General features: G+C 42.5%; 3 protein-coding genes across 5 annotated transcripts; 1 reads left to right on the top strand and 2 right to left on the bottom strand.

Moving 5' to 3' along the window:
• Positions 1-6,099: 6,099 nt before the first annotated feature.
• MTURN (maturin, neural progenitor differentiation regulator homolog) lies at positions 6,100-22,862 on the bottom strand. 2 transcript variants are annotated; one of them, XM_039710681.1, is made up of 4 exons: positions 22,647-22,862; positions 16,753-16,875; positions 10,422-10,576; positions 6,100-6,271 (listed from the first exon to the last, which is right to left on the bottom strand). In XM_039710681.1, exons 1-3 carry the CDS (start codon positions 22,806-22,808, stop codon positions 10,466-10,468), a joined length of 396 nt encoding a protein of 131 aa, XP_039566615.1. In that variant the 5' UTR covers positions 22,809-22,862; the 3' UTR covers positions 6,100-6,271; positions 10,422-10,465. The 2 variants fall into 2 exon arrangements, with proteins under 2 accessions (XP_039566615.1, XP_039566606.1); XM_039710672.1 differs by having other exon boundaries at positions 6,100-10,576.
• A 12,199-nt stretch (positions 22,863-35,061) lies between these two features.
• On the bottom strand, positions 35,062-55,299 carry EAF1 (ELL associated factor 1). Its single transcript, XM_039707021.1, has 6 exons — positions 55,088-55,299; positions 51,539-51,633; positions 47,960-48,096; positions 45,296-45,462; positions 38,589-38,819; positions 35,062-36,693 (listed from the first exon to the last, which is right to left on the bottom strand). The coding sequence occupies exons 1-6, from the start codon at positions 55,188-55,190 to the stop codon at positions 36,647-36,649; spliced, it is 780 nt and encodes a 259-aa protein (XP_039562955.1). The 5' UTR covers positions 55,191-55,299; the 3' UTR covers positions 35,062-36,646.
• METTL6 (methyltransferase like 6) lies at positions 55,168-64,249 on the top strand. Of its 2 annotated transcripts, none has more exons than XM_039707000.1 (6): positions 55,168-55,305; positions 56,938-57,321; positions 58,167-58,301; positions 59,494-59,664; positions 61,025-61,166; positions 63,788-64,249. In XM_039707000.1, the coding sequence occupies exons 2-6, from the start codon at positions 57,040-57,042 to the stop codon at positions 63,934-63,936; spliced, it is 879 nt and encodes a 292-aa protein (XP_039562934.1). In that variant the 5' UTR covers positions 55,168-55,305; positions 56,938-57,039; the 3' UTR covers positions 63,937-64,249. The 2 variants fall into 2 exon arrangements, with proteins under 2 accessions (XP_039562934.1, XP_039562941.1); XM_039707007.1 differs by lacking the exon at positions 55,168-55,305 and adding an exon at positions 55,312-55,537.
• The last annotated feature ends 6,734 nt before the right edge of the window (positions 64,250-70,983 follow it).

The following is a 70,983-nucleotide window of genomic DNA, read 5'->3' as shown; positions in this document are numbered from 1 at the left end:
TGTGTGTCCTGCAGGCACTGGTTTCAGGTGTCCCCTGACAGGGCTGCTGGCTGCAAAGCAAAGACATGGAATGCATGGACAATGTCCATGCTGACCGGACATGGAATGACTCTGTGACCTGCTTATCAGCCTCAAGTCATTTCAATGTGGCAGAGATTGGCTCCCTTACACTACTGTTCCAACCCCAGAAGCTGAAAAAGCCCAGGAAAAACTCAGCTCCACCTCCAGTCTGGGCTGGGGTGGCAGGTAAAAAGAGTGCCTGCATGAAGTAGGCTGGGATTGCGAGGATCTGTGCAAGCAGAGGCAACATCTGGTCAGCAGCTGCAGCGTGGCTGAGGCCAGCGTGGCACGGTGCACACAGGTGAACGCTGAGAGCAAAGCAGAGTGACCAGCAGCCACACCACTGCAGCACTGGGGTGCACATACACACACAGGCATGGCTGGGGCAGAGCTTGCTCTGCTGGGACATTGCTTCTGATGCTGTACAGTCCAGCTGTGATCCCAGAAGGAATGGGTGCCATCGGAGCCAAGAGGTGTAGGCACCAGCCGCCACTGGCCCATGCAGCTTTGACAATGCTGGCACCCATCTTCCAACTGCTTCTTCCACTTGCTTCAGGTTCTCAGCCTGTCTGTCTGCAAAGGAAAAGCCTGTCTCCAAAGCAGGACTTCCTGCCCCATGAGCTGATTATTTTCTTCCCCAGCCTGATCCCTTCTCCAGCAACAGCCGAAATTGCCAGAGAGAACAAGCAGGGCAGCAGCAGCAAACTTACTTTATCCTTCCTGCAAAGCTACCATCAGCTAGAGCTGTTTCAAAATGCAGGCTCTGCTGACCTCTAGGGGACTGCTACAAACCCAAAACCATAAAGGCTTCAAAGCTCATGGCACAGCCCTTCTTCACAGGCTCCTCAGGAGCCCTGCACTGGGGATAACACAGCTGATACGACCCACTCCTGGTCTCCTTAGCACTACTAGGAGCTGTAAGTAAAACCCTGGCTCCAACACTGCATCTTCCATCTCACTCTTATGGCAGCAATGCCTCAAGAAATGTGTACAAGAAAGGTGAGGTTGTTGGGGAGGTATTACCTGCTGTCAGACTGCCTCATGTAATTGCTGCTTTTCAGCATAGAGAAGCACGCTGGGAGTTTGGGGCTTTCAATATCAGTTTGTCTAATAAAAGGTATAAAAGCCTTGCCTTGGTGTCACAAGTACAGCACTAGGTGAAAACCATGGATGCATACACCTAGGCATTGGAAATAAAAGTTAAATGTGCTTTTTTTAGGGCATTTCATCACTCAGTAAACAAGTGGCAGAAGCGAGAGTCTTGTCACAGAGTAGAAGGAATGTGAAGAAAACGTAAAATCTGATGTGCTCCTTAAAACAGCACATGGTGCTGCTAAAGGCAGCAACAGCATTTCCCAGCTGGCTGATTGAGGACAGCTGTGGTGGGGAACACAGCATTAGGCAGGAGCCACCAGAGGCAGCACATACTGTGTACCTCTAATGGACCTGTTCTTGATACAAAGCCAAAGCCTATCACAGCCCTAGAGTATCCTAATTTCTTGATCTGGGGAAGGTGTGACATGACATAACTTTGGAGAGCTGGAGTGTGGAAAGACTTGAGCTGGGAAAAAACCTGTGCACATGGCAGTGCCCCCAGCTGAAGCTGCCACCTTATAGGGCAGCTCCCCACCACAGCAGGACAGATGGCTGTCCCCGGGCTGAGGTCCATGTTAACAGACAGCTGACGTCTAAATCATTTAAATTCACTTGACTTTCTGACACAGGTAGAAGCCCATCCAGCAGAGCTGAGAGGGCAGCAGGCTCCAAGCAGTTGAAGAGATGCTTGGGAACAGCACTGCTTCTGCAAGGGCAGCTGTATCTGTAACCAGAGCCTAAGTGTCCCAGAGGCTTCCATCATATACAAAGGTCTCTCAAGAGGCTGTAGGGCCTGTGCTGTCGGGATCATGCTCCAACACGAGGGAGGCAGTCCTGGCAGGCACTCCACCAGCCACAGGAATGACTTTATAGGCAGCGCTTGGGGTTCTGGGCACATCAGAGGACACGTAATTTGTGTGCTCCTACTCAGTGCTCATCCCCTGGGAAGTGTCAAAAATACAAGGCAAGTGCTAAGTTAAAGCAATTCCTCTTCCACGGGCTGAAAGATGTCAACCCACAGAAGCTCATGACAAAAGGTAACAACTGACTTGACTCTTTCAACTAAATCAAGGTGAGAAGATGTCAAAGTGGCAATTAAGAGTGAAGTGTTTAAGAGACAAATGATTTGAACAGAATCACCATTTTCATTTCAGCATCATTACATGTCTCTTAATTAGAACAGATGTCTTCCTGTTCTGTGCAAAACAGAAAAGGACCTGCGAGGTCTGAAATACTGGCTCAAACACAAATACTACCACCAATTCCTGGCTTCTGACAGCAAATCCACTGCCTCAGACTGTTCCAAACCAAACCACCTGATGATTCTGGGTCCATCAGAGCTGGCTTTGCAGTGCCCAAAGCTCAGATGACATCATTTTCTCCTCCTTACACATATAAACACTGTGTTATCCTACCAGCAGTGCCCATGGAAGTCAAGCCCGTTTCACATACATTGTAGCTGTGTTTTAGCCCCCTCAGATTCACAACTGAGTTGATTTTGCTCACAGAGAGAAGACACCATCAGTCATCAAAGTTTGGTAAGCTCTTTAATGGGAAGCTCGTGTAATGACACTGCTGGATTTGACACCTTGGTGGTGGACGAGGAAGGAGGATCAGAAGGCAGGCAGTGCTCCACTGAAGGCTTACACCTTTGAAAGTGCTGAACAAAAGGGTAACTTCTTTTGCTGACTCCTTTCACAGCTTAATAGTCCCAAAGACAGAGAGGTCTTCCAGCCAGAAGAATGGTGGAAACCACACCCAAGACAGCCTTGGAATGGCATGGCACAAAATTATTTCTGCTTGGTGTGTTGAGGGCTGACTTGCCCCTGCATTAGTAAAGGAAAACTTGACAAAAGAATTACATTGACTGAAATCCAGAGCTGACACTTCTACCACCCCTAAAGATGAAAGCTTCCTTTACATGCAGTGTTACCACAGATCTTTGCCTACATGAGCAACAGCATGTTGGTACAGAAAGGGAATTTTAAAATTCAACGTATTTTACATGAAACCAGTAAGCTTCATTATAGTCAGCAATAACTAGTTCAAAGAAGTTTGGTTTTTTTTCTTGTAGACAAATGAAGACCCTTTGTTAATCTGGTTTGGGTTTTTTTTTAATGTCCAAGCTCGCACTGACAGTGCAGTGCTAAGCAGCTCTGTAAAAAATGGGGTTTGCAATAATGCAGATGTGCCTTTAGGGGCTGCTTTGTTAATCTGGTTTGGGTTTTTTTTTAATGTCCAAGCTCGCACTGACAGTGCAGTGCTAAGCAGCTCTGTAAAAAATGGGGTTTGCAATAATGCAGATGTGCCTTTAGGGGCTGTCTTTCTTTAAGAAAAAAAAAAATCAGCAATGAGAAAAAAGTCAAACACAGATAATGTAAAAGACAATTTGGCTCACTGAACAAATAAATGTGGTTAAGTGAAGAGGTTTCCTCTGCCCAAACACAGATAATGTAAAAGACAATTTGGCTCACTGAACAAATAAATGTGGTTAAGTGGTTTCCTCTGCTGACCTGCCACAGACTTCAGACACCACAGCGCAATTAAGTCTCAGAAGTCCAATAAAACCCCAAAGTGACAGGGTCTGCCCTCTAAGGACCAAATTTGAGGACTCTATTTAAATATCTGCATTGGAAGTGATGTCCCCTGAGCCTTCAGCTCCATGGTTACCCTGCAAGGACAACCTCAAGTCCAGCCTGTTACAGGGTCTAGGAGTTGCTGCTCTGAGTCACTCCTGCCTGGCTCTCACACAAAGCTTTCCCAGCTGCAGCTGCAGAGACAGGCTGCTGGGGAGGAGGGGAGGTCCTGCCAGAATTAAACACATAAAACAAAGCATTTGCCTCTGCTCAGCAATTTACAGAAAGGGGCATCCAGCTAATGCCCCTGAAGGGATCTTTCCCAATTTCCCATGTCCTCTGGCCAGACTGAAAACAGCCAGCAGAGAAAGAGACCTCCCAGTGACCAAGGCAACCAGACAAGTCTCATTTTCTGGATGTCCAACCTGGAGAGTCGCAATGGTTATGATTTTCAGAGACTGGATTATCTGGCTAGACATAACTGCTTGTGAAAAGATACTGGATTTGGCGCATGAATGACTGCTGTCTTCTGCACAACCCCTGTCTGGCATGGACCACTCAAGGGTCCTCAAGGGATAATACATCTCCCATGCCACCTCATTCTCCTGTAGAGAAAGGACAGTGTGACTCACACTGTGCTGAACTGCAGCTCCACTGATGCACCTGGCTTCGAGCTGTGGGGTGTAAGAGGTGCTTCTCTCCTCCTTCCTATGCTTCCCTTCTTCTGGGAGTGAAAACTTCTGAGAAGAACAGAATGGTAAGGACGGACAGAGGGGAAGTATGGACACAGGGTAAAGATGCAACCTCACCTCCTGCCACTGCTAAAGCTAACACTGAGTAAAACAAGCATAGACATCAGCCCTGGATTCCAGACAAAGATCAGAAAAGATGCTGAAAGAGGCTGGGAATATGTCTTGAATGGCAGCTTTCCAAAACAATGTCCACAATGTTATTGCAATCATTTTTACTGTCACAGTCTCATGTCCCACCTTGCAGAGGAGTAAAGGGCAGGGACCTACTCAGCAATGTTGCAGCAGAAACTCCTCTTCTCTGCCCCCAGCCACCATACCACACAGCACATCTTCCGTGGGACACAGTCACAAGATGCAGCAGCTGACATGCATGAGATTTTCAAAGGCATGGCACTATGCATGGAGGGAAACTTCCTGGAAAAGAGCTGGGAGCAGGGCAGGAGGTGGAGCTGAAGTCTGGTAAGGGCTCAGGTCATCATGCTCAGGGGTGAGCTATTCCCCCCGTTTCTGTGAGATAACACTCTGAACAATTTTCTTCTCTCATAAGCAAGTCCTTTTAAAAAGATCTTACTATGCACCTAAAAAAGGAGCTTCCTGCACCTTGACTGCTGCTCCTACCAACTCACACAATATCATAATGCTGGAGAAACAGAACAGGCTTTTCAGTTTGCCTTCTCTATCCCTTCCTCCCCCAGCCATCTCAATGCATTAATCAGACAGGAGGACACTAACAGGAAAACACACCTAAACTCAAGGCCTCAGTAGTGTCTCCAGAGGAGCTTTTTGATAAACTGCATGGGTTCAATATGCAGCTACTTGGCAGGATGGCTTTGGCTGTCTCAGAAATATCAGCATCTCTCTCTCTGAAGGGGCTTTGCTCACTCTTGCCCCTGCACTTGTCACAGTTCTGAAATCTGTCTTTCCATCTGGCATCCCATGTATTTCTCATCACCCAAGCAGCACTCTGCTTACTGCACTCATGCAACTCATATTCAGAAGCACCAGTTCTGCAAGAGGCTCTGCTCTGCTGTATTTATATTTAGTTAGAGCACGAAATGCCCACAAGAAAGACCGAGGGGAAAGGGAAACCCTTCTGTGTCCTTTCATTACTGGTTTGCTCTGAGGATAGGCAACGATAATGCATATCTCTGTTCACCCACAGACCTAAAGTGCATTTATATATACACTGCTGGACAAATAATACTAACAGTCTTTTTTAGAAAAGGCTTAAGGTGGGACTTTCAAGGGAGTTACCCTGCTCCTGCTAAATTTTTCAGAGGTCTGGAGGCCTGCACTGAATTTTCAGAGTCTGAGACCCATCTAAAGCTCAGGGCAAGGCAATGGCAGAGCTACAAACCCACATCTCACTGAGTACCCAGGTCTGCAAGCATTTATGCATGTGTTGGCAAATCTTGTGTCTCAGTCTGGCAGCCTAGTCACAGGGTCATGCTACCCCTGATTAATTACTGAATGGCTACTTACTGCAATATGTGGTAGGAGGGAGGGAAAAATAAAATACAAATGAAATATAAAAACATGCCATAGTACAACCAAACCAGCTCCACACCTCTTGCATCATTTGGCAAGTATGGAAAAGTAACACAGTAATACAGAAATGTATTTGGTCAAAGTAAGGAATCAATATTTTTTGATAAAATACATTCTATATTAATGCTCATTCACATTTATTACATGTAAATTAAATTTTTTATGTATAAAATTCCAGTTTATTCTCAGTGCTGCTTGGTCATGCTTCAGTTCAGGAGCAGGGCTCAACATGTTCGGCTCCTAGCGAAGAGAGAGGGAATGAGAACACTCAGCTGTCTGCAGGACCAAGCCTCACACATACCCTGGTCCTGCAGGTCCTGCCTGAATAAAATCTCTCTGCCTTTAGTGGGAGTTTTGCAGGGGAGAGTGCTGTAGAAGGGCTGGCTGTCCAGCACCTGCAGTCTGTGTGGAAGTCACTCAAATGGCACATGACATTCCAAAGAAAAAGTGAGTTAGTGAATACAGAAAATAACAGTAACATATCTACATAATTTACAGCATTGTTTGCTTGCAACTGTATTAATGCTCAACCGCTCATTAACTATTCAATCAATATGCAGGGAAAGGTAGCAGAATGCAGTACACATTACAACCTTCTGCATGCAATTATAAGCACTGGATCTTAGTCTTTCCTCATTTTATGAATTCCTGCTTATCCTGCTGCTACCAGTGCCCAATTCCCACTGAGCCTTGTGGAGTCAATCCCTCACAGGATTTAGGCCAGCCCACATCTCCACCACAGGCCCCTGACACTGTGCAAGGCGCATTCAGCAGCAGCTCCTCAGTTACTACCCATGTCCACCCTGCACCCTCCCCTCTGCTGTGCCAGCACTCTCGGTGCAGCCACACGCTGAGCCAGGTGTGGGACAGATCCAGCTGGAAGCCTGCCTGTCTGTAAAAGGCAGAGGGTTGTGTCCCAGTCAGGCCATGCTTGCAGCCCAGCTCACTGTGCAGGTGTGTGTGGGGTGCCTGCACCTGCACACTGGGGCCAGCCACCTGCCCATCCAACAAATGAGTGAAGCGCCCAGCAAACCTGAGCAACAGGACTTTGCCTCCAGCTTGCACAACTGTAAATTGCTTGCTTGCACTACAGCAGAGCAGAGGAAAGTCAGCCCCATAAGATCTACTTGTGTGAGTCACAACCCAAGGGTTGGATGCTATGAAGAGGGAAGTTCTTCCAAAGGAAGGCTCTGCTTAAGGTTGTAGCATCTGTCCTAGCTGGAGAGGAAAAAAAAATTTAGGGGCTTAAAGCAGGGATGGAAACCACTGGTCTTAGACTTTATTTCAGTAAGCAAAAAGCCTATTGCTGCTATACAGTGTTATACAGTGAACTGCCACAGTTCTCACATCACTAGTCCATAGAAAAGGTGCTGCAACTACCATGTCTATGCCTGCATGCTGAAAGAATGTACAAAGTTGCATTAAGCTCTGTTTTTCTTCCACTTTTTAAAAATATTCTTAAACTCTGACTTTTACAGTGTTGCAGACACTTCTGTGCAGACTCAGGTAACACACATCATCCCAGTTATGGAAGATCTTTGCCACCGACAGAAAAAATCATGTGCTATGCATCTGTCAAACCACCATCATAAATGTAAACCATCAAGAAAACTTGCTCTCTTCAGTAACCCTGGAAAAAGAGTCTTTAAAAAATCTATTGAAAAGGAAACATCATTAACAACAGGGTTTTCAAAATAATGCGAGTTATTTATAGGAATTGTCCAAGCATTTTCTCTTCGTTCACTCTTTTTTTATAAAGCTAATTCTGTATAAAAGGGCTTTTGAAGCGTGTGACCTTCGTTTTACAATCTTTAAAAAGTTGGAAAAAAAGGAGTAAATTTAGAAACATTGTTCTTGATTGTGGAAAACAGCTGTATTACAACAGAATTACCTTTGCTTCTTATATTTTCAGTACAAAAGGCAAGTAAATAAAGAGACCCTGCATCTTCACAGTCTGGCACTCATCCAAGTTACCTAGAACTACGTAGAACAGGTAAAAAGTATGAGGGGTCATCTTCTTCTTCATACTAAGACCCTTGCTAAACCCCTTGGGAAACAAGTCCCCTGATAAGTAAAACCTCACTAGATTTTATATCAGCTAAAGCAGTATTTTAGCTCCCCTCCAATAAGGTGTACATGCCCAGACTTGCTCAAAGGCCCAGGAAGAGGTCCAGCATAATTTTAAGAGCCAGGTGCTGGTTGATACCCTTATGGCTTCAGTGTTAAGTTGCATTCAAGTTGCACTCAAGGAAGATCCCGGAAACTATAGGCCTGTCAGTCCTCACTTCAGTGCCCAGTAAAATCATGGAAAATATTATTCTGGAAGGTATATAAAAACACCTGGAGTACAGTGCAGTCACTGGTCATAGCCAGCATGGCTTCATGAAGGCAAAGTCCTGCTTGTCGAACCTGACTTCCTTTTGTGACAAGGTAATCCACCTGGCTGATCAAGGGAAGCAAGTTGATGCCATATATTTGGAGTTCAGTAAAGCTTTTGATACTATATCAAAAGTATCCTTCTTACCAAAATGTCCAGCACACAGCTGGATAAACATATCATGGGATGGGTCAGTAACTGGTTCACAGGATGGGCACCAAGGGTTACAGTGAATAGGGTGGCATCAGACTGGTGATCTGTCACCACTGGGGTTCCACAGGGCTCCATCCTTGGCCCTGTGCTCTTCAATATCTCATTGACAACCAGGACACAGGACCTGAAGGAATACTAAGTTTGTTGATTACACTAAACTGGGAGGAGCTGTCAACTCTCTTGAGGGCAGAGAGGCCCTGCAGAAAATCCCTGACAAGTTAGAGAGATGGGCAATCACTAACTGTGTGAAGTTGAACAGGGGCAAGTGCTGGACTCTGCCCTAGTTGTGTGTAAAGACCAGGGAATGAGAGGCTGGAGAGCAGCACTGCACAAAGAGACCTGGGATCCTGGCTGATGGCAAGTTGAACATGAATCAGCAGTGCCCTGGCAGCCAGGAGGGCCAAGTGTGTCCTGGGGGGCATCAGGGACAGTATTGCCAGCCAGGCAAGGGAGGGGATTGTCCTGTCCTGCTCTGCTCTGCTCTGCTCTGCACTGGGGCAACCTCACCTCAAGTGCTCGGGGCAGTTTTGGGAGCCACAATGTAAAGAAGACATTTAACTATTAGAGAGTGTCCAGAGGAGGGCAACAAGGATGGTGAAGCGTCTAAAAGGGAAGCCTGGTGAGGAGTGGCTGAGGTCACTTGGTTTGTTCAGCCTGGAGGAGACTGAGGGGAAACCTCATTGTGGTCTTCAGCATCCTCAGGAGGGGAAGAGGAGGGGCAGCTACACATTTCTTCCCTCTTGTGACCAGTGACAGGATCCAAGAGAATGGCCTGAAGATGTCAGGGGAGGTTTAGGTTGGTTGTCAGGAAAGGTTCCTCACCCAGAAGGTGGCTGGGCACCTGAACAGGCTCCCCAGAGAAGTGGTCACAGCACAAACCTGGCAGAGTTCAAGAAGCATTTGGACATTCTCAGGCACACTCACGGTGCCCTGTACAGGGCCAAGAGTTGGACTCAAGGATCCTGATGGGTCTCTTCTAGCTCAGCATATTCTATGATTCCATGATTCTAATGAACAATGCCATGAGGTTTGAGTAATAATTTGGCAGTGTATCAAAACCAGCAAAGCTTAAAGTTAGTTGTCATGCAGAAGTGGGATAGTTGACAGCGATTTTTTACTTATTTTGTAAGAAAGCAGCACTTGCCTTTGGATCACATGGTATCAAAGTACCAGGGCTGGTCATAATGTGTGCTGCTGGTGTCAGTTATTCCCAGGTATTAATTCAGCACTTGGAAACTCAGGTGTCAGTGAAATGACATCAGTATATCTGACATCCCCTGGATTTCCTACTTCCCACTATTTTTGTTAAACCTTCATATGCACTTCTGCAGCACCAACAACTACTAAACTACTGTTTTTCAGGAGAAGTCTCTCCACGTTTGGTACTTTGTCAAAAACCTATAGCTGTTGAACTAAAAAGAAAAGCGCAGGTGGTGTTTGCTCTCTGCGCTGGTTTCCTTGGAAAGGTCACGGGTGAGGACTTGGCACTCTCCCCACACGCCTCCTACATTCTCAGTACTCTACATTCATGTCAGCAAACACTACTCTCGAACACAAATCGAAGAGACAAGTCAGCGACAAAACTACTTCTAGACTGATAACGGCAGAATGCTACCAAGACAATTCCATAGAAAACCCACTGAAGCAGGAGCAAAATTCAGGTCACTTCTTAGCAAAGCTCATCACGGATTATTATTTTTTTTTTTAAACCATGTTTTGTAAAACTTTTATCTTGGCAGCCAGATATCCCCTTGTGATGTGCTAATTCAAACAGGCTAACGTGGGACCACCTGACCCCACCTGGTACCAAAGGCTTCCAAATTTTTTTATAGCGTCTCAGAAAATCACTGCTGACTGACACCCATCTGTTGGTGATCGGCTTCTGGCTCCTCTTCTTCCACATCTGCGTTATATTCTTCAAATGCATCATCATCAACATCTGGAAGCCCAAGTAACTACAAAGAAGAGAAAATACTGTGTAACAGTAAATTACCCACTCGTGCAGCTTTGCTGCAAATCTTCACACAAATCCTATGTGCACTTCTTAAAAACCTCAAATCTTGGAATAACAGTACTGCATAATGATCTTGACTCTCTTTCTCTCCCTCCTGGGATATAGAAAGATTTGAAAATGCATCCTCACACCAAATTAAGCGCTCAGAGACTGGAAGATAAATAAAACCAAAACAAAGCACTTGCAAAAAGCTTCACATTCTTCCCTGAGGTCACATTATGAATTGTTGAGTGTTTAGACTTGGCAGTGGTTTAACTTCAGAAAGAACTATGATAATACTCTAGCAGTAGTTGTCTTAGTTTAAGTTTTTTCATCAGCCCTATAAAAGCAAAGGAGAAAACATCCTCATGAAGGACTGCCTAGTGTGGAATAGACAAAAAGTCCCTAAAAACCCAAAGAACCTGCCATGTTCTTGGGAACCAAATGCTGTACTTGAAGCCTTCACTCCATCACACCAGATAAAGCCTTGCCTGCTGTGTGAAGCCCTTGCAGTAAGAATTACTGTGTATTCCACTGAAATACTGCCCCTTTAAACTTCTGCAAATTAGATTTGGGCTTGCAAGGAACTGCCAGTCCATCTCGCTTGGATAATGTTTGGATGCCTCCACCTGATGGCTCCAACCTCTGCAATGTCACCTCTTCAGTACAGGAAAAGGAGCAAACAGCCATATTTGAACTTCTCCCCTCTCCCAAAAAAGGTTGCCATGCCAGCAGAAGTCAGTAAGACAGATAAACCAAGTAACAGTCAAAAATAACGCATCTGTTGTGGAAATCTCAGATTCCTCCACTAACAGCTATTAACAGCCACAAAGCAAAATCATAGGCCCAGCATTACTGAGAATACCATGTATTTAGCTTGCCAGGGCTGGAAGAGCAGCACAGATGCATGTAACACCCTCTTTGGAGAGTGATGCAGCTGTTAGCTCTTGAAAGAGGCAAAGCTCAGAAAAATCGTGAGGAGGGTGACACTCTTTAGGTGAGAGCATGGAAATGAGAAGGCTGCAATGAGGCAGATTTTCAGGGACTTTAATTCAGTCTGCGATCAACATTCAAAATTATTCAGTGGACATAAATACAAGGCATAGAATTAGCTTCTGGGTGCAATGAAGCTTGTATTCCTCACTGTCACTGGGAGAAAACCAGATTTTTAGTTACAGGCTTTCTTCAGCAGGGAAATGGAAGGAGAATTTGCTGACTAAATCCCCTCCTTCGCATTTTAAAAATACTTACAGGGAGACCCCAAATGGAAAACGTTTTTGTTTTCCGAGCAGAACAAAGTAATTTTTCCTCTGCACACATATTTTTCAAATCAAATGCTTAACTGAACATGAACTGCTCAGTTCATTTTCAGGATGCGGGGGTTTTATTTCGTGTTGAAGCTAAAATTAAAATACTCAGTTTTCAAAAGGAAAAATCAAGGACTGTTTCCAGACCTTCTTATATACCAGTATTATTTTTGATAGACTAATCTGGTATATTCAAATTAGATGTGAGTGTTGTACTCCTGTTTGTATCACCTGGCAGAAAGAGTTTTGATTGCATTTTTTTTCCCCACCTCTGGTCATAATTCCTTTTTGATTTGCAAGGAAATGAGTCACATGAACCTTCATTTTATGGGATACTGTACTGCAAAATTAGCATGGAATACACAACATGCACCACAAGAACTCCAAACACACGCACAATCCCAAAGGATGGGGAGTACATCCTGCTTTTCACACATCCTCTCTCTCTTCACCATCAGGAAATCCAGCTTCTCTTTCCCCTGAGCAGCGTAAATCAGAGGGAGCAGTGTAAATCAGAGTGATGCTGTAGACTTTAGTGGTTTCACAGAGGAAGAATGGGGGTGGGGTGGGATGGAATGGGATTCTTCTCCAAGGGAGATGCAGTTTTATTCTCTGACAGACACTTTATGACCCTTCAAGTCACCAAGGACCTCAACCATGCAGGTCTTGCTTTTAGGTGTCACATCCTGTTGCTTCCCACAGGATTATGATGGTCCCTCACTGCTGTTAACCCCTTACTGCTCTCTGGACAGCAGTGACAAATCAGCCCACACCTTCAATGGATCAGGGTCCAAAGCACAGGAAGCTCTACAAACATTGGGACAAAACAGAAGGAGGGCATATAAAAGGTAAGGACAAAGTAAGATGATGAAGATGGCCTGGGCTGATCCTAGATTGACTCCCACCTTGTCTTCTTTCCCACACACTAGTTTCTGCTTCTAATCCATAGCTGCTATTTTGAAGTATCAGCTATGCAGCAGACTTGAAAGAACTTAACTGCAGAGGAAAACAAGGAGAAAAGACATAAAACAGAAAACTGTTGTAGGAAGAGAGAGCTGATTCATCACCAGAAAACCCAAGGGGAACCAAAACTGCTGGGCAGGGATGCATGGCTAGGAGAAGGTCAGAGGCATGGTGAGGAGGGAAGAAGGGAGGATAACAACCAGCAGCATTGCCTGAACGACAACTATTTATTTCTGCTGGCCAAACTACCCATCTGGAGGTAAAGGAGAGGTCATGGGGACACGCATGAGTACAATGAATATGGAATAAATGGCTTTCACACTGCAGACTCCCCACTTCACATGTAGGCTTTCCAGGCTGAAGATGAGCTCAGTGTAGGACCCTTGGAATCTGCTGCTGAATTGTATGACTCATGCCTTGGTTTCCTGCAAACTTTGCCAGTTGGTGTCATGTCCGTCAGGCATTTCTTATATTTGTCTTTCTTAACCCTTCCAAAGTACCCTGATTTTACAAATAACCTCACAGTTACTAACTCACGGAAGCAGAGTGACACTGTCCCCTGCCAAAAGCTGGCACACAAGAACACTGAAAAATAAACCACATACAAGACTGAACTTTAGCAGTCCATGTGATGCTACACTAGAGATAACACAGTTCTGTTGAATCCCTGTGGGAAGGACTATGTCTCCGGACAGATATGCTTGAAAGCACCAGCATGGGCACCTCCTAGCACCAGAGCATGGCATCTCTGAGAGATGAAAACATAGGAGGAGAAGGGATGCTCTGCGGCAAAAAACAGTATCTGAGCCCAGTGCTATTGGTTGATATCATGTACCTTTGTGGTGTCTGGCACTTCTGGATGCCCCCTGAAGAAGTGGATAATAAGACAAATAAAGTTTTGTGGAAACTGACCCAAGAAAGCAGTAATGGGTAGAGACAACATGCCCCTCACCACCTTCAATAAAGAAACACCTTGAGAGGTGTGGATAGTTGTTGCTGGCAAACGAGCACTTTTTAAAAGCCTCATCTAATTAAATATCCCACTTGGCACTGTGTTTAGGCACATAAAACACTAGGGAGAGATGCCTGAGAGCAGTGAGGGACAGTGAGCAGACCTAGACCACCCTCACTGCCTTCTGTGCCCAGGGAAGACTGGGCAAGAGGGAATTTTCTGTCTCTCACTGAGAGGGATGCCAGCTGCTGGACATTCATATTCTCACTGTCTCCAAAACACAGGGCCCAGCAGCATGAGAAGGCAGTCCTTTCCCACTCCACAGCCCCAGGGCAAGCTCATGGAGACATGGCTGGGCTGTTATCACGAACATGCAGAGCAGGGCTGAGCTGAGTTACCGGAAAAAGTTGTTTTTGGAGCCCTCAGTTATGGGAAGGCAGATGCTCATGCTGTGCAAAACAGCATGGAAAGCTGCAGATGCACTGCCACTGTTTTCTTCTAAATATTTTCCTTCAAAGGACCTCAACAAAGAATTTCAGAACTGCCTAGTAATCACAGATGTCTACTGGGAATACCAAAATGGAGAAGACTTTCAGAAGGTGTTTTACAGTGCTTATCAAGAACCTGCTAAAAACCTGGTCCACAGTGTCCCAGACTGGGAGCCAGAGCCACCAAATACTTCAGAAAAGCCCAGTCTGACCTTCAGTTGCAGTTTTTTCCTGAACTGCCATTTTTCACACTGGAGTTTGACAGACTGGTCTCTGTCAGCTGATTTGCTGCAACAGAGGAGAAGAAATGCCCTGCAAATGCACTGTTGCCTTGAAGCTGACAGCAAGGTGGTCTCATTAGTAAAATGGGTCCAATTCAGAAAGGACAGGAGACAGTACGAAGTGATGCCAAGGAAATAATTTCCCAATCTCAAACAAAAGTGGTTTTGTTTTGGAAAAGGCCTGAGGGTGCAAAATACTGTTTCCATACATCTACTGTAACATCATTCAATTTTTAAAATCTTTCCCTGTATGTGCTATTTTTAATAGTTACTTTTAGGAAAAAAATACGTTCCTTGATTAGACCTGTCTACACACAGCCATACCTCAAAGGATAAACCCTTATGCTGAGGCAAATCTCTTAATAGTGGATGAAAGGAGAATCTGAGAAACCTAATATCTGTGGTACAAGAAAATGAAGAGCTACTTGATTACAGTCTGAAAGAGGTTTCTGACAACTGAGGACACAGTTTTTGTGCAAACAAAAGCAAAATGAAATTCAACAGCTAGGAAGCAAAACTAGAAAAATGCAGATTGTAAGCAAAAGAGTTATTCAGAGCCATAACTAGCTTGAGAAGAAAAAGTGCCCAGCAGTGTTGTATCCTTTAAGTCACCTGAAGACTACATCAGTTGGTGTCTTTGGAAAAGACACATTCTAGTTCAACCGTATTTTATACGGTCAGCTGTGGGAATCATGAGGTGAAATGTGATGTATTAATGAAGGGCTCAGGATACACGAGCATAATGGTTCCCCTGACTTTCAACCTTTTCATTCTAAAGAGTAGCTCAACTTGGCTTGACTGAAGTAAATTTCTCAGTAACTTAAGTTATGCTGGAATAAATGCAGTTTAAATGAAATAAGTAATCTGCACCAATTTAATTAAGTCTTTTTTAAGCCCTCCTTAGTTAAACCAATGGAAGTTCCTCATCAAAGGCACAGCTTCCCTGAGCAGGAAAAGACAGCTCTGAAGATCTTAGAGCCCAATATTGTTCCAGAAAACATACTTATATTTTTTGCATGTTTTCACAATTACAAGCAGCTGTAGTGACAGATCAGATTTCCAGCCCTTTCTAAGAAAAGTGTGCATCTGTTCTATTTATTTCTAGCCTCTCAAAGGATTCTTTAAAATGATGCTCTTTTATGTCGACCAGCTGTGGTGATCTGTGCAAGGGTGTAACACAGGGAGGGCCAGTGTTTTCCTATCAGTGCTCCAGGCCTTCCCTTTCGCACTAAATACTTGGGATACATCTCCAGTCTTCTCAGTGAGTCAGCCAGAAAAAGACAGGAGGGGAAAGTTGAGTATAAAAGCGTGCATTGGTGAACTTTCTCATGGACATGACAGGAGAATGGCTCTGGCTACAAACCTTCCCCTGCTCTGCACCAAGCCCTTAGCCAGCCCTAAACATTCAAAAGGAGCATTTGGCAAAAATTAAGGACAATGGCTAGCTTAAGATACCTCACCCTGATGAAATCCTGGTTTTGACACAAATCTTAGTATTAAACAAGGACGGAGAAAGCTGAGTAGCAGCAAAACAGAAAAATACAGGCCCCCTCCTCACAAAACCCAGCTTCTCTTCCAACTTCCTCTCAAGCAGTGACCAAACCAGTGTGTGCAAATACCAAATGGCAACCATCCTAATAGCAAAATATGCATCACTTGGGGGAAAAAAAACCCCAATCATAAAAAAAAATTAATCACCCTGAGGAGAGACTGTACTTCCAGTTTCCCAGAGGTTTACTCTTGCTGTTCATATCCTTGCAAAACTCTCCAATTCCAGTGCCAGGAACCAACTCTGCCACAAAGTTCCGCGGCGCTGACTCGTATCCCGTTCCTTGGAGTCAGTGCTGCATCAGCAGGATGCGAGCCCCTGCCCGCTGCCACCAGCTGACACATCAGTTGGCCTGCCATCCCGCACGGGAATCTCATCCTCTCGAGCACAGAGTTGGAAATAAAAAGGCAGCTGACTTTCAAGAAACAATTTCCAATTGCCTGATGCTAACTTATGTGCTAATACTCCTGTACCCAGGGAGCTAACTGGAGATGTAAATCTCTGGAGAAAGAAAAAGAACAGCTTGCTCTACCCAGTGCTGTCCTATTAAAAGTCACAGCTAACTGTTAATGTTTAGAAGGGGAAAAAAAGCACTTACAGGCCTGAAGGATTTGAAGACTTTTTCCAATATTTCATGGAGCGTCTTTTTCCCACAGGAGGAGATGTAGTCCTGTGCGAGCTGCAGAAAAGGTAAGCAGTCCTCACTTTCGCTCCACACGTGCTGAAAGCCAACAGCAACACAAGAAAGGAAAGGCATTAACAGGAATTCACGCCAATCTTTCCATGTGATTTTATAAGGTGACATGTTGTAAACATCTGCCAAAGTACACCGAGCCTCCTGCAGTTCAGACCCGCCCTGGGGACAGGCATTGCAGGCTCTTTCAGAAGCCATGTTTCTCAGAAGAAACCTGGATTTTATTAACATGATGCATCAGAAATCAGGGAAATTGATCCAGAAACAGAAATGCCTCATGGTTGCACCAGCCATGAAGTGTACACGCACATGGCGCGGACACATTTTACCTATAAAGGTGCTTTTGTTCAACATCAGCCCTGCTCAGACCTGGAAGTCATGCTGGGTTTTCTCTTTTTCTGCATCATCTGCTGCAGTGAAGCCCTCAGGAAGAGCTAAAGCATCTCTTTGTCTTCTGGCATTAGTGCAAATATGATGCGACCCTGGAGGTGGAATTTGATGTGTAATTCTCTCGACGATGCAGAAGAAAAGATGCAAAATCTGCCTGCAGGCTAGACTCAGAGCCAAGGAGAGATGTTTGGGCACTCACAGCATCCTGACACTTTGAGCTTCCCACCCTGTTTTGAGATTTACTCCTCCTGGAACACAATCTTCTCTTCCCAGGCAGGCACATTTAAACCCACTTGAGACCCTCCCGTCTTATTCCTGCTTGGGAGATATTGGTTCCCCAGCCTTACACTCAAAGCCTCTCTCAAAACTGATGTTTATTCTGCTGCTAGGAGGTTGTTTGAAACAGAGCTGGCAAGCGATGGAAGGAGCACCCAGACAACAATGCTTCCTGTTCCCAAGGGCACAAGCTAATGCATCATCTTAAACACCTTCTGTTTGAAAACTTGGTGCATGGGACTGTCTTAGCAGCCTGCCACACAGAGGAGTGCAATACTGCCAAATTGGTTTGAGACACTTGTACCTCTCTTTTTGCACAGCAGCTCTTTTCCCCAGAGTGTCTTTTTACTTGCTATAAACAGCAGGCTATGCTTAAACAAGGAAAGAAGAGGAACTCTCCAAAGCTTAACTAACATTCAGGGAAAGACTCAAAACGACAGATGTTTCAATCCCTAGCGTAAGACTTGCATATTGCCTTCCTCTTCAGCAGTGAGTACCTGCCAGGGATGCAGTTTTGCACTTAACAAAAGAAAACAGTACTTAACATCACCTAAACCGCACCTTTAAGATAAAACCTGTAACTGCTTTGCTATGAACCTCACTTGACCTACATTTTCTTTGCTGCTTGTTGCACTTTACAAGCATAAACATAGTGAAATGTTTTGTTATGAAAAGAGCCCTGCATTACTGAGTAGGTTCTGCTCTTTCAATATAACCAGAGTCATGTCTTAACCATTCTGGCAATAAAAATAAGTTCTTTACAGTCTTGCCAACTCTCAAACACACATACCACAAGTCTCATGATGCTTCATGCCATCTTAAGAGTCATGGGCCTTGTAATCCTATAAATATACAACTAAACCTCAGCTTCTGTTTATATAAAAAAAAGCAGAAAAAAGTCTGCACTTTGTGATTCCTATGGCCTAAAAAGGCAGAATGTACATGAAGTGAACTGAAATGAGCACTCTTCAAAACATCAAATGAACACTTGGAAATCACATTTTAAAATCAGCCTTTGGAGAAGGTTTTGGAGGTCTGGCCCATGATTTCTTCATACTTGGGGTTAGCAATAACTGTTTAGCTACTCCTAAACTTCAGAGCTGAATGTTGCAGCTTGGCAATTCCTGGCTTGCGCCAAACCTGTTGCAATTGTTTATATATATAAAACAATTATGACTGCTGAGATCCTCATTCTTGTTTAAATTGTGGCTTCTTTTGACTACCAGAGCTATACACAGGAGCTTCCACATAAATGAAAGTCAGGGCCTGCCCTTTAATAAATCATTGTGGTTCGTTCCCCAGGGCAAGTTAACCCCATGTTGTCCTATCGTGTTTTTACAATCTCTTTTCAAGCTGCAGCACATTTTAGACACCGGTGTAAATAGCAGTAGGCAGAGGAAGATGATCTAACACAAGAGGAAAACCTAAGAGAATAACCTGATCACTGGGTTTTTGAGGATATTTTTTGCATAGCATCAGAGGACAATTAGCAAGTAACAATTCCAAAAACCTCCCCATCTGCAGAGGATTTAAAATGTTGACTGTAGCAACAAACGCATTACAAAAAGTTCCATGTGCCATTAGTGCACACATCTCATTTGGAAATGGATTGATTTAATCTTCTCCCTCAAAAACCTCAACCATAATAAAGACCAGGGCTGTAAAGCCTGTAGGTTCAGCTGCATCTACAGCTCTCTGTGGTGCTTCAGTGCTGCACCCAGGCAGTGCAGGAACTCTCTCAGCACTGACTCAACCACCTCCAGAGGAACCTGCAAAAGGAATTTCGGCCTTTCAAAATAAAAACAAACGTAATTTCAGGATTCAGCTCCTGCTTAGAAAGTTCAGTAAGGCTGCATAAATGGAGATGCTTTTCCTGGAAAACCCCACGCCTGAGGATCTCTCTGCAGTGGGAGAAGGTGGGTGCTGGCAAACTGGTGGACCACAGTGCTTGGCTCTGGCTGTGCAATTAACAAAATATTAACCTCATCATCAGAGTATGTGTTTTCCAAGCTTGCCCAGTTCTGCTCACAGTTGCTTTGTGTCACTACAAAAGCACACAGCCACTAATTTCCACCTCAGCCGACCTAAGATCATGGTTGAATTATTTAGTTTAGCATCTGCACATAGCACATAGCTGAGGAAATCAAGAAGGTTGCATCTGGAGGGGTTTGCTTTCCCTCACACCTTTAGATGACTCAGTGTAGCTGGATGACAGAATCACGTGCTGGCCCACCTTTTCCTAAGCAGCCCACTTGTTGTGCATGACAGCAGAAGTTCTCATTTATGGGGAAAATTTGACTTGCATAAAATACTCAGACCCGCTGACTCTGTTCTGAAATATTTTCAGGAAATCTTGCAGCAAGATGGCATCATATTTTTATTTATTTTATCAGTCACTTTGAATATCAGTAATAACATGGTGACAAAACAAATGACAGACTGTAAGGAATAGCATCTCAACCCTCACTCTCCTTGATTATGGCTATACAAATCCAATTAATTTCTCGAGAACCTCAGGATCATCAGGAGGTGAATAGTACATTGTTCAGCTATCTAAAATGCTGATTTGGAGTTTCAGTGTCCAGGTGGTACTGAAAATGCCAACAAGCATCTACATGGGTCTCCTCTGTCTCTAGCATGTTAAAAGCCTAGCCTAAAGATATCTTTTCAGGAAATGAAAAGTATCAGATTGTTATGATCTGGGATCTCTGATGTTAGACAAAATTCAGTGTTTTTCTCCCCCAGACTGCATCTTGGCAACCTTTCCAAGTTTTTCTCCTCTCCTCTTTCCTTTTAAGTTCATCATGCTCATCATTTCCTCCTTACAAGTGGGTTATCATGGAATTCTCTGGCACCTCCTACATAGCTTTTTAAGTCGCATCATTATGAAATGACGACGTAAAGAAAGAACAAGAATACCAGGCATCAAATGCTTACTAAATGTGAGGCTCCTTTATAAGAGGCACAGGGCGCAAGAAGGCTGTGAAGTGTGTCACTGTGAATTCTGTTTATATTTACTCACTTTCACACTCCACACTGTGTTAAAGGAGCCATGCAACAAGGCTTTAAAGTGCAAATGATAATCAGTCCCTTGGCTTGTATTAAGTCTCCTCAAAATAAACTTTAGCCTGTGATTGCACGCAGAAAGCAAAGTTACAATCTGGAACATTAAAAAAAAAAAGGAAAGTGACTGCAAAAAACCAAGATAATCAAGCTGGGAGCAGAAATTAAGTCCCACAGTGCACTAGGAGAAGGAAACAGGATGCTGGGGAATTATTAGTGCGTCTTAATCATATTAAAGAAACAGCACCTCTTTAAAGAAAAATAATTAAGAATGAACACCTATCTGCCTGTCTTAAAAGTATTAGCATTACAACAAGTGACTCAACCAATAAGGCTAGAAAAGACAGAAGATGTTTTCACATCACGTCTAGTTTTCCACTGCTTATGTTCCAGATTTGACAGGAATTGGCCCCTTGCTCCATTTTACTAGTGGTGACTCTGGGCAGGGAGTTCTTCCCACACCAACCCTGGAATGAATATATTTTCAAAAAAATAAAAACAAGGGGAAAATGTGATTTCAAATGCAAAAAAAAAAAAAAAAAAGGCCAGCATTGGAATAGGGTCTGAAGCTGCCTAAGATTCTTTTCGAAGTTGACTAGACTTTGTATGAAAGAGTTAACTCCATTTTTGAGCAGCGTATAAAGAAACAATACATGCCTAAAAAAAATAAATGGACTTTCTTTGCAATTTCCAATATCATTAATGTCCAACCTCAGTTTTAGCCTAGTACTGCACTGGATTCATATGTATTCCTGTTTAGGAGTGCAGCAGGCATGGCCCTTTCTGGGAATGGGCATCTCCAGACAGCAATGAGCACTGGGGTCTGACAGGCTCAGAGGTGCTGGGAAGACACACGTGCAGAGCTATTCCCACAGAGGATTGAGAGAATCCACATCCTGAGATACCCCACTGCTACATCTGAAGGTCTCATGAATCTCTGGACAGATGCATAACTAAAACTCCAGACATCTTCTTTCATAATTCAGCATGACCATCTACTTGACACAATAAATAAATAAATAAATAAATGTCCTGCTCGCTGGGATCTGTGGTCCTGGTGAAGTCACTCCACTGCTCTTTGTTTCCACGGACCCATCTGTCAAATGGGCTCACTCTGCACTTACCTGTGGGAAAGGGAATTAGCGAACATTTGTCAAGCAAGTGGAGGGGTGAAACTTGCTTCGTGAATGGAAGAACCTACCACATTCCTACAATAACGGTGCTAGGAGCTGTTTTGTTAAAATAAGCAAACCAAAATCCTTCCATTGAAGTTAACTGGCGCTTGGCAGCTTACAAACCCCGTGGCGAGGTGCCGCTTTTCCGTGACTCTTCCTGCACTTCTGCTCACCACCGGGAGGGTTTGGCCGAGGGGAAAAGCACCCCCCGACCCTTCCCAAAGACAGGGGTTGCGGTGCCGGAGCCTTTTCCGCACAAACTCGGCGCTGAACTCCGCGAGGGGCGGCGGGCCGGGGGCGCCCGGCCGGCACCTGCACGGATCCCGCGGCGGGCCCGGGCAGCGGCGGGGGGGGCGCGGCCCTCCTGTCATCCTGACTCCATTTTATTCCTGCCCATTCTCCATTTGCCGTGACAGCCCTGCCAGTCCCGCCGTCCCCGCGCCGTGCCCCGGCCCCGGCACCCCGGGAGGATGGCGGGGCCGGGGGGGAAAGCGGCAGCTGCAAGCCCCGCGGGGCGCGGGGCAGGCCGGGGGGCCGCACCGCTCCCCCCGCCCGCCCGGAGCCCGCGGCCACCCCGGGCCGGGCGATGGGGAAGGGGGGAGGGTGGGGTGTCCCTGCCCGCGGGGCCGCCCCCACCGGCAGCGGACTCCATTTTGCAGATGGTGGGAGGATCCCCCCGGCCCCGCCGCCCTCCATCACCGCATCCCTCCCTCCCGGGCACGGCCCCGTCCTCCGTCCCCCCCGGCGCTCCCCTCCGGCTGCTCCCGCCGGGCTCCGGGGAGCCGCACGGACGGAGCGTCCCGGAGCGGCGCGAGGGCTCCCCGCGCGTCCAGGCACAGGCGCGGGGGGTGCCCCGCTCGCCCGAGACCCCCGATCCCCTCACGGGGCACTCACGAAATTGTCGCCGCAGGCGGCCTCCGGGCAGAGCACGTAGAAGGAGACGCCAGGCTCGGCGTAGAAGTCCATGCGCCGCTCCGTCTCCTCGGCGGCGATGAGCTGGAAGGGCGTGCGGGCGCACCACCGCTCCGCCGCCTCCGCCAGCGCCTCGAAAGCCATCGCCGACCCCGCCGCCGCCGCCGCCGCCGCCGCCGCCGNNCCCGCCCGCCCCCCGCGCCGCGCCTCGCGACCCGCGCGCGGCTCCCGGCGCCGGCCCCGCTGGAATTCGCCGCGCACAATTGACGCCTTCTGGCGACTCGGGGGAGAGGGGAAATATAAAAAAAATAGTAAAGGAAAGCCCCACGCAGGAAGGCGCTGTCGGCGAGACCGTGCCTCGCCTCGCCGCTTCCCATCCCTTTTCCCTGGGACTGGGCCGGAATGTCGGCAGCGCCCTTTGTGCTGGGCACACGGGTAGCCCCTGCACTGGGTTCTCTGGGAGCCACCCACGAGTGGGCTGTTTTGCTGTCCAAATACAGGCAGAATCACCCCGTGACATTGGAAAGCTTTACAGAGGTTCCCCCTGGCCCAGTGTCCTGTTACCGTGGATCTGTGGGTTTAATGATGTTTGCATTACTCTTCCAAGTTTATCCCAAGGGAGTATCTATATGTTCAGCCAAAGCATAGGAGACAGCAGAGGTGATCTGCATTTATAAAGGGCCTTAGATTTGCATTGGTGTGCACTGTGCTGCAAAGGAGAATAAATCCTTACAGGCCTGTGTGGGTTTTCAGCGGAAAGCCCAGGAATTCATAGAGGTGAACAGGAATTCACAGAGGTGAACAAGAGCCACAGAGCCCATACGCGGCAGCGGGCAGAAAAGTTTGCACGGACAAAGAGAACACTGCCCTCTGAAGCAGCCCGGTGGCTGTTTCTGGTCTCCTGAGTGGTGTTCCAGTGCATTCCCATGGCAGGTACCAAAAGCCCAGCTGACTGGGTGGGTGTCACACATCGAACACTCCCATCCTATGTATCAGTTGGTGCACAAATCATTCGATGTAATGGCGAGGTCACCGGAGGTCTTTTCCAGCCTTAATGCCCCTGAGGCTGGCCGGGTTACAGCGTGGTGGCAATAACGATTCTAAGCTGCAGAGGGAATGTGACTGAGCGTGGCAGCACCAGCAAACCTGCGGCAAGGACACATTCCCGCTGCCTCCGGCTGACCTAGGGCACGCTCCGAGCGCCCACGCTGCTGTGCTCAGCTCCATGGGCACTGCCTGCCGCCGCTGGCTTGTCACAGGTGTGCGTGGCGCAGGTAGCAGAACTCGGTGCCATACCACAGGGAAAATCTGCCACTAAACCTGCGGCAAGGACACATTCCCGCTGCCTCCGGCTGACCTAGGGCGCGCTCCGAGCGCCCACGCTGCTGTGCTCAGCCCCACGGGCACTGCCTGCCGCCCTGGCTTGTCACAGGTGTGCGTGGCACAGGTAGCAGAACTCGGTGCCATGATACCACAGGGAAAATACACCACGGGCATTGCTGCAGAGCACTGAGGTATCAGGAAATGGCAACAACATGACTGCTTGTGCAACTGTAACTCAGCTCCTTTATGTATGGTGGGATGGCAGTGCTTGCTGTCCTTTCCAACAAAAGATTTTTAATTTATTTTGCACAGATATTTTGGATAATGCCCTCATTCCTGGAGTGCTCTTAGAGTGGCAAGTGCTGAACACTCCTCATTACACTTAGAGCTGTGCTCTGAATGTGCAAAACATGGCAAAAATTACCAGTGTTCCAAAACTCCTGTAGGTCTAGGTGCCTCAAATCTCAGAATATGGGTGTGCTCGTGTAGGTACTTATTCTGGTCCTGGCACATGTCTCTTCTCCAAGGCAAAATGAGGCAACATCAGTCTCTTACCTACGGCATCACTCTGGGGAGGTGAGCGCAGTAATAGCTGCAAAACACTCGCTGTGTGGGGTACCTGTGGAAGACCTGTGGCTCTGCAGGCAGCCTGGGGCTGGAGCAGTGAGTCCTGAATAGCTGGAAAGGAAGTCCTAAACCTCTTGCCACTCCTGAAGGAGCCAGGAGTCCTGCAGAAAACCAAATGTTACTGCAGGCTGTCGGAGTTCCAGGTGTTGGCGCAGCTGTGAGTCCTGTGCAGGACTTCTCAACTTTAATATTCTCTCATCGTTGGGTATTTGGTGTTTTCCTTCCCAAATACATTTAAGTAATTAGCACGAAAATAGGATGTGGGAATATCTTTTCTCCTGATATGTGACATTTACAGCTTGCCTGCAACCAGTGGGCAGGGAGCCACCACTTGGGCAGGTATCTCCCCTGCCACAGGGCTCAGCCATCAAGGTCAATCCCAATCCCACTGTCTCTTTGTGCTGCCCGGAGATCTGGCTTTGTTTTCCATTCTCCCCATGCTGGCATTGGGTGAGGACATGGTGGTGGGAGTGAAGCCTTGGCCTTTCCTGTTACTGTTGGGGCCATTGGGTTTGGGACCTCCCAAGGTGGGCAGACAGACGGACAGCCATGTCCTCCTGTCCGGCAGCGCCCTGGCCCATAGCAGCAAGGGGAGCTCAAGGCTGAGTTGCAAACAGGCACAGTTTCAAATAAATGCGGTTTCAGTGTAACTCTTACGATTTATGTGCGGTTTCAAAGCCCCACATAAACATCTTTTTAGTCCTTAAAACATCACTTTGAAGTATGTGGTATTCATTAGCTCCCTTCTGTGGAGTAGGGAAGCTGACAGGTTTCAAATGAGATTTTAAATATCTTATTGCAGCATGCACTGCAAAATCCTTTGTCACGTTTGAGGGTGCAGCCATTCATATCAGACAGATGTGATTATGTGTTTATTTACATGTGATGAGTCTCTTTGCTATAACACCAATACCCCAAAAGCAGATTATAAAAACAGTCTGGTGAAGAGTAGTGATTTTGGCAACGCAGAAGTGCTGCTTGCAGAGCAAGCCAGGCTCAGTGGCCCTGACCATTGTGCTGATGCCAGGGGCTGAGGGATGGACACAGGGATGTGAGGAAGGTGCAATGCTCTCAGCACCCTTAGGCCTCTCTGCAAGTCAAAATCAGAAGCACCTGCTGCTTCTTTTATGAGATGAGGAGATGGCCAACAGTGCTGTACAGTGCCTGAGCTTCTCTGGAATAGTGTAAACTGAAATCACACACATGGTTTTTCTTCCTGCTTGTTTCAAGTACCTGTGAGCATCCATGCCCCAAAGCATGGCCACAAAAGGGGAGCAAGTACCTTCTTGGGAAAGAAAGGGGGAGGGTCAAGGAGCTGTCTGCAAAGATGGTTTACAGAAGAGAAACCAGAGGGAAAGGAGTTTCCCGTATCCTGAGGGGATGCAGTTCTGTTTCCATCTCCTTCTGGAACACAGCATCTCTGATGCTTGCCATTGCCCTGATCCAGGCCATAGAGAGGGCAGGGAAATGTTGCTGGATCATTTCAGAGGGATGCCAGTAGCCAGTAACTATGACCAGCTGGAAAAGGCATTTCACTTTAAAGAGCATATGGAAAGCATTAGGAAGGGAGAGCACGTGCACTGCCATAGCCATGTTAGTTGGAACAAAAATATAAATAGCAGCATTTCACAGGTGACTTCTGGTTTTTGCAGGTTCTACAAAACAGAGAAATTAAAGAATCAGGTGAGAGGGGAGTTTCAACATGAGGGCTGAGCAGATAAACTAATTTTCTACCATTTGCATGGATTGGAGGAGGTGTGGACAGGAAGGTTTTCAAAGTAGCTGGCCCCTAGGAGTTACCTTTACAAAAGCCCTTGCCTCTGCAATGCCTGGTGATGAGTGTGGTCTAGAAGGCTAAGGAGGGCAGAGTACCTTGCTAGGTGTTTTCTATTTCTCTGCTCCCCCTGGACACAGTAACATCGGGGAAAAACATGTTGGGAAGGCGAAGCGAGAAGCTGCAGAAGGTGGAGGAACAGAAGGGTTTCTGAAATGTGTCAGACAAACACAACTTGCCTGCAGCTGTGGTGTCTCTCTGAAACACCGAGCCATTGTTCTCCTCTACAGTGGGTTAGAAATCTGACAAATTCAACTCATGGACTGATTTTTTTCTTCTTCTTTTTTTTCTGATGAAGTGCCCTCATTGGTCTGCTTTTGGTGAACTGCCAAGCAATTCGCACTCATTCGCCTGACCAGCTGTAAGAACCCGATTGCCCTCCTGCAGCCCTCATTAAGCACCCTCCCTGCTGATCCAAATACAGAAAGGTCAGGAGGGTGAGCTCCAGTAAATTATAAGAGATACATCCTTAGCTGCTGTGCTGTGTGTGCTGGTTCTCTTGCATCTCTACACTGTATCTGCAGCTTGGACTTCTAAGGAAAGACTGGTTCCCTTCTTCCAGAAAACCAAAGCATCAATAAATCCTAGGGGAAATAAAAGAGGTGAGGGGGATTGATCCCTTCATGGACAACCCCTCATAGACCTTTATACGATGTACCTCTAAAAAGAAAATATTTCTTATTTTTATCAGTACTGGTTCATTCACAACATGCTTTTCACACATCCAGAGTGTCCTTGACACTTGCACTTGTTTGAGAGAGGTGCTGGAAGAGCTGTTCCTGCAAAAGCCTGGTCAATGCAGGGCTTTCAGTGGTGTTTGCACCCTCACAGCATTTCCACTGAGCCTTGAACACCACTACATGTCCTGCTGCAGCACAGCAGCAGGGTGTTGTTCCAGGGGCTCAAGCTGAGTGACTGTTGGCCAACAGATCAGTTCTAGGCTGCAATCCAAGAGCCAACATGTTGGTATCTTGCAAATTGTTCCCACACCTTACTTCCCTGCTCCTGAAGATACTCAGCTTTCCAGACAGCAGTCTGTGTTTATCTTGTCTCTAATGAGGACCACAGCTGTGGCTGTCCTCTGCTTTGGGTTCCCTTTCTTTCTTTTTCTTTCTTTTTTTTTTTTTTAACCCAATGTTAAATGGAGTTGAGGAAAGAACAAGAAAACTTTGAGGAATAATCCAAGCCAAGAACATGTTGTAATGGGAAAGTGAGTTAGAAATGCACAGTTTCTCAATTAAATAAGTGTTAGTTAGAAATCTACATAGAATAAAGATCCTGCTGCTCGCACAAGTCCTCCTTTTGAAGTCAATGGTTCAACATCCTATTTCTTTGGCAGTAAAAAATTAAACACATAGTGATGAAGATCTGGGCTATGAAAAATCTACTTGCTTAATTAGCAGCTTTCCCTGGTGGCATTGCCAGCTCCAAAGTATGAACTTAAATTTTAAAAAGACATCAAACAACCCCTGCATCTGTCCTCCTCCTAGTCCCTGCTTTTTAAGAATAGGAAGTTCATGTGTTAAATGTGAGGGATAATAAAATGATGTGCTGTCATCTTCCTGGTCTTTAGGCAGGCACTTTTGAGTCTGTATTGCTGTTGATATCCAGACCAGTAGTATCACACCACGTTGCTGGGTGCTGTGCAGGAGCAGCACAGTGTCCCTCCAAGGGTTTGATAGTGCCATGCACTTTTTAGCAATGGCATGTTACATTTGTGAACAGTGCACTGAAATATGATGGAATATTTGATGACTCATCAAGCTGAGGGTGATACGAGGCTGGATTAACTGTGGATCCCTTCACCTGAAACTTTTCATCAATCTTTCCTTTATTCTGACCCTCAAAGTGTGGTACAAAGCCCTCATCCTGCCTCATGCTGGTAAAACCAGCACCAGCTGATGTTGAAAGAAGTCGATTTTCCTTGAAGCTTTCTGAAGCTCAGGCTGCATACACATTTACCATTCTGTGTCCTTTTGGAAATTGTATGTTTCAAATGCAGACACAATGGCAGGAATGAAGAGTTGTGAACTTAGTTTAGGGTCTGTCAGCTGAGGCTCAGCAAGCAGCCAGCCAAAATGGCAAGACATGAGACTTAGTGAGTCCAGACTGGATACATTGGTGGAAGAAACTGGGAGCAGAGCAGTGGATACTTCTGCCCTTGCATCTTTTTTGGACACAGAAGTTGGTAGATCACAGTTCCTGCCTTTTTCACCAGGAGGTATCTGCCAACACTCTTGTTTATTGCTGGATCTGTGTATCCATGAGCGGGCCGTGTAGCCAGGAAAGCCAGGTGGGGGAGACATTATGAACTGGCTTATTAAGAGCTGAAAGGTGACTTTGCAAAGACCCGAATGTCATAATGCATCATAATCTCTTCAGGAAAACAAACAGGATTTTTTTTGTCAATTTGTGAACCTTTATGATATTGAGAGGGCACAGAGCTGCAGACTGTCCCTGATTTTCAGATGAATTGCTCCACTAATATAAAAGATATTCTCATAATAGTCACAAATTAGTTGATTGCTTGAAGTGCCAGAATCCTTAATGCTCTGCTATTTTAACATATGGAAATTGATTCAACACTTACCATCTATTTAGAGATGTAAATTTATTGAAAAAGATGCCACTTCTTCTTAAGCTTTAGGCGAGCTCTGATACTTAGCTTTCTGGGCACAAGCAGGTTTTTAAGAGGACTTACGATTTTAACTGCAGCAATTTACTTTCCTTCTAAAGGAGGGGAGAAGCAGAGAAAAATTGACTGTATTGTGTACTAGGGAAAAAAAAAGATACTGGTACAGGCACTGGTGTGAACTGACACAGATAGCACAGTATCTGGCACATCATACCCTGAGGGTCTTTTCCCAGGCACAGCACTGGCCCAGACCTTGCCCTAACTTCTGCTGCAATTGCTCTGTAAGTCCACACTGATGTTGGAAGCATCCCTTATTTCTGACACTGTCACTTGCTTTAGGGGAAGAGTAGTGAAAAACCGAGCACAGGCAGTGACAGCAATGACATTGGCTGGGTCAACACCCCATGGAAAAGAAATCTGCCCTCCTTTCCAAGGTTAGCCTAAGCTCCTGAAAGCAAACAGCCTCAGTCTCTTGGGATGCCTTCCTGCAAGGGCAAGCCCTGTGCTGATGTCATGGGCATGAGGCTGCTGATAGGATTAGATGAGAAAGTCCGGAGCCTGGTCCTAGCTGTGCTGCTGACAGCCTTCCTTTTGATTTGGTATAGTCACTTAGCACCTTATAAGATGGAGATTTGTGTGTATTAATTAGGAATACTGTTCATGCCTTAGAGCTTGTGAAAATATGAGTTTCTCATGTGGAAGAAGATTTTGTTTTTAAAAATGGTTGTCTTAAGTATTTGATCCTGTGTTATTATTATTCAGTATGATTCATATATTAATGCAATACCAAGAATGTCTCCATAAGGCCTAATATTATGCTTCTGGGATTAAGCAGTATTTCTTAACGTGTTTCTTATCCCAGTTTTTTTGCAGAGAAGCTGGAATGGGGACAGTTCACGCAATGTGCCTACACATTAGTAGTTAGCCCAGGTCAGGAGAGCACTTACAAAGTGAATGCCCCAATCATCCCTACTTACCCTGCTGTGGTTTGCATCATGAAGAGGGCACAAGAGGTGGCTTCCTCTCAGATGAAAGGCAGACAGCATGCACATTGCAATCTCAGCACTCTCCTGCATTATGGATCTGCTCCCAGGCTGTACTACTCGCTAGCACAGACACAGCTGCAATATATTTATTGCACCTTAGAATCTCTTGATGGAATTCGGGAGGTGAGTTCACTGACTGGATTAATTAACCATCAAGCCTGGTATTTTGACTGGTTAATGTTTAATCAGGGGCTTTATTTTCTAGTTTACACCATCTTGTTTATGATGTCGAGTCCAGCCTCAGTAGTATGGAAGAAAAATCTGGATCTGTTTCTGAGGTAAAGCATATTAGTGTCTTGCATAAACCTGAAAAAATAATGTGGAGTAAGGGTTATAACTGGAAGTCACTTCTTGGGGTCTAGCTCAATCAGAATCTTTACTCCCAGCGGGAACTTGTGATATCCCTTGTCTTAAGACTCACTAGCTCTTCTTTGAAAAGAGCAGGAAACCACCACAGCCTACAGCTGCTGAGTGACTCCCATCCCTACCCTTCCCTTCTGCCATCGCTCTCCAGCACCCAGACCCAAATAACTCTCTCTCTTCCCTAATTACAATGACTGCATACCTAAATATAACACTTACATTGTGAAGGAGAGGGTGACAGCTACCAGTAACTCTCAGGGCATTCAAAGCCTCTCCACCATAAAGGTGACCTCTCACCTTGATTGTGCTGGGCTGCTCTGAGGTTATGGTGTGACACAGCTGACAGAACACTGTGGCTGCCATCACTGGGTGGTCTCTCACCTTTGTGTCCTCTCCACTTCAGTCCCATCAATGGCCCTGCTGTCATCTCCTCTGTGCAAACCTCTTGCAAACATCTCCTCCCACTCAGCTTCCCAATGCACACATGGCACAGCCTGTGGCTCCAGTGTAATTGGCCATTTTGGTACATGTCCCATACACTTACACAGTTTTTTGTCATCTTTGGTATGTGTGACAAGCATGCAGGGCTCATAGCACAGGCTCTGTGCTCCTAGCAGACTATCACAATCTTGATACTTATTGGAAGCACTGGAGCAAAATCCATGATTCCCAATGAAGTCTTTAGTAGCTGTTTTCCTGAGCAGGTGCTTGTTCAGTTTTGTTAGAGTTGTTAACATCTGACAGTAAGAAAATGTTAAGGAGGTGTCAGAGCTGTGGAGGAAAAAGCCAATTCCCAAGTCATGGAAGGGTGATGGCAGAATTTATGGGCTGACTGGGGTGGCAAAGGAGCAGACAATTATACCTTACTGGCAGCACACAGGGCATGTTATCCTTCAGAGCTGACCCTCTAAAATGCACCTCAAAGATTTTCACACAACATCCTACAACAAAGCTAGCTGGTCTGGGAAGAAACAAAGGTCAAAATTTTCATGTAAACCATTCAACATGATATGTAGGGCATTTTTACACTCTGCCCTTCACAAAGCCCTATTTTTACAAAAGTTTATGAGAATGAAAATCACAGTCAGAGGTACCAGAACCTACAGGTTCTGTGGGATTTCAAGTCAGATTCATATAATTCCTTCTGAGATGTCCCATCAGTTGTCTCATTTAGTTGTCAGTGCCATTTAAAAAACATACAGTTGTGCTAAATCCAGTAGCACACAGAAGAACAAAACATGTCAGCCTCACTCCAGTCCCTGCTTCCACCAGTATCTGCCTAAAAAGCTAGGGAAGTGTGGGTACCTTCACTACACAGGGCACACAAAAACTCACTAACAGAGCTAAACAAGACTTAGCAAAGCAAATCTTCCCCTCAAAACACTTGCTCAAATCCTTTTAGCAAGATATTTTCAACCTAATTTTTCTCCTATCCTCACTCCTCCCAGCCACAGGGCAATGGGTAGCAATGAATTTTAACAATTTATAACAATGCTGTGAGATCAAGTCAGGCCAGGTCAGGCCATGGCTCCATGACAGCATCCTCAACATATGCAGCATCAGCTTGATGTCTTTCACCCTCTGTCATCTTGCACTTTCTCTTGTCCAAAGGAATACTGCTTAGTCCTAATAAAAGCAAAGACAAGGAGGGGGAGGAAGATGGGTCCATTCGCAAGGTCTTTTTAATTTACAGTATTTACAGTAAGTTCAGAGCAAGGATGAATACAGCCAGTGCATTTGTAACGTTTCAACACCTACCCCATTTCCTGTAAATTCCTGTAGGACTTTTTGGCAGCAGAAAGCAGAACTATGCTAGAAGTAATGGAATTACAAAAGAAAGAAAGGAAGGGAGTGTAAGCAGTGGGAATAGGAAGCAGTAGCTAAACAGAGACTTTCCCCTTTATATACACACCCTTCTCACATAAACCAGAGGCAGCTATTGCCTAACTGACTGTTAGTTTTGTTGATCACTTATCTTCTGAGAACAGGGTTTGGGTGTAGGATCAACAACTTTTAGTTCACATGTCTGTCCCCAACGTGGCAGCTTCTGTTTGTGAGGCAAGCATCAGCAGTACTCTTTTCCTTTTGATGGCACACGTATTTGTGTGGGAATAACAAACTGTAAATAACCAGACAGACCCAAGATGTCATCATTCATCGTCATTCAGCAGCTGAATCCACAGTTATCATCAGAAGCCTTCATCCCACCAAGATGCCCATTCCTGGGCAGCTGTGTTTTCCACAGGATCTCTCTGACTCAGCAGCTAGCACACTGAATAATTACTGAAAATAAGTGTTCTCCAACACATGCATTTCCAGGCTATGTTTCTCTTCGTTTTCAAATTAAAAAAAAAAAAGAGAGACGTGCACAGATTGTTGAACTTTTTGGGTTTTTTTGACAACTCAAGTAAATGGACTTTGAAGGAGAAAAAAAAGACTGTAAAGCTTGGCACATCAAAGTCTTTCTATACATAAACAGGCCTATATCTAGTCTATAATACAGGAAACTGCGAATCAACTAAGAGCATCTTCAAAATAGATGTACTACCCACAGTCAAACACAGAGCTATTCAGAGACATGCTGAAGAAAAACCTTTTTCCATCAGGCTGCCTTCTCCACAAAATCAGTTCAGCCAAGACTTGTGAGAGGAGGGGATCTTTGGTGGAACAAGAAAGGGCAGTGCCACCCACTCTTACACATGTGGCTCTCATCAGGGGCCTGGGACACCTTCTGCTCAGAGGTGGCTGTTCCTGTGGTTTAGCTGGAGCAATTCAAGCTGTGCCTGCTGGCAGGGCTGGTCAGCCCATGGGGCTGGAACAAGGGCAGAGATGGGTGGATGTTTTTCTGCACATGACTGAAATCTGGAACATGAGCTTAGGCATTGCTGCAATTGTATTTTAAGACATCCCACCCGGGCAAGCAGATGACTGAATTTGTCCCTTTGGAAACCAAGCGTTTTTATGAAAAAGAGAAATTGTAACAATATTTGAAATTGTGACAATCTACTTAAATCATTATTGCTTATTACTCCTACAGCAATTCTAGTTAGGGAAGTCATAAGCAGGCCATGTTTGCTGGTGAAGTTTAAGGAAGCCAAACCACTGAAATGAATGAAGTCACTGAATAGAAGAAACCATCAGAAACTAAAGCTGCCTTGAACTGCTCACCCTGCCGTGGCAGGCAGGCAGCTTCCCATGAATGCAAAGAAATCCTTAGTTTCAATTCATTTTCATAACTGTACTCCACATACACTGTTAATCCACATTTTAACTAACTTGCATATAAAAGAGGTTCCTGCTTTATGTGGAAAAATTACTGTGTGGTGATAAGATGTGCTAGTCCTGAAATCCTGCAGGATTAGAACCTACCACAAATAATCAGGAAGACGTTATTTCATTAACAGGCTTAATCAAAACATTTTAGTCAACTTATTTCTCCAGCATGTTAAATATATTGCTAACTAATTAAGAAAATTCTAAATAATTGCTTGGATTCCATTTTTCCATCCAAATGAAACTTACTGCAAATTATGAACCAATGAACAGGCATCTAACAGGAACAGATAGACAACATTATTGTCTCAATACAAGAAACATAAAATTTCAAGGGCCTCAATCAAAATGTCAGGCTGGCAATGGCTTTAAAACACATAGGTGTATTCAGAAAAAAAAGTCAACATATTGCTGCTGCGTGGCAGCCACCTCTTCTGATCTTAGAAGTTGCCTAGGCATGGTTCACCTTCACAAAATACATTCCAAGTACCCGAGAACTGTGGGAAGGGTGGAGATGCCAGAGAGCTCCTCAGGCAGGAGATGCCAGGAGCTGCTTGGGACAATGGCAGGGAGGGAGGGGCTGGTGACACACTCATAGGGACTGGCTGGCTCACACCCCCAAGCAGGCTGTGGTTACTCACCTGCTGTGGAAACATAAACAGCTCATGAACAACAGGCCACCCTTGATATGATGCATCTGAGGGGGATGCAAAGCACAGACCCCAAAAAAGTTTAAAAGCGGTGCAGTTGTGTGAAAATATGTTAATTTGGTTACCAACAGAGAAGGGGAAAAAATCTGTCAGGGAGGGGTGAGCAGGAAAACATGGCCTAGAGTACAAACAAGGCAGAAATTGATTATCTGAATGAAGCTTTCCCAACTGCTGATCTAATCAGCAATTAAAGCAGCGATTCAAATCAATGTAGCCTGGTGCTATCTTACTCTCTAAAGTTTCATATCTTTTATTTACACATAATTAATAAACTTCCTATGACATGTTCTGGATTTTAGAGTACAGTAGAGAAGGTAGTGGATGGTAAGAAATGAAAATGTTGCATTCTGCTGCTTTTCCATTTGAGTACAAATAATATCAACAGAACTTAGGCATTCACTCCAGCAATGGGGAAATGACATCAGAAAAATGTCTCCCTGCTTATTCAGATCTTTAGATGGGGAGAGTCAGGAGAAGCATTAACAATTATTAGACTGCAAACCATACCAGGCAGATCTCCTATACCAAAGCATGAAATCCCAGACTGGTACAAGCTTGTAAAACAGACCAGAAGAGCAATTGTGGCTTTTCATCAAGTATATTTCATAGTTGTCCATTAAAATACATACCTACATCACAAAACACTTTAAAAAAACCCAAGTATTTTTAATGTATGTACAATAATGCAAAAATATGCCTAAATATGTATCTAATGCAAAAAAATAAACCATTTAATAAAATCTCCCTTCAAATGTCCCCTTGCTCTTCAACATGTTAAAAAAAGGACAGAGCTCAGTAAACAAACAGGAGTTAAAACACAAACTTACAGATGAGAGCAGTGCAAAGCAGAACCTGAGAATGGAGAGGCATCTGATTTAGCTTCCCATTCCCCAGGATTACACCACAACTAAGGTGCAACTTGTCCTATGTCAGCGGAATTTTGATTTTAAGAAGTCACAAGAGGCTGCCTATGGCACTCATTTTCCATGTGAGCAAAAAGTTAATGATAATCCAACTAAGCACCCTTTAAACACCCTTAAACAGGGGTGAATTTCACCCTTGGCAAATATTTCATGTTCTGTGTACTCCTGCCAAGCACAAAGAGGTCTTGTCCAATGAACAGTATGGACTAAAGTCTACCTTCACAACTGTGGTGGGAGAGAGACTTCAGCTCTTTCATGGCTGCTTGTTTTGTCACCTCTTCTTTTTGCATTCTCTAGGAAACTGCAAACAGGGCTCCAGTCTTAGAATTTCAATAAGTCAAATATTTTGCATTTGTGGCATTGCAATGTCACTAGTAGTTGGGCTTGTAACTATTTCTAAAGACTAGGTCTGAAAGTCTGAGTTAAATGAGACCCTTCAGTTTCTAAGGAGAATGATTATCTGATTATTACTTGGATGAGTTTAGGTGATTGATGTGTATCCTTTATTTTGCTAGAGTCACTGCCCTCGGAGCACAGCAGGCTGTATGTGACACAGCTCTTGTTTGCAGAAGCAATCTGAGGAGGTTTCAGTGTTGCTCCATACAGAGAGGGTGGCAGGAATTGAAGCACTATTTTAAAAACCTGCTTATAAGGCACTGATGCAGCAAGGTTTGTGACAAACATGGTTTAATCATTCCTATTGTCCAACTGTTTAAAAGTCAGTCTATTAAATCAACCATAAATAGCAACAAAAAGGCATTAAAAAGTCCCAAACCAAAGAAATCAATTTAGTATTGAAACTTAATTTATGGCAGTTCCACTTCAGTGCACACACTAACTCCTGCATTTTTTTTAACCTCATTGTAGGCACATGCTCACCCTATATACAAAAGTCCCCTGACAAAGTCATGATGTGCTGAACATACCCTACAAACAAGAAATTTTTAGATGACCTCACATAATTACATGTTAAACTTACAGATGGTGGACAGGAACATACATTGGCTCACCCACTGTACATATCTACTCCAAGCTTTAGCAGAATAAGAATATACACAATATATACATGTAATTCACACAGTAAAACAGTCCTCAACATCTGCTATTTTGTAGGGCTATGCATTTCTTCTATTAAAATTCCACACATGGAACCATCTCTGTGCCAGCTCCTCTTCATAAGCAATAGGATCACTTCAAGGTAAATTAGTTCTTCATGTATATGTAACAGAAACAGCAAAAGCTCAGCCTCTAGTCATCACTGTCACTCCCAGACTCACTCAACTGCAAGTCGTTTCCTATGGAAAACAAAAACCAACAAAACACAACAAGTGAGTAGGCGTTAATTCACATTTCATGGCAATCAAACCAAAGAAGAGTCACATTTACACTGGAAGATTTAAATAACACATGAAATGAATGCAAACATCATCTGTGATTTAATGAAACTGCCCAAGAGTCAAGAGCTGCATGGGGCTAATAGCTGGATTCAGGCCAAACCAAGCATCCTTGTCTCCAGAGCCACCAAAGGTGTTCCCTGGTGCGACAACAGCCCTCTCCATGCTAGCAGCTGCAGAAAACATTCCACAGTCTCCACCCACCAAAGCTCCCATGTATGGCTCTGGGACAAGGCATTGGGGAATTCCTTGGCTTTCTTTACCCTTTAAAAACAGATTTTTTTTTTTTTTTGGTGTAAGACCATTTGGGTAGCCAAGGCAAGGCCTCCACATGTCAATAAACCAAACGGACTGTTAAAGCCATCACAACTCAAGGCTGAACTAAGCTGACACGTGCTTTGAAGGTAAAGGCTGCCCTCCTAAGTGCAGAGATCAGATGAAAGGCCAGGATATGGATCAAACCTACTGGCTCTCACTCTGTCTTGCAGAGCACTTGTGATTCGGTGAGATGGAGGGGATAAAAAGGGGCAAGAATCATGCTTGTGTTCTGATAACTGAACCTATCTCTTCCAGCATTCTCCACAGCCCTCCCCTCAAATCAGCTGCAGGGCATCTATTCAACAGACATAGAGATAAGGGACACAAGAACTTGGGTTAGGGGTGATTTTCCCCACAGCAAAAGAATTTTAAATCCAAAGGTAAAAAGCACTGCATGAAGAGAGAAGCTACCCTAGTAGTTCCCAGATTCTCCTGCAGTCAGAGGCTTCAGATCATTAAACCCATGCAGTATTGTGGTCATGGAGAAGCAGGAAGGAGGCTGCTCACAACCAGAAACAGGGACATGGACCCAGTCCTAATGACTTTGTTGAACTTGGAATTTCACTTAGTCCTTCATTACTGGCAGGAAGACTGACAGGCCTCTAAGTTTTGCAGCAGGGCTTTTTGGTGGGATCTGTACAATATACTTATCTTCTCAGAGCTGGAAACCCTACACATACCTGTATTCAGACTCCACTGATTCCTTATGAATGGGTGCCAAGAGATGTGTGCAAATATGCCTCAGCAGGAATTAAGAACAATTTATGGCAATTGCAAATTCAGTATTTTAACTCTACTGAGTTAGAATATACCTGATGTAGCATAAGGAAAGAGCAACACAGATGCACACCATGTCCCCAGAGAGAGTCACATGGGACAGAACTATGCTTTAAAAATGTGCCTGACTCTGTTTAAAGGGTGAAGTGAGCTTGTACTGATTCAGTGCTTGCAACACCATAGCTGCAATATTTTAACATAATTTTAATTTAAATTTCCCTTCAAAATGTGGTATTTGTGAAAATACAGCTGAGACCAACACAATAAATATGCTGACAAAGTAATACCGAAGACCACAGAGATTGCACTTAGGAACCCAGGACAGCCTTGAGCCATTCACAGTTCTTCACAGACTTTTAACTGACATGTGTCAAGTTAAAGGTCTGTTTATATTTCCATTTAATCTGTATATTCACATGAAAATAATTCATCTAGTGCACCACATCCACACCAGTGGCTACTTGGAGGCCTGAATCAAGACCCAACAGGGACAATGGGGACCACTGCACTGATGCCCACAGGCTCTCCACACCTTCAGACAAGTCTCAGCCCCCTGTTGATAAAATCTGCCCATGTACTTCAGCCAGTGCAACTCTCTAGAACTACTATTTGGCAAAAGTAGTGAAGTTAGCCTATCATGCTAAGTAAATGAGTGGTCATAATCAGCTTTCAGCAGTGTTAAGACACAAGCATTTACTTACGGAGCGTGTTCATGAGCTGATTGCTTCCTTGTGGCCTGCTGGTGCCATTAGCAACAGCATTCCTGTTGTTGTACTGCTGGTGTGGTGGCTGGGAAGGGGAAACATGTGCTGGCTCTTCCCCCTCGCTGCTAGAGCTTTCATCTTCACTCCCAGATGAGCTTTCTGAATCCGATGAGCTGCTTCCACTGCTGCTGCTCATCTGCTCAATAATTTCAACCTCTGCTCTCAGCTCTGAAATAAAAAGAAATTCATCTGGTTGATACCATAAACAGGGCCCCATGGAATTTTGGAAAAGAATGTGCAAATGCAATGGTTTTGTCGAGTATAGTTTATCACACCAAAATACCTCACATGAAAAATCAAGACAGGAAGGGAAACAAAAAAAATCCTGAAAACTTTTTTATTTATTACTGTAGCGAAATTTAAAGAAGCAACAGCACAGATTACATGATAAAACCTCACTTCCACAATTATTCTTCATATACTTCACATTCCTGAAAGCACTTTCAGCTTCATTATTTCTGACAGGCTACAAAGTAAGCACATTAGCTGATCGAGGAAATCTAAATCTGAATTGTTAGATGCTGACATTTAGGCTTTTGGAAAACACAAAAAATGGTCTGTCGGGGAGTGGGTACATGGACATGGGCAAATGATCACAACAGAAACTGCCTTGACTTCAGAGAAAGTATGAAACTGCTTCAGCACAGTCACACAGTCCATTGTAAACAAACTTCAGAAGGAGATGGATGACACCAATTAACTTTGCAGTAGGACACATGAGAATAGCTGAGAATTTTCACATACTGGGGAGTGGCAAAAATACCACAACCTGCTAAAGTAGCCAGGAAATAATGAAACTACTCTGAAACTAGGAAGTTATACAACTCAAGACACTGCCCACTTTAGGGTTTCCAGTGCAAAGAAACACTGGAATGCTGTGATAGCACCACAACAGCCTCATCAGCAACAGCTAGTGTTGGCTGAATGACTGGTTACTAAAGAGCTATTAAGGTATGTCAGCCCAAATTATACAATATTGTTAAATTTTTCATAATTATAAGTGGCCTAAACACTAGTAGAGGACAACTCCTTTGTATCCACCCACAAAGCTGAGTATCTAATGACTCAGTTCATCTTGGCAGGTTTCCATGAGAGAACAACATCTACACATATATTAAGCGTGGAATATGAAACTCTCAAAATTTAGGCTTTTTTTGTGCCAGCAGTACCATACCCACAGGGTTAGAACTCTGTGCTTGTCCTGGAAACTCACAGATTAAAGGGACAAGAATGAAAGAAGGGAGAGATGAGGTATTATCACCCCTACCTAAAAAGTGGAGAACTGATGCTGGGAGTAATTCATGTTAGGTCAGATGTGTGTCAAGAGTCCCTTTTTTAATAAGACTCATTTTCCTTGGGCTAAAAAATAGCCCAATAAAAATAAAAGAGCAACAGCTAAAGTTTTCTAAACTTTATAAAACTTTAAAAGTCTAAAATAAAGAGTAACAGCTAACTTTTCAGCCTCTGCAATATCTGCTGGAGAGAATTCCTCTAGCGTAGCATGTATTAGTTTGAGAAATTGTGTTTTCTTTTGCCAGATTTAAAATCACTGTTTTTCACTTTCAAGGTTTAGAGCTCAATTTCAAGTGCTATGGTTATATTCCAGCTGGGTATTTAAGGATAGCAGTGCTGTTTCTCCAATTTATTTCCTACATCTAGATCCCTGCCTATACCATCTGTGCTCGCTGTAGTTTACCAGTATGCCAGCTACAACCTACTCTTTCAACTTGAAGACTTAGCATAAGAGACCTTTGGAAGAGAAAGAAAATATGATTCAACAGAATCATATATTGATTCAACTGGCCAACAGCAGATGCTACTTTGTACTGTAATATCTTTCTCCCTTATTGCCTCTCAACACAATCTTGCAGGCTTTAAAAATATATTTCAGGCCTGGAGTCTGATACATAAACAAATGAGCACCTGTGAATCACTGTTCTCAGCCTACTCATATTGAGGCTTTCAAATTATAAATGTTCCTTTTATTTAAGGTTAGGAAATTAAAAGGGGAAAGCTAAAGGAAAGGTAACCAGAAATAAGGGTACTTTCTCTTTAAAATTACCAAATATAAACTTTTTTCCCCCCAGCTTAATGATGTAAAATTTCTACATTCTTCTAGTGATGGAATTGTTAGTTGCAAATTACAGTGATTATAATACATTGTCAGAATATCCTGGATTGCAGCAAGCACAATTACCTATCACAGCCCATACTGCAAAAAGATACAACAGACGAGTCTAACACAGGACAAGTGCCCGAGAATTACACATGTATCACTACAGAGCTGGACTCTGGGGCTGAAATGGAAGAATGCTGGCACAGGGACTGAGAACATAGAGCCCACATGTAAAACAGAGTGAAGAAGGTGAGGTGATTCTAGGCATTGGTGGTGAGAGGGAAAAATTAAAACAAAAACACACTGCAGAGAACAAGGGAAAAAGAAATCAAACCTAAGCAAGAAGCACGTACTCGATACAACAGGTGAGGAGATCACTGAAGGAAGTGATGCTGTCTGACCAATGGGAAAGGAAGATTAGCCTGGCCAATTTTAAACAGAATTGAAGATTAGTGTGAGAATGAAGAATGGGAGGTTTCTGCTGGGGAAGCAGAAAACTAAGAGCCCATGAAAGAGGTTTGGTTTTGAGAAAGGAATGAGACAATGCCTTGGAAGTAGTGCTAAAGTCCCTATGCTGAAAAGAGGCAAGAAAAGGCAAAACAGAGCCAGTATCACAAGCTTCAAGGACTGGGAAGTTAAGGCTGTTATCAGTGACACTGGTCACGGGTAAAAACTTGGTCAGAGCCCATCTTCTCATCAACTTCTGTCTCATAGGCTGAGAGCTTCCACTCAGATCTCTGTTTTCTCTCATTCCTTGAGCCCAGAATTTTAAACATCTTGTTTGAGCAGATGAGAGAAAAGCAATGGTTTTCACTAATGTTCTGGTGGCTACAGCACCACTAGAAGTCTGGCAAGTGAAATTCAGCAGGGCCACTAAGGAATTCTGTTTAAAACACTCTTGTCTCACACTCTCAGTGACTAAGCCAATGATGACATCAAAGCTTTACAGGAAAAACACGGCTGCTTTACGATGGTTCGATTTTGCATTTTCCCATTTGACTGCTATGCTCAGTACAGCTATAGGTATTGAAGACATGGGTTAAACATTTCCTCATGGTGCTTCCAATTAAAATAGTTGTGTGTGTATATGTACATATATTCTAAGCTGAACCATGAAAGAATTTGACCTTTCCTAGATCTTTCTGTGCTGTAAGATCAAACACCTCATGTCGAGGCGCCTTCGCAGTTTGAAAGATGACAAGAGTCAGGATGTGCAGCAGTTACTTTTAAAAAAGCTTTCCATACAGTACAGTTTTGAGCACTTGCCTTAATTGAGTCTACATCATCTGAAAAGGCTGACACTGCTTTGGGAACCTAAACTTCTCTACACTTCATGTTACAGCTGTAAAATTTCTTTCAAGAAGACAAAATGACTGTTTTACGCTGGCGGACAAGGCAGGTTTTAGAGTAAAAAAAATAAAATTCAAGGTCAGAAATCATTATCCAAACAGAACAGCCTTTCTCAACAGGGCTGTCTTCTGTATATATTCAGCATCAAATACCATAAGAGTATTTAACTGTTCCTACTTCTCTCAATTCCAATAGGTTGTGCAGATTTTTTAACTAAAGCCTTCACCTTAGACTGCAAGAATACCAAGGATTTCCAGAATAAAGTCATTTAGCTTTAGGGAGGGTTAAGTTTGAATGCCTATAGCAGAACACTTACTGGTAATAATAGAATGCAAGGTGGAGAAATCAACTTGATACTGGCACCCTGAGCATGTGGAGATGGCAGCTAGAAGAGGCAGTATTTTATACTGATGTGCAGAACATTTGATTGAGGTGTTCTTTAGAGACAAACAGTGCTATGGCAAAATCTCCACATACCACAGCTACATTCCAGATAAATAAAATCTGCTCAGATTTTTAAGCACTGAGTCTTCAAACCTGAAATATGTTTCTGTGTTTTTTTTTCCTCAAATGTTGTAATCATGTCAGTATTATTGCATGCTGTAATTTTTCAATATTATTGACAGATATCAGTATGTTGCATGCTGTAATTATGTCAATGCTGTTGAAAACATTTCTGCTGTGGTCAAATAGGTCTGATAAACGTCAACTCTTTTGTGCAAATAAATGGCTGTATTGTGGTATATGTGTGCAAATGTTCACAGCTTAATGAGACATTATCAGATGTAGCTGAGTGTTCAAAAGAACAAGCTCCTACCCTCTCCTATGCTCCCTTCAGGGTCAAGGACAATACAGAAGCTTGAAGAGGAAAGGATTCCACTTGTGCAAAACCCTCGACACAGCCTCCCAAAAGCCTCTGTCCATGAAGGAAGGGAGTGGTTCAATTCCCAGATGCTCTGACTCTGTCCTCAGACACTGTTGTTTGGACAGCTGTGTACTGGGACAACTGACCTACCTGAAAGTTCATTTCCAGCTCATCTGTAAGGGAGGGGTGGAAATGCACAGCTGAGGGTACCAGGGAAAGCAGAAACCTGCACTGAGGTTACCTTAAAACTACTGTGAAACAACACGAGGTCTCTGTGTAAGAGCTTGCTCTTTTGGACACTCAGCTACATCTGATGATGTCTCATTAAGCTGTGAACATTTGCACCCTTAAGTAGGGCACACTGGAAGCAAGAGAGTGTCAAAGTGCCAGAGATCCTTTCAAGAAGTTCCTTTGGGAATTATAAGTTCTGTGCTGTCTTCATTAAACAAAACCCACAGAAATTCAGCTTTCTGTTTATCTTTCTTTCATACAGAGGAAGTACTTCAACCAAAACTAAAGCTAGTACTTGAATGGAAAGAACACAGGATCTTCAGTACAATCTGTGTTCATAAAAACACACATTAAGGGAAGATAACAGGATTGCAGACTACCTTACAGATTTTACAGGTCATTGTCTACATTTCATTGTGGAATGGTGCCATTTTAATTCTACCTTTTTAAAGTAGGTTATTATGATATAAATGGTTTAGCAACGCTGGCACTCTAGATCATCAGTGCTGGAAAAAGTTATAGACTGTAAGCAAAAAACATCTTTTGGCTCTTCTGGGGCTTTGTGCAACTCCCCCTCTAAAGCACCAAATTAAAGTCCTATTTTTAGTACAAGTCAGGTGCTCTAACCCTTGACTTTGGAAACAAAACACCACAGGTTATTTATTTGGAGGTACTTTCATGTAAAAGATTATCAGGTGGCAAAAAAATATTAGTATAGCTGTGAACATTGTGACTTACACTGTAGACCACTAGAAAATGATCTTTTAGAATAAGTGTTACCCCACACAAATGCAATTATTTTACTGTAATACAACCTTTACAAATTGCTGTATGTGTACAAAAGAGTGCCCCAAAGGTTAAGTAACTTATTGTACCCTATAGGAAAAGACATTTAAAATCCACAACTGATTTAATTAAAAAAAAATTGATATATCACCTATTATCTTTTTCTTTACCTATTATACAAAAAACAAAAATAATGTAGCCAACAGAATCTCTCAGACGTTGATTCTGGCTGCTGACCAGCATCCATGTATTGAAATCACTACTGCTGCAGAAAAGTGAGACCAGTCAGCACCTATGCAAACACACAGCTTAGCAGCAAAAATGTCACCTAGTGATTACCATGAACTGAAAAAATACCCTGCTGAGTAATTAACTTCATCTGGGCAATTAACATAGGCTAAGTCTACAGACAAAAATAGCTATATGGGACAGAGAAAAAAAAAAAGAAAGAAACCCAGAAAAAAAAGCAGACAGAAAGAGCAAGCTTAAAATTCAATAATTGTGTCTGGTGTCAGTGCCGAAGAACCAAACAAAAATTTAAAGTATTCCTTATCCTGACTGTATTATCCACAGCAAAACCAGGTATCACATCAGGAGCAAAAGAAGAGCATGGGCAAAGAAAGTGCACCCTACCCACAGCAGAGCACTAAGACAAAACTCTGCCTAAGCAGAAGAGTGAGTTGAGCTAATTGCTTTGAGGTACTTTTGAAATACAAGTTTAGCAGCCATAAGGCATATGTGTCAAAGCTGCAAAGGAGTGGTTGTGGAAGAGGGTAAGCTGCAGGTTTGTTCACTCTCACATTCCTCCCCTACTAGCACTGCTTGGCATGGTGCAAGCTTGCCTTGTGCTGGGAACACAGCTGCCTAGCCCTTCCATCCCACCAACCTTACTCAGTGCAGGGTACTTTCTCCAAGTGACTTGACTGCATAAGGAGACCTTGGACCATCACACTTTGTTACTGCTGCTGTGGTGCAATTGTCCAGCACTGACCTACAGGTTTCTGAATTCACATTAATTTTCTTTCTTCTTTCCCGAACAGAGAAATAGTTTGGAAGAGAGAAAATTACCCAGAAAGAGGAAGCTTTCTCATGCCAGAGAAGATGGCAGTATAAATATCTATTCTAGTAGAAGAGAATAAATAATCACTTTACTAAGATGAATAAAGAAACAAGATATAAAGAAGTCAACACAGTTGTCAAGTACCATCTTTTAATCCCTGAATGTTTTTAGAAATTGCACAGCCATAGTTTTGATTATAAAGAAGAAATACAAAGAAACTACAAACCCTTCTTTACCTCTCTTAATATCGTCCAGCTGGGGCTCTGGTGAAGGATTATCCTTCAAAGGAGAAGTTTTAGGTCCAGCTGCTGGCTTGGTTGGGGCTCTGAACTGTGAAGGAGGCTGAGATGCTCGGGCAGACTGTTGCTCTATCCGGGCTTGGATCTTACTGCTGCCCTCTGCTCTGAAGAAACAACCAGACACATTTAGTGGTACTGTGCAACTGTGTCCAGCTTTTTCAATCTCCTTGTGCTAATGCATCATCTGTGACTTCCTTTTGCACAGATCTCTAATTTGTTTTACAAAGATGAAGACTGAATTACAGCTTTCTGTACGCAACACTTACTTTCAATAACAAAGAAACATATACAACTACACTGCAACACCCTTACAAAATGTATTTTCAAATCCAGATGTGGTTCAGTGATGCCAAATTCTCTACTTGAACAACAATGAAGGCTTTAATTTAGAAATTAGTAGTTGTATTTTTAAAAAAAGAATGATCAATCATAGTAATTTAAAATAACTACAAATCCATTCACAACAAAATCCTGCTTAAAACAATCACAGCGAAAGAAACAATTTTCTCACTTGCAATTAAATAATCTCAAACTGAACTCTCTTAGAGGTCAACTTGGCTAGAGTAATCACTCTTACTGCTAAATACAGCATACAAGCATTTAATTCCTGGGTTTTATCCATTTGCTGTTAACCCTTCAAAACAGTTTAAGCTGTTTCCTTAGTGGAAAATAGTCTCCAGAATAACACTATGCCAACCTGTTTAGTTCAAAGCAGGTATTTCTGCCTTTTATTGAACCCACAATGTGACTGAGATTGCAGACCAGTCAATACCCTTGGCAGAAAAAGAAACCCAAAAAACCAACGACAAACCCAAAGTAGGTTCCTTTACAGTACACCATAATAAGGTTAAAGGGTGTGGTGTATTTATTGCATAACAGCAAAGCCTTTGGGGTTATGGCTTTATGCAGTGCAGCCCAGAAGCGCTTGTAGATATTAGAGCTCAGTTTCTGTTCTAGGAGGGTTCCAGCTCAGCAGTGTTACACTTTGTGTCTGGAAACTAATCCCATAACGCAAGGTAAGTTAAACTAGGCCATGTCAAACTTCCTGGGGATTCACCTAAACCACCTGTGCTACCGGAGCTGCTACATGGAGCATTTACTGGGATGTCTCTGTGCCTCAGTGAACTCTTAGATTGAGTCCTGTTCATTCACCAGTGACATGCAGCTGTTGGATACCACATCAATGCAGCTTACAGTCTATCTACAGAGAAGTGAGGAGTTGGCAAGATACTCACTGTATCAAGTGGAAGGCAAAAGTCAAAGACTTCCAGTATTAATTATGCTCTTGGAACTACAGATGGTTTTATGTGGAGTAAGTTCACTTACTCCTCTGTGAATGTCATCAAGGTATTGACACTAAAAGTCCTGTTCCCACAGAGTGTTAATAGGTTGATCAGAGTGGAAAATAAAAGGCACTTCTGATATAGAAAATCAATGACTTTGCAAAGCACTATTCGTCAAAACAGGGGTCCCCAAATGTTTTACTACCTGAGAAAATATGAAGTATTTTTACCCACACGAGACATAGACCTCAGTGTAACCAAACATCTCACAGAACTCAGGCCCTCCTGCACCTACTTGCTCCCTTCTGACTTAAGCTTCACCCAGACAAAGTCCAGCAGAAGTGAAATTGGGAATTCAAATCTCATCTCTGATGTGCTCATATCCACTGGACAAGATGAATGCTACATGGATGAGTTTTCACATCACTGATTCAGAGGAGTATTACAGTCCATTTACCTTGAACTCAAGGTGTTCCTGGCAAACACCCAGCCAACTACCAGCGAGCTGCAACCCACATTTCCAGTAGTTTTAGCAGCTAAGGCTTCTATACTGCAACAAAGTTTTTTAATGTAAAATTTCTAAACTTATTTAAGAGTTTCTTCTTCACAAGACATGTGAATTACTGCTTTCTCTTTAGGTCTCAAGCTGTGGTTCAGTGATGCTGAAAGAGCCAGACACTGCAGGCAGAGCAGTAGGACAGCTAAAAACTTTCCAGCCGCATACTTTGTAGCATTTGTGCAGCAGAGTATTGGGTCAGAAAGGATTTCTGGCTTCACCAATTCTTCTAGGTAAAGCACCATAACCATTATTTGTACAGCTCTGCCCACCTCCACCAGCTGGAGGCTTTGTACTTGTGTTCCACCTAATATATTGCTTATCCAATATGGGAATGAGTGTTTCTTGTTCCCTAAGATTATGTTATTGAAACATCGTGACTCCCACAGGAAGCTGTAGGGAACAAACCTAGAAAGTCCAATAATCCTTTTGACAGTCTAATATTTTTATGGGGTTTTTTGGCTAACTAGAAATTCTTAAAACACATCCCATCCTTCAGCCAGTGTCTAAAGCCTCAAATCACCACAGGTGTTTCACTGCAAACTATAATTATGTCATTTCAGCTGTGGAGAATTTACAAATTCTTTACTCTTGGATTCACACTCCTATTTGCATTTTTAGGCATGATAATTGGCTATGTAAAGCTAAGGTTTAATAATTAAACATCACTACAAAATAAGAGAGTTCTGTTTCAAAACCCAGTCTTAGTAAGAAACTTAAGCAATAATTAATCCTATCAATTAACCCTGTCCCCAGCTTTACCTTGTTTTCTTGACTTGAATGCTGCTACTAAGTTTTTCCAGCACATATTCCCCAGTGTCATGATTGATAATAAGCACACAGTCCTTCTGATACGGCCTTTTATTTCCTTTAAAGACAGTCATTGGTGGAGTTGAACCCTGGTAAAAAGAAAGAGCACATATTGTTATATTACCCTGGCCAAAAATTTATGAATACTAAGAGGAAAGAATGTATGTTTTGTTCTGAAAAAGAGGCTAAGCACTTAAATGTTTAGTACCTACAGAAAATATTCATTCATGAAGAGAGAAATACAGAGAAAATGTGCAGTAGATCAGACATTTCCTCATAGAAATATTATGCCTTTCATCATTTTAAGTGCCTCTGTAGTGACAAAACATCTTCTCCATAGCTGCCTTTTATTTACAGTTCTCATTCCCAAAATGGCAGCGTAACTAAATTTGCACAGCTGTCCCTGACAAGTATCAGAAATCTTCTTGATGTTTCTGCCCTGGAAATCATGGGTTTGGATAAGAAATAATGTTCTAATTATTTGTGCAGCAGAACTATTGCCCAAGGAAATATGTGGTCAATTGAAAAATAATTTAAACTCCACTGTATATTTTACATAAATATATACGGCAGTATTTTCACAGTGGATTACAAGCAACTGTCACTTACAAACTATGTAAGAGCAGCTGCCTTCTTCAAAGTCAGATTAGCGTGCATATGCCCATGCAATTATACTGAAATGTCTTCTCAAAGGCAAATGGGGTATTTTGATGCCTTCCAGAAAGTCCCCAAGTCCACACAATGCTACACAGAGCCTTAGAAGTCTAAAGGCTTAGACAGAGAAGCAAAAAAGACAACAAACTCATGTGGTGGTGCAGACTGGCTAACTGGTAATGCTGAGATTATGCTCAGCTGTACTGCATGCATGCACAGCCTGGCCCATACACCTGGTTTTGACACTGCAGACAGCTGAATCCATGGTCTGTCAGCACATAACAGTATGGATGCACACCTGGCCATGTCAAAAAACTGTTACTCAAGGGGTTATGTTTTCAGCTATGAAACATAATCAGGCTCCTCTGTAATGTGTAGATACTGTATAAAAGAATTCGTTTTTAAAAATAAATGTTTATTCATATGCACACACCGTAGGAAAGCAACCAGAATCAGGCAGCAAATGAAAAAACCCTGCACTCTCCGATATATAATTCTGAGCAGAAAAATGAACAATCACATTTTAACTACTCTGAAAGCAATTCCTATTCTCCATGTTGCTAATAGATAGAATATATTTGAATTTAAAATGGGTTCTGAACAGTAAGTGTGAAAAATCTGAGTTCCTAACAAAGACACAGTAAGAGAATTCAGAAATACGACTCAGAAAGGATGTCTCAAGAAAGTCTAGTCTTCAAAGGCATGTTACATTTTTATCATTCCTGTGTTTAAGAGGAAAGCAACATTTAAGAGAGTAAAAAGAAAGCTTAAAGTCAAATCTGCTTGCTGTTGACAACTAAGCCAGGAAACGTATAATGCACAAAGGTAATGAAAATTGATCAAAGTTTGTTGGCTATCATTCTGCTACCCAGAAGCCTCCTAAAGCAGCAAAGACTGTGATTTTGGCTAAACAATAAGTAGAAATGTAAGTGCTTAGGCAAATTAAGTCCCACTCTTCTACTTTAAATGTTTGGGGTTTATGTTAGTGCAGAAGTAAGAGTGGCTTACAGATTTTGCTGATTACAGGACAGAACTGTTTTCACCTGTGAGGGTTTTTTGCCTGGCAGAGTTCAAGAAGCACTTGGACAATGCTCTCAAGCACATGGTGTAATTCTTGGGATTGCTCTGTGCTGGGTTAGGAGCTGGATTTTGATAATCCTTGGGGCACCCTTCCAACTCATTATATTCTATGATTTTCTTCTGTAGTACTCTAACAAGCAGAAGTTTTCCCTTCCCATTCTTGGGATTGCTCTGTGCTGGGTTAGGAGCTGGATTTTGATAATCCTTGTGGGCACCCTTCCAACTCATTATATTCTATGATTTTCTTCCGTAGTACTCTAACAAGAAGTTTTCCCTTCCGCAATCCAGACTGTTTTTCAAGTATTAAACTCACTAAATTCACATGTAGAAATAGTACTTCAATTTATCCAAGCTGCAAGAGACACCAAAATATTTCCACCAAACAAATTATCAGAGATATTCTCAGGGATTAGAAAATTTCAAAAAGAAAACTTCAACTCAGAATTTGAATCCTATCCAATTGTTGGACAACTGGGAAGCAAAGGAGCATCCAAGAAATTCAGTGAAACTTGTCAAAACCTCTAATTCTTTTACAGTATGACAAGTGTTTTCCAGCTCTCTGACCAGAACACAGGCAGCACTGCCTTGGAACAACATAAACAGAGTGGCTTGGCTGCCTAAACCTTTGCAGCATATCACAAACTCAAGGCTGCTCATACTGAGGGCAAGATAATCAAATTAAGCTCGTCAGTACAGAGATTTGGAAAGGAACATTACAAGTGATGCTGCTCAACACAAAAAATGAATGAGCAACTCTTGTTTCCAACTAATCCAAGAGGAATGCTGCTGTTAGTTGTGCTGTTACCTGCCCTCCAATAGCATTACCATGCTCATTATTTCTATAGATAAAAACCAGTTTGTGACCTCCTGCAGCACTGAAGGTGACCAAAGCCATATAAAGAACAGGAGCAGGGTGAAGCAGGCTACAGCTTCATTCAGTGAGAATTACCACAGAACCATCACCTACCAATTAAAACCACGGGTGTGCTGGGAAGAACAATACCAAAAAGATCTGACACATGGCTTCCAAACTGACTGGTGCCCCCCTGCAGCTACCAGGCCCATTGATGTCTGTGAATTCTGGTTTATTGGCTTGACACACAGCATTAACTTCAGCTAAAAAACAAATCCAGTTCCAGCACATGAGCACTTTCTTTTGTTTTGGTAAGGAAGCCACTGAATCTTCAATTACAAACCAGCTGCACCTATAAACAGATTGATCACTTGTTTTATTGCTATTTGACCATCATCCTCACACAGTAGACCTTTATGGCATCATTAGGGAAGGAAGTGGATGGGAAACTACTTCATGGCAACTTACCAGGACTAGTCCCCTTGCTTCCACTGATAAAGCTAAAGGCAGGGAACCCTCTATGCCCTATCTGTACATGACTGAGTAAGGGCAGGAGCATGCTTACAGGTCTGACTGAGGGTTCTGAACATCCAGCCTTGACTGAAGCCTGAGTTACATTGCCTTTCTTCAGCAAGACACAGCACTAAAAATGGATGGGAACCAGGTGTACAGCTTCAGATAACAGTAAAAGTCTCCTTGCCTTTCAAGGGAGACTAGGAAGGAAGGAATCAGAAGCAAAGAACAATTCAGCAACCATACAAATATAGCCCTTTACAAAGATCCAGTTGTACAGTCCTTTCCTAAGGTAACAAACGACAAATCCAGCTGCTTAAATACTGAACCCACAGCGTTAATAAAGAAAGTGAAAATAGATTTACATTAGACTGTAACAACACTGCAAATTTGTTGGAGAGTAAACAGGAGCACATATATAACAGACTTACTGGAATATGTGGCAAAGTGATGGTAACATCATCTCCTTTACCCACTTGGAGGTCCCCCTCACAAGACGTATCAATCGATGCTGGCTTAAAATCATCTGAAGAGGAAAACAATTGTGATTACATTTGTTAGAGCCTTGAGAAGCATCAGTGTGCCCTGCAAAGAGCAACCATACATTTATAGACGTATCAATCGATGCTGGCTTAAAATCATCTGAAGAGGAAAACCATGTGATTACATTTGTTAGAGTCTTTAGAAGCATCAGTGTGCCCTGCAAAGAGCCACCATACATTTACTCTGATTATAGGGAATGGTAAAGCACACACTAGTGTTTACAGCAGGGGTGGAATAACACACCAGTACACTGTGTCTACAAGTAGCAACCCAGTCATGTGGTGGTACCATATCCTGAACTTCCTTTCTAAAATAGAAATAAGGTTCTAGATCTTGTGTTTGAACACCAAAAGCAGACTTCTCCAAACCCCAGGCTTTGAGTGGCACTTGATTTTACAGGCAAGTGTAAAACTGTACCAATCAAACTCAAGAGAGTAACAACTTCCAAAACCCTGGGCTCTGCTTAGCTCTTGCCAATTGCAAACCTGAGGACTCCTCTGTGACAAACACCAATTTAATGACACCCACTTATTTAGCCTTACTGATATTTCAGGCTCTTTAATGGCCATCTCGCCTCCACAATAGTGTTAAAAGCTCCACATGGGTGGAGGAGGTCTCAGCTGTCACTTATGAGGAAAGAAAGAGGTGCTGATCTTACTACAGCAGCTTCATGCTGGTCCAAACCCACTGTGGACAGAAAGCATCAGTAAGGGGAGGCACTGTACTGGCTTTAAACTAACACTTGTTTTAGGTATTTTCACTCTGTTTTACAATGCTTTGTCTCCAAAACCAAGGCACTTCTGTTTAATGCATTCATTTGAACTGAGAACATTTAAAATTAAAAGCATTTTCCCCTCATTATTCTGTTGTGCTGGTAAGCCACAAAATAACAGAAAAAAAAAACCCTATCAGAACCTCTGATATCTTGAGAGAGGATTTAGACAAATTGAAATAAAAGAACTGAGAACATTTAAAATTAAAAGCATTTTCCCCTCATTATTCTGTTGAGCTGGTAAGCCACAAAATAACAGAAAAAAACAAACCCTATCAGAACCTCTAATATCTTGAGAAAGGATTTAGACAAATTGAAATAAAGTCACACAGATATAGGCTAGTTTGCCTTGTGTTTGTTTTCATAAGAAGCCTGCACTCAACTCTAGCATCCCTGCACATGAAGAGGTGCAATTATATTCACGATCAAGGCTTTTAATTACCGCATTAGTTATGAAATTAATACCTCAGAACAAATTTAAAATATAATTCCACTATGAAAAACACATTTGCAGGAAAAAAACTCCAAACCCTGGCTTGTAATAAATTCTCATTAAGAGGATGTTAATGTTTAGTTGAGTTTTACTTTGACAGCACAACAAGCAGAATCAGACACACTTGACTTAATCCTCATGCCTTTACTGCCAGATCAAATCATAGCCTTCAATTTCATCTGAGCAATCTGTTTCTAGCTATTGTTTCCCACCTACTTTATGTGCAAGCTTGCTAAATAAAATAAACCAGCGGTACAAGAGCTAGTCTCTTTGCCAAAACAGGATCAAGAGTTTCAACAGCACCATTATCAACTTAAAAGGCATATCACTACCAGACTTCTTTCTTAAGCACAGCAATATAGAATTACTTTAAACAAACATTCAACTAATTGTTTTCATTTTGTTAGCATGTGCCTGGCTAATCCTCATGTAGATTGAGAGCACATATTTCCCTCCAAATATACCCACAGCTCTTTTCCCAAAAATCAAATGTTTTCAAGATGTGTTCTTCAAGGATAATCCAGTTTCTCAGTACAGGAATGAAGTATCTTAAGAAGGTCGAAACAAATGTAGCCTACGAAATCCTCTGAGTGCAGTTTGTGTGAAGGGGATTATGGCAATAATATAATGTTTGGATCCCAGCTAAATCGTTCCAGAACAACAGTTAGGGAAAAAATATAACAAGACAATGAAGAAATCTCATTTAAAAGTCACAGATGGAAAATAGAGCATTCAGAAAATAAAACTCCATTCTTCCAGTTGTAGTCTGAAGACTTTTGGCATTGCAATTCCTTAAGAAATTTGTTATTGAAGCACTTTCCATTCTAGAAATCCAGTATATTTCCACTTGGATATAGTTTGGGTTTATTTGACACAGGATCAGGCACTTGGGTGACCAGAATCACTGAAACTACTATTTGTGGTGTATGAATATGGGCAATGAGACCAGGCCTATATGTGTGCATCATAAACCAAAATATCCTACTGTTTTTTTGTATAAATTCCCACTTTCATCACTTTCATAGAAAACTACTAAGTTATAAGTTTAGTATTCATTACATTTACTCTTGATGGTTTACCAGTCATTTTAGAAATAAAAACTGGACTCGCTTTGCTCAAATTTCTTGCCCCACAGAATTCAAGCATGGGAATACAGTGAGTTCCTCTTCAAAGCAATCTACCTCAGGATTTATCTTGCATTTATTAGGATTACTCTAAGTGTCCGAGTCCCTTCTACTTGCTTTCCTGGGACAGTGATTTATTACAGCTGGCTGGAGTCGGGACAGCCAGGGGCAAGCTCTGCTGGGCTACACGTTGCTTCATCAGGAAAACTCCCAGTCAAGAACCCCGTCCGAGTCCCTTCTACTTGCTTTCCTGGGACAGTGATTTATTACAGCTGGCTGGAGTCGGGACAGCCGGGGGCAGCTCTGCAGGGCTACACACTGCTTCATCAGGAAAACTGCCAGTCAAGAACCCAACTCTGGATGCTCCGGCTGCCTCTCCAGGCCTGTCCTGCAGTTAATTGCCACAAAGAGAGCAAAATAAGATGGCAAAGCCACCTCCTTACGGGGACAACTCTTCCAAGCGATTAATAGCAAACTTTCTAAAGCTGCAAGAACCCAACTCTGGATGCTCCGGCTGCCTCTCCAGGCCTGTCCTGCAGTTAATTGCCACAAAGAGAGCAAAATAAGATGGCAAAGCCACCTCCTTACGGGGACAACTCTTCATGCTTCCGAGCGATTAATGGCAAACTTTCTAAAGCTGTTCCTTCGCCTTGGCCTGCCTCGCTCATGCCCCCTCCCCGCCAGCATCCACCTTCCCCTTCTTCCCGGGCTGGACCCCTCTGTGGGGAAAACACTCGTGGAGAGGAAAGACGGGCGCGGAGGGAGAGGGAAAGGGGGAGACGGGTGCTGGAGGGGCAGCAGGGCATGGCGGGGGGGAGCAGGGCGCTGAAGGGGACAGGAGGGAAGCGGGGAGATGGGCGATGAGGGGGCAGGACGAACGCGGTAGGAAAGGCGCTGAGTGGGGACGGAGCGCCGCGATGGCGGAGCGAACGAGGCGAGGAGAGCAGCGGGGTCGGCGCGGCAGAAGGAGCAGCGCAGCCGGGGCACGGCACGGCACGGGACGGGACGGGAGCGGGGAGGAAGAGGCGGCCGCGGGGGAGGCGCTCACAGCGGATGGTGTGGAAGGAGGCCTTGGGCCGCCGCTCGAAGCTCTCGCCCAGCTGCAGCGGGTGCTCCTCCTTGTCCAGCAGCGAGTTCGCCGAGCCGTTCATGGCCCCGCTCCCGGCCCGGCCGGTCCCTTCCCTCTCCTCCGTGCGCTGCCGCCCGGCGTCCTCCCGGAAATTCTTGGCTTTCCCTTCCGGGAACCCTCTCCGGGGCTGGCGGCGGGTACGGCGGGGCGCGGCGGGGGCCCGGGGCCGGGCTGGGGCTGCTGCCCCGGGGAGGGTCTCCGGGGAGGTGGGAGCGCGGCGCTCCCCGCCCTCGGTAGGGCTGGGCAGGGCAGGAGGGGCTTTCCTCTCCTTCCCTTCCCTGCCGGGGTATCCAAGCCCCGGCTAAGCCGGGACAGGAGCTGCTGGAGGGAAGCCGGTTCCGCGTGGTGGGACCGGAGGATCACACGGAGGTGTTACATGTTTGTGGGATCAGCTCTGGGTTAAACACCTTTAAAAGGCTTTTTAGCCTAAGCATGGGCTGTTGTGACTGGGTTTATCATCGCGCTGCCTTCCCACCGCAGCAGATACGTCACTGAGAGGACTGGCTTGCGTTTGTTTGTTTCCCTCGCTCGTTCTGTGGTGAAATAATGGAGCGCGCCTAGAATGCAGGCGTGTGCAGAAATACGGCAGAAATTCTGCTGATTAAGCTTTTGTTTGTTTGTTTTGAGGATATGCGCTTCTTGAAGAGACGTCCTTTCGAAGGAGCCTCTTCTTCATAGCCTCCTGCGCTGTTCTTGGAGGAAAAGGGGGTGTGCCTGTGGCACCGGACAAAGTTCTGACAGTTCTTTGTTTCATTTGCACGCTTCCGTATTTTACGTTTGTGTTTGTGTCATGACGTGTATATATCATGATAGCATCATGTGTAACATGTACATATGGTCCATGATATGTGTCATAGAATGCATTTTATCGTAAGATAAAATACGTAAGTGAAGTACTACTCTTGTTTGTTTGTTTTAGGGTGTGTGTTGTGGTTTTCTCATTTCCTTTTTGGTAAATTGACACCAATGCCTGGCTCTGGGCACTGATGTACAAGAGTAGTGTGTGTTTGCTGCCTGGGCTTCCCTGTGAGCTACTGGGCCATGAAGCATTTAATCCCCATGTTCCATCATCCAGGATCTGCATGTTTATGACAAGGCAGATGTCAGAACCAGTTTAACATCAGAGAAATTGTTTGACTCCTTTCCCAGCCTATTAAAGCTCTTTTTGTTGATATCTGAAAATAAAACCACCTGTGATTGTTAAAACCAGTGTGAATCCTCAGGAGGAGGCAGTGGCATGAATGCTGGCACAGGCCAGCTCTGGGCATTTTGGCCACAGTACTGTTTTTTTTCTCTTCTTTAGGTGATGGGGTGTTATAAATGCTGTTGTTTTCACCAGTGTTTTCTCACAGAGCTGAGAGCAGGAGGAAGAAATGCTAATATAAATACTCTTTGTTTCATTAATTTGAATGTGACTCTTAAATGTCTAAGTTACCTTTTTTCTCCCTGAAGTGTTCTAAGTGAGGTTAATGAGAAACAAAGCCCTTGCTTTCCCTCTTAAGTCTTTTAGTGAAAATAAAGTTAGAGCTGCACCGTCTTTTTCTTGTTGGGTAGCTTTCTAGAATGCAAAGGGAGAACCGGGAGACTCTGAAGTATCTTCTTTAACTTTGACATCAGTATGGTGTTGTATACAGTTCTTAGTTTAGATGAAGGTTTTCTGAAATTAAAGAGAATTCTGCTGAACATATAAGTCCCTCAGGTAGGACAGATCACTAAAATTGTAGTAAGTGCATACTCTAATTATTTCTCATTTTTAATTCTGCTTCTAGATCCTCACTTATTTTACCTAAGTTAAGTGATGGAACCATACCCTAAAGAAAAAAAATCATCCTTGGGTCTTTGGTGTTTATGTTTGTGTGAAGGAATCTAGGATGTTCAAAGAAATGGTGTCAGCAAATTGCTTAAATATAGTAACAACATCTCCTGAAGATGGTGCTTTCCAAAAAAAAGGCCATAGTGCTCGAGTCCTTAGCCCAGAAGAAGTGGAAAAACTGGCAAAAGATCAGGTTTTGGTGTCTGAGTTCAAACAACTAAAACTGGAGAAAGAGGCACAGAAGAACTGGGATCTATTTTACAAAAGAAACAGCACCAACTTCTTCAAAGACAGACATTGGACAACCAGAGAGTTTCAAGAGTTAAAGGCATGTCGTGAGGTGAGATCTGTGCAATTCTGCTGGAAAAGATGGGATTGATTGTTTCCAATCAGCTGTTTCCAGGGGAGTTAATAATACTTAGAGCAAAGCCATTTGGGTGAGAGCTGACACATGTAGAGTTTGCAGTGCCCTGTTCCAAGAAAAGGCGTCAAAAGAAAAGGTTTTAATATCAAAGATAACTTCTCAGAATCATATGCATCAGTTTAGTTTCAGTTTATAATTGGCCCTTGCTGGATGGGGATGCTGTTCATAGCATCCTGGATGCTGAGAATGCAGTCTGGAATATTTGGGTTTTGAGTCCTAAAGGAGACAACTTGCCTCTCTGTGTGCACTTCAGTACACTGCTTTAGAGAAAAGCATCCAGAATTGCAGGCTGATTGCTGAACACAGTTAAGGGGAATAGCCAGATGCATCTGTTGTTCCTTACAGCTGAATGAAAGACAAGACAGAAATGGCACAAGTCTGTTGATTGCTTAAGGGGTAGATGACTGAAGAAATATTAATATGTTCTAAAATTATTTCTAATTTTGTGGAAATTTGGAATGTCTGGGTTTTAGTGTCAGATTATGCAGTGGTTGTCTACTTTGGTTTTTTTTTTTTGAAGTATCGTAATTAAAATTGGGAAATATTAATATGTTCTAAAATTATTTCTAATTTTGTGGAAATTTGGAATGTCTGGGTTTTAGTGTCAGATTATGCAGTGGTTGTCTACTTTGTTTTTTTTTTTTTTTTAAGAATCGTAATTAAAATTGATTATGGCTTTTAAAATGCTGGTTGAACAGTGCCTCTGCTCATATGATGAGAAAACAAAAATTATGTTTTGTCTTGTATTGCTTCCTCCCCAGTTTGCAGATCAAACACTGACCATTCTGGAAGCAGGCTGCGGGGTTGGGAACTGCTTGTTTCCACTCTTAGAAGAAGATAAGAATATTTTTGCATATGCCTGTGATTTCTCTCCTAGAGCTGTTGAGTATGTGAAGGTTGGTGTGATATTTGGAACTTCTTTTAGAGTGTTTTTTAGAAGCTTCTAAAATTACAAATGACTGTAACAACAGACTTCTCTTGGCTTCCTTTTTGTAGGAAGGGTAGAATATGCTTTGCCAAAAAAATTGAGACTGATGCATTTCAGTGGAGATCCTATGTAAGAAGCCAAATCATTGCTCAAGACTTGGCTTTTCAGTGTCAAATTAGAGCATTATGGTATATTACTTGCATGATTTATGAAGATTGTGCTTTTTGGGAGCACTGCTATGTCTCTGCTGACTGTGCAGTAAAAGCAAAATTTGTTTGATGTGGAAGAGGGAGTCCCAAGGAGAACCTTAAAAACAAGGCTGGGAAAATTATTGTTAAAGGAATTTGTAACCTGATTAGGAGTAGGTATGTGTACACTTAGTTGTGGGTACTGCAGTCCAAAGTCGAGCCTTGCAGTAGTTCTGGTGGGGGCTTTGGGCATTAAAACTCTTTATGAAGTGGGTAATCACAGGTAAATTTCTATATATCTGTTAACTGAAAGCATTGTGACCAAGAACCACATGACACAGACAGCATTTGTCATACGAAAGGAAGAAATGCCTGTGGCACACAGAAGAGGACAGCAGCTCCCTGGGATGCTGTGCCTGCACCCCAATATGAGGTTGGGCTGAGCCTGTACCCTGGGTTTTGGATGACTTAATGGCATCTGCCTCAACAGCTTTTGCTGAATTTAATTTTTGCCAAGACTGTTTTTTTTCCTTTTTTTTTTCCACAGCAAAACTGTGGGCTAGAGCAGCCCAGCTGCAGATGATGTGTCAGGAACCCCAACTGTTTGCAGTCTACCTGTAGCTCAAGAGCTTTACTTTCATCACCCTCTAATATGTAGTTTCTTTCAATAGAGTTTATGTATTCTTTAAAGAGTAGAAGCAGGGGTAAAACAAAAGTAGTATGTTTTCTGAATTGTCTTAATGCACATTCCTTCTCGAATTCTTGAGAACAGGCCTTTGTACTAGTAGTAGTTTCACTATTGTAGTTAGCTGCAAAAAATTTCTGATAGCAGTAACCGCCTGTTGGAGGTTAATATTCTCTTGCCACTGTGTTTTGTATCTCTCTACTGATTAATTTCACAAGATTTTTACTTTATTGTAGCAACAAATGCTGCTAATTTTCAGTGAAAGCTTGCTCTTTTCATTTCCCTAGAAAAATGCCTTATATAGTACAGAAAGATGTAAAGTGTTCCAGTGTGATCTTACCAAAGATGATCTTCTAGACAATATACCAGCAGATTCCGTGGATGTTGTCACACTTATATTTGTGCTTTCTGCCATTCATCCTGACAAAATGCATCTTGTCCTGAGGAACATTTACAAGGTAAAACCAGATGATTTTGCAGCCTTTAAAGCACTTCTTTTTAGCTCAAAAGTATATTTTTTTCTGAGAAAATTACTCTCTTGCAATGGTGATTTTTCATATTATATTCCACGCATGTATTTCGTTAGTTCACTGAGTATGCAGGACTAAAATATCTTTTACAATGTTCTTTATTTTTCTCCTGGTATTGTGAGATTGTTTGGATTGAGGCCTAATTCATGCCATCAGTGTAACAAAAAGATATATAAAATATGGCCTTCATGTACCTGATAGGGGCCTACAGGAAAGCCAAAATTAACTTCCTGAGATCCAGGGACCTGCAGTTAGGATGCTGCTGTTATTATGAAACATATTTGACCTGTGGTGGTTTAAAAGTAGTGTTCAGAAGGCAGTATTAATCTAGACTCACCCCCCTAAGCTGTCTTTGTAAGTTGATAAACTAAGACAGGCCCATCCAAAGGGTGGTTTAAACAACCTGGATTGTTATTGTTCTGTATTTTCCTGAAACGTCATATATTGACTGCAGAGGAAAACAATCAACATACCTTTTTACTTTTGCATATGTGTGTTAAGAGTCTTGTATTTTCTGATATTATTTGGCTTATTATCAGCAATTTGAAAAAGGAATATTAGGGGTTTTATTTTATATCTCCAGCTGTTTTCCAAAGTCAGGATTGGTTCTTAGGTTATATAAATATTTAGGTATTTAAAATCAGCATGGGCAATGACCGTGTATTTATGAATTTTAAACTCTTTATAGCTTGCTTTCTTTACCAAAAAGCAACTTTATAAATCCATTATGCACTTTCCTAAAATGGCTTCTTCTTTATTTTGCAAAATATGCAACATTTGTCTTTCTCCCATGAAAAGAGAAATGTGATGATATTCTAAATTTTATTGTTAACCATTAAACAAAATCAGGTGCTAAACTGGATACGTGCCAACAGAAAAAAATGCCCTGATGGGAATTTTTGTTAAACTGTATATTTTCTTATTTTCTCTGTGTTTGAAGAGTGTTGCTAATTTAGCTGATCAGCACCCAGATAGGTATTCTAAAACTAGTTGTAGTCTTTTATTCATGGGGAAACATTTTTAAGAGTCAGTCCAGTTTTTGCACAACCTTTTTGTTGCACAGGGAATGAATTGTATCTATATCTATCTACATCCATCTATCTATTTATCTGTAGATATCTATCTCACTGTTGTATTGTATTCTTATAATCTTGTATTGACTGTGCTAGTGTACTTTGCCTTAGTTACCTTTGTCTGTATGTTTACACAAATAACTATACATATATATGACTAAATCTGTTTAGCTTATTAAAGTATATAATAATAAATATAGTGTATTATGTGACAGGTATTAAAACCAGGCAAGTGTGTCCTGTTCCGAGACTATGGCCTGTATGATCATGCAATGCTCAGGTTTAAATCAGGCAGCAAACTTGGGGAAAACTTTTATGTCAGACAAGATGGGACAAGATCGTATTTTTTTACTGAAGGTAAGACATGTTGTAGAGTGCTTTCTTTTCTGTGAATCTTTTGTTCAAACTTTCTCCAGGGAGCTGCCAGCATGCCCATGGAAGTTTTATTTTGTGTGGATGAACTGTTAAATTGTGGTTTATTTAATTTACCATCCTTTTTGGGAAGAAGCAGTTATTTAGACTGGCAGAACTTTGTGGAGCACTTTCTTATTTATAAGCTTGTTTCATATGCTATAATTCTCCAAGAGCAGGAGTTTCTGAATTTGCTGAATTTCATTCAGATTTGTTACCTAAGGGGAAAAGATCTGTGTTCAGTAAACGAATTAATCACCTTCATGAAGCAAGTAAGCAGTTCATTTGGCATCATTCTTTGTGCAGGTGAGCAGGATGAGGTCTATTGACTTCTAAAAGCAGAACCACAACTGCAGCGCTGAGAAGCTCATGCACAAATCCTGGGATAGCACTGACTAGCTGTGGTCACTCTGTCTTCTAGGGCTTGTTCTTTAGTGAAGATAATGCAAAAAACTATTTCCATGTGATACAGTATTTAGTTTTTGTTCAGTGCTCATAATGGTTTAGGAGGAAGGGTAGTTATTGCACTTTACTGGTGGAGAACTTGAAGCACAGAGACATGAAGGAATTTGCTTAGACTCTCACAATGAATTGGGTTTGTAGCTTGGCTATAGCTTCTAACTCCAAATTCCTCATGCTAAACTCACTACTCCCCCCATCACTTGTAGGGCGTTGTGTTAAAAGAACTGTGAATTTATTTCTGTGGGGTTCTTTGTTCTTAGTCTAAGGCAAGATACAGCCGCTGAAGAGACTGATTTGGAGCCAAGTAAATATTATTCATATTTTATGCCATAACATATTAACTAATTGCTTCTGATACATAAAAAGCATTAATCTTGTGTGAGCTCCCCCTATTTTTCATAGGACAATGGTGAAATATAAGATAATGCAGGCTGCACTACAGCTTCATTGAAGCATTTCTAGAACTGTTATTTATTGAGTGATTTTTAGTTCTGTTTAAACAACTAGCTCTTAGAAAGAGAATGGATGCTGAAGGGAACAAATAAGAGACTGACCTCTCTGTAGAATCTTAAATCTCATTTTTATTGTGTTTTAGAATAGTTTCTGAATGAGAAGTTTCTTGTTAATATGCATGTTTCCCTTGCAAGAAGAATTGAGGTGGGGATGAGGAAGAGGAAGGAAGGAGAAAAGAGAGAATTTATTTTTTATTGCTCATGTCAGCAATTGTTTTTCCTTGGGCTGGTCTGTGACTGTCTCACAAATCACCTCTACTCCCATTTTTAATCATTATGATCTCATTCATTTCACAGATTTTCATGTAAACATTGCTTAATACTTGAGAATTCTTTTGTTACTGGAGACATGACTCCCATCATTTCCACAGAGGTTGCAACCCTTGCTATTTTTCATTTCTTTAGCACTACATTGGTACACCAAGTTATTGCTGCATGGGGTGATTTGAATCATACTTATTTATAATATGTCTGGCCTCAGATGGCAACACATAACTTCTTCCATGGGAAAAAAAATCCATTCTTCTTCTCTCTGAAATAGTATTAAATTTGTGGAGGAATGCATGGTTTTAGTTTTGTATTATGAAATATGTGCAACTTCCTTACAATAAGATTTCAATAGGTCCACAATGGAGTGCTGTTTATTTATATTTCATTGGTGTGGGTCCCCATTTACATGAACACACAATGTTTACAGCCATGGTGGCCTTGGGTTGATGTAATCCTGCAGTACCATCAAAGTGGGTGGTTTCATCTTCCTCAACTCACCCTCTCTGGTGGTGCTTCCTGTACCCACATGATCACTGTTTCATCAAGCTAATCCCCCTGAGCAGTGAAAAATTGAATGTCTTTGTTTTCTATCAAGTAATACAAGTTTAGAACAGCCTTAAATTTACTGTGAAATTGCTGCCTGAGTAAGTGAACTGAGGTGCAGGAAAGGAAAAACTATGATTTTTAATTAACATGACAAGTCAATAGCATGAGCAGACCTTCCTGCTGCACAAGTCACCCTGTTTGTGAGGTGCTTCTACCTTCCTTAAGGGAAATAGGCTCTGAGGAAAATTTTTTTGTTCCTGGAAAATACTTTCAGTTCAACTTAGTGGAGTCTTGGTACCACCATATCCTCGTTGCCATTTTGTCAGTTTTTCTGTTGAGCAATTGCATGTAACGTAGGGTGTTATTCTTCCTGAGAGTAGGTGCATCTGCACAGCTGGCATACCTTTGAAATATTTGTGGTAAGTGATCTATTGAGACAATGAAGATCAGCACAAGGAGAAAATGCACTGGTGTCAGTCACAATGAGAATGACAGGCTTAATAAAAATAAGAGATGTGGCATTTTTGGAAATTCAACTGAGTAACCAGCTTAAGCCCGAGTTTTACAAGCTATTTTGCTTAGGTTGATGTTTCCAAAGGAGATTTTTATTGATTTTTATTCAGCAGTCTACCCACATAGAACAGCTTGAAATCTGAAGGCCTGTGTGATTTTCATGCTGTAACACGTAAGAACATATGCTTATATAAATGCTGTCTGGTGTTTTAAAAATAGCTTGACATAATATTTTAGCTTCTTTTTTTTAAAATTCTCTTTCAGAGTTCTTATCTCAGCTTTTCAAGGCTGAGGGATATGAGCAAGTGGTCAATGAATATGTGCAACGAGAAACTGTGAATAGGAAAGAAGACTTGCGTGTTCCAAGAGTTTTTCTTCAAAGCAAATTTCAAAAGCCTTTCAGTGAGACATAAGTTCTTGCTGATTAGCAACAGCATTGCTTGTTTGAAATGGAAGCCAGCACATAAGCTGTGTGCTCATCTTTCTGGTGAACCAAAAATGTTGGCATCCAGTATCTCTTGTTGGTTTCCATCCTAGAATACAAAATACGAATCCTATTTCTAATTCAATTTTAAGATGGTTTAGTGGTGCAGGCAACCTGTTGAGCATCTGCATTCCTGCTTCTAAAATAAAACCTATGCAACATTGTTGGAGGATCAGGTAAAGCACATAAATAAACTTCCATTTTTAATTTTTATTAAAAACTATTTTTAAATAAGTATCCTATGTTTCCTGTCACTTGTGATTTTTGAGGCTTGCTAAAGTTATAGTATTTTATTTACTTTCAGTACTTGTAGGATTCCTGAGTGTACTTTCTCAGATACAGGAATGAAACAGACTCAGTGAGTAGTATAGTGTAAGCTGCCTTAATATTTTAATAATGGTATCTTTTTAATATGCTCAGCATTTAGATGTGTAAACAAATGTTTATATTCTAAGCAAAATCCTAATTTATTTGATTTCATGCTTGAAGAAGCATGTCAGCAGCTCAGGTTGTATTTATCCCTAATTAATTTAAGATGTTCTTCATTTAATGTGCAGACATATTTGAAGTTTTGCAAGTCAGTTTGCTGTTTGAAACTGAAATCAGCAAGTCGGGAGTACTTTCTTTGATATGGAGTGTAGTCAGCTCCTTCTTTCCTGGGCAGAGGTCTTAATTCTTTTCCATCACTCCCAGGAAAGTTGTGTTGGTTGTTGCTCTTCCTGCCACTAAAAGCCACTGTACTATTGCTGCTGCAGACATAACTGCTTCATCCTTTCTTTTCAGCTCTTTGCACTGCAGGACCTTTTCTGTGTTCTTGGATGATGTAGATTCAAAATCCTGCCTGGGTCTTTAACCTGCATTTTGGGCGGCTGCTCTCAAGCAGCAGAGGAAGCCCAGAAGTATCCGGTGACTTGTGCAATGGCCTGTGCTGAGCCTCTGTAATGTACACAGTTTGCAACAGGGGGAATTCCAGTGAAATGCTAAGGGGAGAGCAAATGCTGGGGCAGGGTCCTGTGAAGTTTTGGAGCCTTCATTCTTGGGAATACTTGGAATAGGACTGGCCAAGGCCTTGAGCATTCTGTGACTTTGAGGGTGTCCCTGTTCTGAGTAGGGATTTAATCTCTGGCTGTATATTGCTTGACTCAAGCTGTCATTCCACTGGACTTGTGTTTTGTTAGATGACCCAGTCATATACGTCTGATGTGGACCAGGAGTAACTTTTTCCCTCTGTTTATGACATAGGATATAATAAAGATTTTTTTTTCCAGGCTCTTAACACTGGGTGTATTGTGCATGAAACTAAAGAAGTAATAATTTTCCAGCCTGAAGCTTAATGTTACAAAGTTAACCAGTCAAAATTTTTTTAACAAATTGGAGCTGCCAAAGGTCTTATTCAGTTGATATGGTTAGAAATAAATTTGCAACAGATCACAAATCTTTGGCCTCAGAGAAGAAAATGCTTAAATCATTCACAATTCTCCTAATGACCCTTTGAGGAGGGTTATTACGTGTCATCTCCTGTTTTTTATGGAGAATATTATCCCAGAGATTTATGCATTGCTGGCCCCTGCTGTGCAACCCATTAGCTCTTTCTGCCATGCTAGTAATAAATATCTAGTAACACTTACAGTAAATGAAAAGCTATTGCTAAAAAGAGATATAACAATGACAGCACTATCCTAATCTGAGTTATCATTATTTGGTGGCTTTCATGAGCACATGTTCATCTTTAGCATGGCAGTTTTGCAATGACTCTGTGTAGTCTGAGCTCTGTTGATATTTAGTGGTGTAACTAACAGCCTGTAACTCCAAGTGCCTTTCAGGACTGCAGGTTTGATCCCTTTGGAGTATATAGCACATAAATGAGACTGAAGGAATGCCTTGTGTGGCTCCTTGTCATGGGGCTGTGTGCTTGTCATTACATGCAAAGGCAAGTGCAATGAACTGCTCATCCCCAAAAGGAAATGAGATATAGGCAAGAATCAAAAATATTAATCAGAAGACCTGAATCAGCCCAATAGACTTAGCTAATAGACAGCCACTGAGTTCCTTTTTATACTGAACTATTGCCAGAACAGTAATAGATGTTTTTGTGTGTGCTGGAGCTTCAGTATTTCTGTATACACTTCTTTTGTGTAGCAGCATGTTAAATGGAGAGCAGTATTTCTAACTCTTTTTATTATATCTCATTCAGTCTCATTTCCAGTCAGACCTGCAAAATAAAGTAGCATGCATTAATGCCCCTGCCAGAAGGATCTTCTGCTATAGTTCTCATAAAGCAGATGTTATTTTGAGATGAATGGTCAGAAAGGTTAATTTAGTTTCCATGACTCTGTTTCTGTGAACTTTAAATCATGCCAAATTTTTGTAACTGTGGTAGAGTTTGAGGAAGTTGAGTCAGCTTTAAGAAATCCTTGCCTCATCATGTGAGACGTAGTAACTGATGGGGTGCATGTGGTTGCTGCAGTGCTGAGTAAAGTGGATCTACTCCCCCAGCTTTTCAGCCTTCCCAAACTCAAGTAAGCTCACCAGCAGCACATGCCAACAATACCTGTACCTTGTATCCTTGAACCAACTGCAGTGATAGGACAAGCAGTTACTGGTTCAGACCAAAAGAGAGGAAATTTAGGTTAGATATATGGCAAAAATTCTTTACTGTGAAGGGTGGTGAAGCACCAGAACAGGTTGCCCAGAGAAGTTGGGGATGCTCCTTCTCTGACAGTGTTCAAGGTCAGGCTGGATGGGGCTCTGAGCAACCATGGCAGGGGGATTAGAATGAGATGATCTTTAAGGTCCTTTCCAACCCAAACCATTCTGTGTAGAACTGTCTTTAGGGAAATGTAGTAATCAGGGATACTGGTGTTAAAATCACTTGAAAAAAAGCATATATGCACTGAATCATGCTCACCTTGCACAAGCAAGCCATTGTGCTGTGATTGTAATAAATATCCTGATAGTTCTTTCATTTGTCTGCAGTCAGTGGAGGCTGCTGAGATGACTCAATTGTCTGTAGAAGACCTGCTTTTTGTTCCCCTTAAGATGAAGTAGCTGCTCTATTTGGCAAGCATAAGTAGTAAGTTCCTTTAAGCCAACACCCTGTTCTGAGCAATATTTAGGATAGAAGCAAATAGTTGTTGAAGTAATGGGACTAAGAAAACCCCTTTTTAAAAAATTATTTAGTGCCCTGAGCTTACATTCTCTGATGTTTAATGAAGTATGAACTTGGATTAAAGTTTTTCCTGAAGTCAGGAAATCCTTATTGCCACTCTTCAATGTGGCATTCTCTGATGTCTCCTCCTGGAATTGGACAGCATGTATTCTGGAATTATGTTAATGAGCAGTGAGGACATGGGTAAGGTTTGATTGTCATCTATTTTCATCAAATTTACAGAAATATGAAGTCTTTGAGTTATCTGAGATTGTGTGTCCTTTCTGTCAAAGGACAGCTTCTGTCAGATTTGGTTGATGTGGTGTGATGTGTGACAACAAGCTACGACTAGAGAGAAATCCACACAGGTATTGTGTCTATACTGTATGGATGGGTGAGCTTTCTTTCCTTAGAAATATGCTCTACTGAGAAAAAAACAATTGGACTTTAGGTGATAGTATAACAGCAGGTTTTATGTGGTTCATTTGGTACCTAAAAAGCTATTTCAGGTGATCTTTCAGGTACCTGAAAGCCCCTTGCGTTCCAAAGGCAGAATATTTAAGTAACTAATATAATACTAGAGCCATGGTTGATTGTGCATCACTTCTATGAAACCAAGTGCTATAAAAGTGAGACCTGAAACTCCAGCAGCTGTAAGCAGCAGCAGTGAACTGTAAAACATACAGCCTTGGTCTCCTAGGAGAAAGCTGGTATATGAAATGGAAAACGATCATTTATATGCTCACCTATTATAATTTTTTTTGCTTGATCTGTTGAACAGTTCATACATCTGAATATACTGAGAGATACAAATTATAAATTAGGAAGTGCTTTATGAAAGAGTTCGTTAAAATATATATATGTGTGTATTTGGAGAGGATATCAGTGTTGAGCATCAGAGTGTGAAGGAAAAATGGTAAGATTGTTTAAATTCCTAAGAAAAAAAATCCTGAGTTTCACAGGTCAGGGATGACATATAATTAAATAAGCTGTTCATCTAAAAAGTGAAATTTTGGAAATGGAAGCCTGCAGGTTCCAAAATTAGACTGATGTTCCAGAGAGGCAGGAAGGTGGCATCTGATTGTGTGTGGTATTAGTAATACATGCAAGACTCTGTGGGAAGCAGAATTTTATATTACAAAGGTACTGCTGAGATACAATTAGTGAAAATAGATAAGTATTTTTAAAGGATTTTACCTTACCATAATATAGCTGTGATGAATTTTTCACTGATTATGATTGTTATTAGGAAAGATTGTGAGCCATCTCAAACATTTGGGAGCAAACATTTGCTAGTTATACATACTGCAAAAACATCTGACCCTTGGGTGCAGTAGGCTCAGGATATGAGTATGTTTGTGCTCTGTGTTTGTAATGTGAATTCATTTATTAGAGCACAGGCAGATGGTGAGCCTGCACTGTGGGGAGGCACACAGAGCCATTGCTTGCAAAGATAGAAGCTATTAGCCAGGTAAGATATTCCATTAGGGAACCTTTTTCATTCCCACTTCCTAGGCTGATGTGCACTGTTCATTGTGTTTGCAGCAGGGTGCTGTGAAATCAGGGAAGACAAGGGCACAAGAAAAAGACTACGTGATTCTTCCAAATTAACAGTGATTTTGTGTATTTCTACTTAAATGAATCTGTTTGTGACCATTCATCCTCTTTCCCAGCAAATTTTAGGTCTCATCTTTGAAAAATTAGATTGCTTTTGAAAGTCTTTGTCAAAGACATAGGCTTAACTTACATGCTTGAAAAATATATTATGTGAAATATTTAGAAAGGCAGCTGTGTGACTGAAAATACAAATCCAACTCTGTTTTACTCCTTTGACTTGGAAGAAGCTTGATACTTCATTGTCACTTGGGTGCTTTTTCACAGTTCCCACTTTGAGGTGCTGTGCTGTCTTAAGTTAGATGGAATCAATCAACTGCAGCTCTGGTTTCTGATGTCTGTAGCATCCAGAGAAGTTAGAATGGAAATAAATGAGGGTAGCTATGGGGAAAAGTCAGAAAGTAGGCAAATGACAGGTAGACAAGCCTGCTTATTGTCTAGCCTCTGTTCAGTATTTTTCCACAGCCCATTTCTCTGGACCCTTGGATTGCTATTGTAAACTTGGTACAGCAGAGAAGCTGCTGTTCAAAGGGATAATGATGTCTTCATACATATAGGATTGTTGTGCATCTGAAATTTAAGGATATTCATGTGCTTTTTTTGGTTTTTTCCCCCTAACTTTGTCTTCAAAGTTCTGTTTGAAATAGGACACCTAATTGGAATTTTTTATCATTTAATAAAAGCCTTTTTCACTAAAATGCAACAGACCTGTTGCTGTTTTGCTAAAACCAGAGTGTTCAAAAGCAGGATGGAAGAAGATAAGGAGAGAGGAATGGAGGCTTGTTTTCATTACAAAATTAAGAAATGTTCTGTTCTATTTGTTTTATTTGCAAACCACATTTCACAGGAACATGAAAATAGCTTGAAGACGCCTCAAAACCATTGCCACCACTTTTTCAGCACTACCTTCTGAAAGATAGTTCTGAAATTCTGTACAACTTCATAAACTTGGCTGTGACCATCTGGGTGAAGTCTCTAATCACAGATCTCACATTTAGAATTTGAGGGTGCTTGGTTGAGTCCTTTAGGACCTGGCCTCAGGGAACATCACATTTGTGACCTCTTGACCAGATGAATCTGAGTCACTTACTGAAAGTTGAATGTGCAGATGTTTGGACTTGCCACCTGATACAGCAGCATGCCCTCTTGGCTCTGTACAGTGTATGCCACTAAAGACTTTTGCTGGCTTTGGATCAGCTTCTAGTAACAGTTTCAGGTTGTGGTTTTGTTTTTGAAAGCAGCTAATAAATTAAGGATCAGTTATCTGTGTATTCTTGACCTGTACTTGGCTGGGAAACAATGGCCAAGAAAAAGCCTGTTAGAAATAAATCTCAGAAGAGACAAGAACCCACCTCAAAGTAAACTGAAACAATCAAGCTAATACAGAGCCAAGAATGTATTTTAGAAGTAGTGAAAAGTCTTCCTCTTACAGATTTTCCTCTATATGAAATACTAACCTGCCCATAGGCTTAAGGATTCCTTTCCAAGCAACTTTCCAAGTTCCAAAACCCATGAACTTTAAAGGAAAAGACCACAGACCCTACAGCATTAACCACATGCGCCTCCTAAACCAGAGCAGTGGTATTCTCAAAAGCCCACTGAAGAGGGGGTAAGCTTAAAAAATGAGAGCTTTAACCTCAATTCCATAATGCACAGTTTGTACTTCATTTTCACAGACTCCTTTATGGGAGATCTTGGTCTGATTCAGTCAACAACAGCAGATCAGTGAGATAAAATGATTTTGCAGTTAGAAGAGATCTTAAGATATATCAGTACTTCTAAAAAAAAGATTACCTGTGAATGACTGATGAAGGAGCAAGACTGTTTTGGTAATGCTAGCAGCAATATAGTTTGTTCATGTGCCAGGCCAGCCTATTGTTTGGCAGGAAATTCAGTGTCAGGCAGCATTACATTGTCAGTAAAAAAAAAAAAAAATTCCAAAAATTAATATCCTTGTCTTTAATTTATTTTTTTAAATAAAAGCATCTTCCAAAAATTTCAAGAGAGGAGCTTGAATGGGCCTGCAATGTTCAAGCATGCAACATCCTTGCATGCAGCTAAAGCTGTAGCTGCAACAGTGGCATTATTCATATTTAAATACCAAAAAAAGCTGAAGATGTACAATGCCACACTTTGCTCCTGTGACACTCAAATGGTTTTGCAGCATAGGTAGCAGTAGTGTAACTCTCTGTTGCTGTGATGATATGGTTTGTG

This window comes from Passer montanus, unplaced genomic scaffold (assembly GCF_014805655.1).
Source record: "Passer montanus isolate IOZ18808 unplaced genomic scaffold, ASM1480565v1 scaffold10, whole genome shotgun sequence".
In the NCBI taxonomy this organism is placed as follows: Eukaryota; Metazoa; Chordata; class Aves; order Passeriformes; family Passeridae; genus Passer; species Passer montanus.
Note: the sequence above shows the minus strand (reverse complement) of the source record. Positions and strands in the feature narration are given on the sequence as shown.

Excerpts from the sequence above, each read along its gene's own strand:
- METTL6 (XM_039707000.1), top strand. The coding sequence starts at position 57,040 with ATGTTCAAAGAAATGGTGTCAGCAAATTGCTTAAATATAGTAACAACA. Across the intron at positions 57,322-58,166 it reads AGTTAAAGGCATGTCGTGAG|TTTGCAGATCAAACACTGAC; the intron begins GTGAGATCTGTG and ends CTTCCTCCCCAG. Across the intron at positions 59,665-61,024 it reads TCCTGAGGAACATTTACAAG|GTATTAAAACCAGGCAAGTG; the intron begins GTAAAACCAGAT and ends ATTATGTGACAG.
- MTURN (XM_039710672.1), bottom strand. The coding sequence starts at position 22,808 with ATGGCTTTCGAGGCGCTGGCGGAGGCGGCGGAGCGGTGGTGCGCCCGC. Across the intron at positions 16,876-22,646 it reads CCGCCTGCGGCGACAATTTC|CACGTGTGGAGCGAAAGTGA; the intron begins GTGAGTGCCCCG and ends GTTGGCTTTCAG. Across the intron at positions 10,577-16,752 it reads TCTTCAAATCCTTCAGGCCT|TTACTTGGGCTTCCAGATGT; the intron begins GTAAGTGCTTTT and ends TCTTCTTTGTAG.
- EAF1 (XM_039707021.1), bottom strand. The coding sequence starts at position 55,190 with ATGAACGGCTCGGCGAACTCGCTGCTGGACAAGGAGGAGCACCCGCTG. Across the intron at positions 51,634-55,087 it reads CTCCTTCCACACCATCCGCT|ATGATTTTAAGCCAGCATCG; the intron begins GTGAGCGCCTCC and ends TTTCCTCTTCAG. Across the intron at positions 38,820-45,295 it reads GCTGGACGATATTAAGAGAG|AGCTGAGAGCAGAGGTTGAA; the intron begins GTAAAGAAGGGT and ends TTTTTATTTCAG.